At 31.5% G+C, this 72,089-nt stretch overlaps 1 protein-coding gene and 1 long non-coding RNA gene across 4 annotated transcripts; both read left to right on the forward strand.

The window, feature by feature from the left end:
- The first annotated feature begins 5,649 nt into the window (after positions 1-5,649).
- LOC143059887 (uncharacterized) lies at positions 5,650-26,301 on the forward strand. 3 transcript variants are annotated; one of them, XR_012973657.1, is made up of 4 exons: positions 5,650-5,752; positions 10,110-10,235; positions 11,252-11,329; positions 26,015-26,301. It is a non-coding gene; the product is annotated as an uncharacterized LOC143059887 (long non-coding RNA). The 3 variants fall into 3 exon arrangements; XR_012973655.1 differs by having other exon boundaries at positions 5,714-5,822; XR_012973656.1 differs by having other exon boundaries at positions 5,716-6,813.
- Positions 26,302-26,722: 421 nt separating this feature from the next.
- Positions 26,723-52,680, forward strand: LOC143059888 (fibroblast growth factor receptor 2-like). Its single transcript, XM_076233472.1, has 8 exons — positions 26,723-27,326; positions 29,779-29,872; positions 31,652-31,717; positions 41,485-41,620; positions 43,794-43,990; positions 44,462-44,625; positions 48,101-48,213; positions 52,538-52,680. Exons 3-8 carry the CDS (start codon positions 31,667-31,669, stop codon positions 52,663-52,665), a joined length of 789 nt encoding a protein of 262 aa, XP_076089587.1. The 5' UTR covers positions 26,723-27,326; positions 29,779-29,872; positions 31,652-31,666; the 3' UTR covers positions 52,666-52,680.
- Positions 52,681-72,089: the final 19,409 nt, after the last annotated feature.

Genomic DNA, 72,089 nt, shown 5'->3' on the forward strand with positions numbered 1-72,089 from the left:
GAGGGGGGTTCCGGGGGTTGGAACCCCCCTTTTTTTTGGACGATCAATGCATTTGAATGGGGACATTTAATTGGAACCCCCCCCCCTTTTGTCCTGGGTTAGGACCCCCCCCTTTGTCCTGGGTTAGGAACCCCCCTTTTTAAAATGGTTGGATCCGCCCCTGCTGGGCCATGTACTATGCGGCAAAGAAATGAGATGTTCTAATATTATTACACCTGCATACCAAATATTAAGACTGAGCAGCTTTATATGGGTCCATCTTTGATTGACAGACATTCCATCACAAACTTCAACATAGAAAGTATATATAATATATAAGCAAAAGTTTCAAAGTCGACCATGCATTCATATAATATTCATAATATAGCTCATGCCAGTGGAGTGCATGCATATAGTGTTTATGCCTGTTTTATTTTACTTTTATTTTTTGTGTGACTATATGATTTGTGCAATCTTATTATTAACTTGTGCTATGTTTTAAGTGTACTATATGCTTTTAACTTATATATGTCATTTATGGTATCTTACTATGCATTATATGTTTAAAATTGCGTTGTTTTTCATGACTTTTGTATGTGTGTATTGTATTGTGTATGTGTGTTGTATTTTGTTATTAAGTCGATTTGAAAAGCTCACTAGAGCTTGTGTTATGTAGTTTATTGGATATCGACTCTAAATAAAACTTTGAATCTTGAATCTTGAATCACGGATATGAGTTTTGCTAATGCTAATACAACTGAGTGTTTTTGTTAATTAGTATCGTCCTGAATATCATGAAATATTGTCCATTGGACGTGAAGCAAACAACTTATATCCATACATTGTTTTTGATGTTTGGTCTATTATATCATAACGCAGGAAAACGAAACCATCCAAATTCATGTTTTCGGTATAAATCTTAACGTCATTCTTGTGTTGGTTACAGTTTGACATTATTACATTGAAAAAAACAAAACAACAAAAATTAATTAAGTTAATTAATTAATTAAGTCTCATTGTAGGTTATTAGAAAAAAATGAGTATGGTTAGATTATTAAATGCATGTAAACCTAATATTATATGTAAAACTGAAGTTTCTTTTCAATTTCCTTCATTCTTTTTAATGCATTAAATGTATGTGTATAGATAATCTGTCAAAGTTGTCCCATTTCTAGAACATGTACTATATTTTTCTATCTTTGAGTGGTTATTAGAAAATCCCAAAACCTTAGAACAGGCCCGTAGCCAGGAATTTCAAAAGGGGGGTTCGTTTGACTCAAAAACTCGACTTTAACAGTCACAATTCGAACAGAACATTGACTTTAACAGTGCTTATTTGTTTTCAAGGGGGGGGGGTTCGTCCGAACCCCCCGAACCCCCCCTGGCTACGGGTATGGAACTTGTTGTTTTAGCATGTTATTATCTGCATGCCATAACAGATTAATAGCTTTATTTTGCCTTTTTATAACTGAGAAAAAAATCTCCACGGCTTAGATCATGCAGGACTGTATCCTACTGATGTAAAGTTTTAGAAAAATACAAATCATAATACTAAATTACATCTTTTCGCGCCTATTGATAAAACTGTTGCATATAAATGTTTCACTCAATTGATGTATTTACTTTGGCGTTGCTAATGATATAAGTGCGAGAACTATTAGACGGTGCATCATTGAACTGAATTGACCTGCGTAGGCGTAGGTGCAATAAAGTTGTCATTTCACTTATCAAGCTTTTAACCACATAACGGTAACCAACTCATCATGCATGCTGATTTTGAGCACGCGTCTAATCGTTTCAGTCCCTTTAACAAATACCGCTGTTATGAAAGACCTTTAATAGATACTTTCAGCTTCCTTTTTTTAATCATTAATTAAAATATTAATTCTTCCGACTTGGGTATCTTGTTATTTAAAAAGATGCCTTTGGTTTTTGTTTTAGATTGCATTTCTGTAATAAATAGGATTTTACCGAAAAGCACTAAACTTAAATATTTTGATATACGTAATTCCAGAAACATCTCTTATTATCATATATATGGGATGTGATATGACTGTTGTTTCTCTACTATCTGATACTATCTAATATTTGAGACCATTCAGGTAAATGGTATTTTTTTCAATCAGAATTTTAATCGGTTTTGTCTAAAACTACTACATATAAATTCAACATATAAAAATACAAATCATAATACTAAATTGCATCTTTTCGCACCGTTTGATAAAACTGTTGCATATAAATGTTTCACTCAATTGATGTATTTACTTTGGCGTTGCTAATGATATAAGTGCGAGAACTATTAGACGGTGCATCATTGAACTGAATTGACCTGCGTAGGCGTAGGTGCAATAAAGTTGTCATTTCACTTATCAAGCTTTTAACCACATAACGGTAACCAACTCATCATGCATGCTGATTTTGAGCACGCGTCTAATCGTTTCAGTCCCTTTAACAAATACCGCTGTTATGAAAGACCTTTAATAGATACTTTCAGCTTCCTTTTTTTAATCATTAATTAAAATATTAATTCTTCCGACTTGGGTATCTTGTTATTTAAAAAGATGCCTTTGGTTTTTGTTTTAGATTGCATTTCTGTAATAAATAGGATTTTACCGAAAAGCACTAAACTTAAATATTTTGATATACGTAATTCCAGAAACATCTCTTATTATCATATATATGGGATGTGATATGACTGTTGTTTCTCTACTATCTGATACTATCTAATATTTGAGACCATTCAGGTAAATGGTATTTTTTTCAATCAGAATTTTAATCGGTTTTGTCTAAAACTACTACATATAAATTCAACATATAAAAATACAAATCATAATACTAAATTGCATCTTTTCGCACCGTTTGATAAAACTGTTGCATATAAATGTTTCACTCAATTGATGTATTTACTTTGGCGTTGCTAATGATATAAGTGCGAGAACTATTAGACGGTGCATCATTGAACTGAATTGACCTGCGTAGGCGTAGGTGCAATAAAGTTGTCATTTCACTTATCAAGCTTTTAACCACGGTAACCAACTCATCATGCATGCTGATTTTGAGCACGCTTCTAATCGTTTCAGTCCCTTTAACAAATACCGCTGTTATGAAAGACCTTAAATAGATACTTTCAGCTTCCTTTTTTTAATCATTAATTAAAATATTAATTCTTCCGACTTGGGTATCTTGTTATTTAAAAAGATGCCTTTGGTTTTTGTTTTAGATTGCATTTCTGTAATAAATAGGATTTTACCGAAAAGCACTAAACTTAAATATTTTGATATACGTAATTCCAGAAACATCTCTTATTATCATATAAATGTATATGAGATGTGATATGACTGTTGTTTCTCTACTATCTGATACTATCTAATATTTGAGACCATTCAGGTAAATGATATCAATTTACACTAGTACAAAAACTGTCTTTAATAAAAAAAAAAAAAAAAAAAAAAAAAAAAAAAAAAAAAAAAAAAAAACAACCTCTATAAAATTATCTAAATAATCGAGGTCCCGAATATAAAGAAATTTAATTCCCGACATCCCGAAATTAGAAAAAATAAATCTTGGATCCCGAAAGGGTCAATCCCGAAATCAGGCCCGAGCTTAAAAACACCCGATCCCGACGTCCCGAAAAAGTCCTGCCCCTCCCTCTGCCATGTAGTTATCAAAATTTTCGTGTTTATGCTGCATACATCAGATTTTTTTTTCTTTCTCGATACTCAATCAAACAACTCAGACTAAATGATCTTATTAAACATATTGCGGATAGCCATTTAATAAAAAAGTATAGAAACTAACTAACTAATTTTATTCAGTATAAAACCCAGCACAAAAGGATCATCGCTGAAAAACATGATCACATATCATACAAAAAATTATCAGTTTCCCTTTATGAGGGGGGATAGGAGGGGTCTTGATCCCGAAATCCCGGACTTGAAAAAAATCCCGAGGTCCCGAATTTAAATAAAGCAAATCCCGACATCCCGAAATCCGAAAAAAAGGATTCCCGGATCCCGAAAGGGTCAATCCCGAAATCCCGAGTTTAAAAACACCCGATCCCGGAGTCCCGATAAAGGTCCTATTCCCCCTCCGTTATGATCCTGTATGTATCCATACCAAAATTGTAAAAAAACAAAACACAGTTCTTTGATTTGCAAAGAACGACAATAAATTCTAGGTTATCATTATTTGAACTGAAGAAGGTTATAAAAAAAAACAAAAAAAAAAACAACACTGTAAGTCAGAAAAATAGTCGTGAAACATTTTCTGATTAGCTGAAGGGTGGTTTGCATTCGACAATCCTCGGTAGAATCCGATACTCTAGCTCCTTCCTAGATGAGGGTACGGAATCGGCCGAGTTGAGACGAAGACAAGTTTTTAAGTTTTAGATCTAAGTAAATAAAAACATGACAATTGGCTTTACATATACAGTGCGTGCCTAGATCGTAAACGTCACACAAAGTGCTAATATTTAGATACGATGAAATCTTAAAAACCTTTTTATTAGATGTTATGATGTAAAACGACAAATTCTATGCGTGGATTAAGTATGTAGACACTATGAACGTTTTATTCGATTTTAGTTAATGAAAACAGAGTCTCTGATGAAAAGAAGACAAAGTGTTTTAGCTTTTAGATCCTTAGTCTATATTGTGAAAAGCGAACTATTTTTAGATTCAAATGCTGCAAGCTTGTTATTCTTTTTACCCGTGTGAATGTTAGTGAAGTAATTTATTTTACAACATTTATCTTTTACTATTTTACTACGTAAACATATATAACCCATAGGCGGATCCAGGGGGGCCTGGGGGCCCGCCCGCCTTTTGTGTGGGAAAAATTGGTTGCTTATATAAGGAATCACTGACGCATGACTGGAGCCCCCCTTAGGTCAGTCAACGGGCCCCCTTATGAAAAGTTCTGGATCCGCCACTGTAATCCCCCCTGTATATATGTCCGGTAACTAGCCTAACAATTTTTAACGCAACTAAGAATGCATGCTACAAGCTATGTGACCTACAGAATTAGACTATTTACTGGATTTGTTATCTCATACGCAACACGACGGGTGCCAAATGTGGAGCAGGATCTGCTTACCCTTCCGGAGCACCTGAGATCACCCCTAGTTTTTGGTGGGGTTCGTGTTGTTTTTTCTTTAGTTTTCTATGTTGTGTCATGTATACTCTTGTTTGTCTGTTAGTATTTTTCATTTTTAGCCATGGCGTTGTCAGTTTGTTTTAGATTTATGAGTTTGACTGTCCCTTTGGTATCTTTCGTCCCTCTTCTATACGTCCTCAATCCTCAATCTTATGGCCTGTTGGCACGAATTGTCCCAATGTGCAGTTTTCCTCTCTGGTGCGTTTTCCTCGACGTATTTTCTCAAGTTCTCTGTGCTTTAAATTTGGTATGCGCTGGTTAAGATTGGGATTGAGGAACAGCAGTATTAAATCTGCCCGTTCTGTGCAACTAGAAAGTGATCCTGTATATATTAGTGGAGGATATCATTATTCAATATATAGTGTACATATTATATTCCTACATTCATGGTGGTGGGTTTTGTTCTACACGCCGTAACGGTGTGGTTGTCCTACAAAGGATGTGAAAATTTGGAAGAAGAAGAAGTTTACCTTATCTCCCTTTAGAACTATTTATAGATGGCGCTGTATACAACATGGATGCTGTAACATTGAATTTATGTCTTATGTTTACATCTTCATGGCACACATTTAGTAAAGTTGTTTGATTGCCAGGGGGGTGTTACATCACATTTCAAAAGGTTAGGACTGAAATGTGGACAGAGACGAGATTTTACAGCCGAAATTCTGTCGGAAGGCAATTTATAATGGGTACAACTTCAAGTCAAATCGGCACCTGGTCAAATCGGCACCTTGTCAAATCGGAACTAGTCAAATCAGCACCTATTTAAAGTCAATTCGGCATCCTATAATATTTGATAAAATAAATATAAATAATTCTAAAAATGTATAAATTCATGATCTATTATGGGGGTTGGATTTTAGCTAGTCCAAATAATTATGACGTCTGGCAAGGCTATTTTAATTTTTTTCTGGGACGCCTTCCTACGACGTCATAACGCCGAAGCCATTTTTTACATCTGGAGTTTGAGAGCAAATTTTGGGGGGAACTTTGACACCTAATTTTAGGAAGTCGTCCCAGAAAAAAAATAAAATAGCCTTGCCAGACGTCATAATTATTTGGACTAGATTTTAGCATGCATTAAAACGCATCAAGCAGCTAGAATGCAAAAGTTTATTATCTAAAGTTTTCCCAACATTCTATGACTGACGTTTTGATAATTTTTCTTTTCAGGTAATTAATAACATAGTTACTTCAAAAACTTCATAAGAAACAACGAAGCCCTGCAATAATTAATGAAAAAATATTAACTACTTCCTGTAGGTCGTGACGTTTTCGCCTGGTTTTTGCATGCTGGGATTTAAAATACAATCATTAAAAGTCTTGGCTTTTAATCATATTTTAACGTAATTGTAAGCTCACCAATGACTTATGCTTTATCTAATAACCATCTGATAATAAGAAGATAAAACACACAGACGTGCAATTGTACACATTCATGAGATAAATTTTCTATGTAAAACGTATATATTTGAATTATTTTTGTAGACAACACAAAAAGTTATAAATTTATTTTTAATTAATGCATTTTCGGACTAATTAAGTGAATAAATTAACGTACAATAATCTGTTAAGACAATATGTTGGTGTACTCTTATTGATTGACCTTTTACTACCTCTGCTATGACTGTGTGTGTATTCACGGTTCTGTGGCAATACTCGTAGATGGCTTGTTGAAAGGTAAATTGTTATTTGCACTTCAGTATTTAACCACGCCTCTAGGGCACACCTTGCCAGGTGTGACTGTCTTTTCGGATCAGTGGATTATAAAACAAGGGAGCATTTAATACACACATTTAAAGTACATACTCAAGTTGGTGACGAATAAAAATAGATCGCCGTGGAAACCTAATTCATGTGTCAGAATGAAATGATATACACCGCTTGTCCTTGATTTATGTCTCATAAAAAAGGGGAACTTAGAAATTAGAAATAGCTTAACCAAAGCATTTTGATTGTCTTAATTAGGCAAAAAAATGTACGAGTTAGACTTTTGAAAGCCATGTATTAATTAATATCTGAAACTATCTGAAGATAACTCTACCGAAGCGGAATATAATATGTACGAATACTTTTGTTTTCACATCTTTTCACATTTATGATTAATTATTGTTATCTATTGTTCATTTAATTACTTAATTAGTACCTATATGTCTACTGCTTGGCATTAAATCTCTGTGTGGAAGGAAGGGATTATTACATATAGATTATATTATTTGGATGAGGATTTGAGCTAGCCTATAAAAACACATTAATTAGTTAACATACATTCAAGACCAAAGGATATTAACTTTGATGATTCAATTAACTTTTACTTAAAAACAACAGACAACGAATTTAATGTCATCTTTCCCTATTTTTGAATGTAATTATAAGTCTGTTCAACTGGCAAGAATACCCCTAAAGCGGACAAGCAGTTTATTCTTTAAGTTGCTGTCATTGAATATCAAGAAAGAAAATAAATCCCGAAATTGATTTGAAACTGTACGTAATACTTAATAGTTTTCCTAGAAAATATTCACATCCCTTGGGGATTATCAGTGTACCTCCAGTTGCATATATATATTACATGAATGTCGGAACAATTGTGATGATGACGAATTTCTTCCTTTATTCGAGAACAATCTATTTGATATATAAATCTGTGATTTTACTATGTTCATAACTTTGATGAACCAAAGCAAGTTATATATCGACCTGTATTTAAATCAAATTGGTTCTCTTCTTCTTCTTCTTCTTTTGGTATACAAAAGTCTATGGAATTCGTTGATTACATACCGTTGGCATACGTTGACTAGTCTATTTACAAAACTTTTACCCAAATTTACACAAAATGTATGTTCCTTTCTTATGTTCAATGTATACATGTATATATTTTAAATTACGCTATAGTTCCGTAACTTTCTATCCAGGCGTATAAACGAATCGACAACAAGTGCGTACATTTTTTAAATCAATATCTGGTATGTTCCAATCTGTCCTTTACTATTGACAACGAGTATATATTACATTTTTCCAAATAAACCCTTGGAAAAAATATGTAAATAGATTTCTACTTTCTTCAAATCTTTGTGGTTTATAGACATATCATGATTTTTTTATCGGAGAAGTTGACAAAATAGCGAAATGCAGACAATTGATACTCAAAATTTAAAATCAATGGTGATCTCTTATCTAGCGGAATAAAACTTTAATATCTATAAATTTGAGCATTTTTATACAGAATGGACATAATATCAATTTTTGATTTTTTTGCGAAGTTTCCCTTTAAACCAACAATCCTGCAAAATGTTCAACTGGTTAAAAAATGTATAAAAAATATCCATTACCTCTTATACATAATTAAAAATACACATTTAGTTTATATGAGAGAAAAAAATATTTACATCAACCCCCAAAAAATGTGAATAAAATTAAGTGAATATCTCTAGACAACCTCTTCCTTAATTAACTCTTCTTGCGTAAATACTGAAAAATTTCTGGACAACCCATTCCTTATTATACCCCCGCTTTAAAAAAGGGGGGGTATACTGTTTTACCTCTGTCTGTCCTTCCGTCAGTCCCATGAATATTTTCGTCGCATTTATTGAAATCTACGTTTTGTATTACGAAAATCTTAGATTGAAACCATTTTTCTCTTAAAAAAAGGTTTGTTGGTTTATTTTTACAACTTTCCAAAATATACTTTCTGTCTCTTCCGGTACTACTTTTCTATTGAGAGCGAACAATTTGATTTTGAGCTTAATACATTTTATGCTTCTTCATAAAGTGATCATAATTGGCTTTAGTTTACGTTTAATCCATTTAATCCATTAAAAGCGTCATTCATTCCCAATCTCTTGTTTATTGTTGGACTCATTTTTGTTAAAAAAAAATTTGGCTGCCATTGCACACTACGGTTCGGAACCGGACCAGATATGACAAAAATCCGCATTTTCACGATAGAGAACTACGCATAAAAAGACTATTTTTCTGAAAACTTTGTCAAAAATATATATATCATTTTGATGTAAAGATTAGAAACAACTGGAACTAAATCATTGGCCCAATTGGGTACCTTGAAACAATGAATTTCATAGACATGATGAAGAAAAAAGTTTTTAAATTGAGATTTTTTTGCTATTTATAACACTTTCTTTACTCTTTTGATATAAAAAAAAAAATGTTTCTTTTTTGTACTAGATATTTATATGTTTATCATTGTATATATATACAAGTTGCACTATGATAAATCATTCATTCATTTTACTTTCATCATGTTCATGACTTATAGTAACTGAAACCACATATATATATTTTTATTTGGCACAAGAGGCAAAAAATAATTCTGTAACTATAAATGAATAAATAAAACAAACTGAAACAACTGTATTCATGGTATTAGTGATTAGTCTAATTGTATTCTCAGTAATGAATTGAACAATATAAACATATACATGTATAACATAAAGGAAATCAATGGAAATAGAGCATCGCTGAGACGCGACAAATGACACAGTTAATTTTTTTTTACGCCAAATGGGATGCTATCTTCTGGGGATAACACTGCACTTGTAAGAAAGGGACTTCAGGATCAGCCTTTCTGAGATCCATAAATAATTGTACTACAAATGTAGCTATTTCTTCATAATATAATAGTGAAAAAAAAACTATTATTAATGTTGTTTTAATCATAAATATGAATCCAGCTGTTCACAATCTTTTTACCGATTTACTCCTATCACAATTTTATAGTATTGAACACAATCATGACAATATACATGTATACACATAGACATACATGTTCATGTATGTAGTATATATGCACATGGGTAAAACATTTTTTGATGAACTGAACATGATAGATATATTTTTTTTTAATTTCTACTTCAGGTGGAAAATATTAGCTGCAGTTTATCATTGTTTATTATGATTTTTAAATGTTTACATAACATGGACAGCTTATGACATATGATTTTTTTCTTCAATTTGCACAGGATTATGTATAGTCTGCTACAACATATACAAGAGATGCAGTCAAAAGAATGCTACATGTATGACTGAGGAAGAGAATTTACCAGCTCAGCTACATTGTACAAGTACCACCGGAGCCATTAATTGATGTATGTACATGTACAAACAAAACTTTTAAAAAAAATGTTCTTAGTTCATGTAGCTATAAACATGTACATGTAATGTATACTTTATACATGTACTTGTAGTTCATTATGATTGTCTAGTCCAGTACATGTAAGTCATGAAAAAAATCTAATATATCAAAAATGTAAAGTTCTTACATTTTTATGGTCTACTACCTACGATAGTAGAGGGGCATAATGTTTTCTGGTCTGTGCGTCTGTCCTTCCGACCGTCCGTCCTTCCGTCTGTCTGTCTGTTCGTTCAGGTTAAAGTTTTTGGTCAAGGTAGTTTTTGATGAAGTTGAAGTCCAATCAACTTCAAACTTAGTACACATGTTCCCTATGATATGATCTTTCTAATTTAATTGCCAAATTAGAGTTTTGACCCCAATTTCATGGTATACTGAACATAGAAAATGATAATGCGAGTGGGGCATCCGTGTACTATGGACACATTCTTGTTAATACTTTGCATGCTTTGATTAAATATTCATGTTTTAATTTGTCAATGATCTGGAAATGATCAAAAATTAAAAAAAAAAGTAACCTTGATTGGCATAAATGAAAACTTGGCCGAAAAGGACTTAAAATGAAATTGAAAAAAAAATAATATGTAATGATCTGCCCGAAAAGCATGAAAAGGACTTCAAATGATTTTTAAATTTTTTTTTTATGTAATGATCTGTAAATAGAACTGTGTTAACTCTAAAAGTAGGAGCTATATTGTGTCACTCCATTTGTCCTTGGCCAGTTGGTCCTAAAAAATTCAGTGACTCAATTTCAGTCACATGTTTCTCTGAAACTACTTCTTATACTGACTATTTTATGTATGAGCTTCACAGTGATAACTTGTAATATTTGAGCACTTTTCAGATCTATCAAACACCTACACAATGTACATGTACTGCCTGTAAGCAGAAAATTGGAACTACAAGGGGGATAATTGGTATTTGTAATATGACATTGCATGCCTTCTTGTTAAAATTTCATAATTTTTGCAGGAAAATCAATTTGATCCAGAGAGTCATTACAATACTAGGAAAAGAAAATATGTTTATGCATCTCAAACCAGTGATAAGGTAATTAAGGACAATGATGGATAATAACTTTAACTGCTTTGTGAGCTCTTGTTGGATGAGTAGCAGCTGGCATTTTTACATCTGCTGTTCTTCAAATTACATCTTTCAATCTTCTCCTCTCAAACTGAATAGCCAATAAGAAGTACATATATATTGAAGTACAAGTAATTCATGATAAAAAAAATCTTTAAAACTTTATCCTCTGAATTTCTGAGCCAATCAGGACAACACTTGTGAAATGGTCCATAGATGATCCTCTTTGAAAACTAATGTACATGAGGTGACCATTTGGATTCCTGTCATGTATTTGAATTTTGAAAATTTGGCCTTACTTTTAAATTGGTCCACATTGAGCATGTTGAGGTCCAAAGGATCCCAAATTAATCTGTGTGATTACACCACAAACTAATTATTCTGGTACTACGATATGCTTATACTAACTGCATTAAGATTTTTTATTTTTGAACCAATTTAAATTAATCCATATTAAAGTCCAAAAAGTCCAATATTATAAAAAAAAAGAAGATGTGGTATGATTGCCAATGAGACAACTCTCCACAAGCAATGACGACAAAGAAATTAATAATAATTGCCTTTAGATTAGTTCACATTTAGATCCAAAGGGTCCAAAATTAAACTTTGTTTGATTTTAATAAGAAGAAAAAATGAAATTTGTATCCATATTTTAGTGTTTGTGTCCAGTTTTCAAATTTTCTTAAATTTCAGAGACCAATTAAATTTCGTTCGATTTCAATAAAAATTAATCATATTGGCTATATTTAGATTTTGATTTTGAGCCTTTGTATCAAATTGGTCCAAATTTATGTTCAAATTAAGCTTTGTTTGATTTTATCAAAAATTTAATTCTTGGGGTTTCTGATATGCTGAATCTAACCATGTGTATTTAGATTTAGAATATTGGGTAATACAGAAGGTAATGTAATGTCATACATGTCATATATTAAGTTCTTTGATCAAATTCTTTAAGTCAGGAACTTTTGATGTGTCAAATATTTAATCACAATCCAATTTTAATATAATTTTATATAATTTAAATTTTTATAAAATTATTGTTGATTAGAAATTTAGGATAGATACAGTAAGTCTCACAGCCATCCAATATCATGAATATGATGACAATTAGCATGTTCATGTAGCCTAAGATAATACCTTAATATTGGTTTATTTGAGAAATTTAAAACATAGAGTTTTATATACCTTCAATACTTGCAAACATCATGAACATTATAGGATTAAACACATTTTTCTAGAGGTTATTGCTGTAATGGCTGTGTAAACCGGGGCGATCAACTCACAAACTAAATATTCAGATTAATTTGTATATATATGTCAAGTTTGTGAGCAGGGTTTCCCCTGGGTCAATCATTAATTTTGCCACCTCTTTCGCCAGAACAATATATTTTTCGCCACTTTATTATTTTATTCGCCAAGTATCATAAATATACTGTTTGTTTGAAATTTCCCTTCTTTCTATCTTCCCCCCCTCCCCCAACCAAAATGAGTTTGCCCTATTGTTGTCTATGATTATTCTCAAACTCATCTTTTAGTTAACATTGTAAATTGTAATGAAGAAACACTAAACACTACTTTTTATACGATGGCAAAAATTGAAAATTTTTTGGTCGTTTATTGGTATCACGTTGGGGTCAGCGTCGTTGTCGTCGTCCGAATACTTTTGGTTTTCGCACTAAAACTTTAGTTTAAGTAAATAGAAATCTTTGAAATTCAAACACAAGGTTTATGACCATAAAAGGAAGGTGGGATTGATTTTGAAAGTTTTGGTCCCATCAGTTTAGGAATTAGGGGCCAAAAAGGGCCCAAATAAGCATTTTCTAGGTTTTCGCACTATAACTTTAGTTTAAGTGAATAGAAATCAATGATATTTTGACACAAAGTTTATGACCACAAAAGGAAGGTTGGAATTGATTTTGGGTGTTTTGGTTCCAACTGTAAGGAATTAGGGTAAAAAAAAGGGGCCCAAATAAGCATTATTCTTGGTTTTTGCACAATAACTTTAGTATAAGTAAATAGAAATCATTGAAACTTAAACACACGGTTTATCAACACAAAAGGAAGGTTGGGATTGATTTTGGGAGTTGTGATCCCAACAGTTTAGGAATTAGGGGCCAAAAAGGGGCCCAAATAAGCATTTTCTTGGTTTTCGTACCATAACTTTAGTATAAGTTAATAGAAATTTATGAAATTTAAACACAAGGTTTATGACCATGAAAGGAAGGTTGGGATTGAGTTTTGGTCCCAACAGTTCAGGAATAAGGGGTCCAAAGGGTCCAAAATTAAACTTTGTTTGATTTCATCAAAAATTGAATAATTGGGGTTCTTTGATATGCCGAATCTACAAAAAATGTTACTGTGTATGTAGATTCTTAATTTTTGGTCCCGTGTTCAAATTGGTCTACATTAAGGTCCAAAGGGTCAAAAATTAAACTTAGTTTGATTTTAACAAAAATTGAATCCTTGGGGTTCTACAGGGTTGTCTCTAAGATTTGAAGTAGCAGGTTAATTATAAAAAGTAGGAGGGGATGTAATGCGGACGGCGAAGCCGTTCGCGGCGACGAGCTTGCTTGTCGTGCTACGGCCGGGGGTATGGGGCCCGCTTAAGGGCCCCAGAAAATTTTGAAAAAATGGTGCAAAATCCTGCACTTTGGGGGTCTCCTGGACCCCCATTCACTCCTCGCAAAACATCATTTTTTACTGATGATTATGTAAATTGTTTATTAAAATTTGTAACATGGGTCAACTTTTCTGTAAATTTGATCACATTTATTTGATTATCCAGACTTTCAACTTACAGCTATATATTTGAAGATGTTTGAGAATAGCAATATCATGGTTAAATTTTATTTACTTTAGTAATACATCGACCCAAGTGTGACATGATTAAACTATCCCCTTTTTGTGTGAAAATGAATGTCCAACTTTTTCTAATTTCAACAAGGTTTGGCAGAAATTAAAATCCCTTTATTCTGTAACCTTGATTTACTTGCATATATATTGTGTAAATTTTCATACCTCTGGATATAAAGTTGCAGGACAAACTGATCAGACAGGGTCAATTAACTGGGGGCACAAAACTATGGGGTGATTGATCCCCTTTAGCGTTTATCTATAGTCCTATTTATTGAGTCTTCATTTCAAGGCAGGCTTTGGACTTGTTGAGAGAGAGAAAGATAGGATACTTGGGCAAACAACATTTACAGAAAATGTTGTCATTTATCCTATCTTAAAAGATGTTGGCCTTCAGCTATATTTAGTATTTGTTTTGAATACCAATGTTCTGATTGAAGCACTGAAACACCCGACAGGTGACACTGTCACTGGTTGTAGACATCGATCTTCTTTTTGTGTGATACATTTGGTTGAAAACTTATGTAGCTTGTCCAACGTATGTTAAAATAATCGTTGACCATCCTCATTTCTGAATTTAAATACTTAAAACACCTGATAAACAAATAAATTACTTATTAAATCCAAAGAAAATCCGTCGCTGCATAGTGAAAAGATCGGTCAAATTTTGGAACGGAAGTGACAAAATCATCCGAGCGCTTTAAAAACTCGCAGCGTCGTAGGAAAGCTTTAACCTGTAAAAATGGCCTAAACACTCGGATTTACTTGGATTACTCGATGTATCTCTTGTTCACAATTAAAATCACGGAACAAAAACTTGTAACGGAGAAATATTGATCTCTGTATGTTTTTTTTCAAACAGTCAGGTCATACTTGCCGCTAGAGTAGCCGGGTCCACAAGGGGAAGTTGCCGGGGGAAATCCCCGGCCCCCGGGCCTTGAAGACAACCCTGGTTCTAGGTGTAATACCACCAAATCATGGTACGTCACATCCGGTTGTATACGAAAGTAGGTCTAAAAAAATATTCCCTTGAATTTGACAGTTGTAGGTAATTAATCCTACATTTTATTACAGTAAAAACATTTCTGTGTCATAAACATATGTCTTGGGTATTTCAAAACACCATTATTTTTTATTTTGGATTTCTATAGAAAATTTTGTAAACTTGAGGTTACATGGTGACTAAACCTTGTACACAGATAAAATAAGGGGAGGCATTTGATTGATTAACTTCCAATGATGGTTATTTTCTTATATGTAATTAAATGTTATGTGAATTTTTTTCTATAGTACTGGACAGGATAAAACTTTACTCATGCCAAGTATTTCTTTATTTGAAACAAAGATAAATTCTGCACATTTTTTTGAAAAGTGCAAATTTAACAAAGACTAATAGGGGAAAATCAATGGTGGTATTACACCTTGATATGCTGAATCTAAAAATGTACTTAGATTTTTGATTATTGGCCCTGTTTTCAAGTTGGTCCAAATCAGGGTCCAAAATTAAACTTTGTTTGATTTTAACAAAAATTGAATTCTTGGGCTTCTTTGATATGCTGAATCTAAACATGTACTTAGATTTTTAAGCAGTTAAGCTGCTTTATGCGAGCACCCTAGATTTATGTTCTACCCAATAAATGATGAAATATGTGCCACTTTTATTATCTGGCTGGCTATCATGTTATTTATAACTAATTGGACACTTTTGTCATACTTTTTATTCTGGAATATAAAAAATATTATCATAAAAACGTTAAATGGTCGTCGATTTTCCCAAAAGTTTTGAAGATGCACATAGGAAGTAGTGCTCGATAGAAATCCTTCTATAGTTTATTATCCCCTGTGCTGTTGGCTAAGATGCCAAAGAACAATTGTATGAAATATTTGGTCGCCGAAAATCTATAAAGATGAGTCGTTTACATTTCCCAAATGGCAAAAGTCGTAGGAATATTGTTTGTCATCGATACGTATTACATACGTCAGTACTGTAGTCTAGTAATAAGTTGGCGGCAATTTCAAATTACATAGAAGACGAAATTTACGTACCTTTTAAATTGAGAGGATTCTGATGATTAGGGCTTTCGGTGGCTTCAAGTGCCGGCTACTTCACTGACAAAAATATAATTCAAAAAGATAAAAAATATTTTTTTTCAAATGTTTACAGGCAGCCGAGAGACGTATTGTCGCAAAGTCGCGGTCACGATAAACAAGGGTGAAAAGTCAGTGTTTTCCGTGGGCTAAATATAGTTCACATGAATTCAGGTCACTGATTGGTTGTCTATTTAAAGTCAGAATGCATCGTTTCTTTTCAAAGATAACAAGAGAGACGTTCCGGTAGTCATTAAACGATAACAATAGAGACGTTCCGATGGCCATTAACTCGTTGGCTTTTTTTTTGGCTTTTAAAACGTGAAGACAATCAGATAGGATGACAATCTTATGTTATGGAATAATATCAGTCAAATTAAAGAAAGTGTAGTAGATTGTTCAGAATCGGGAAAACAGTATCTTTTGAAGTTCATTTTTCAAAGTCCACGTGGTGTTCAGAGAATCAAGGTCAAAAACGAAAGTAGAATATTGTCGACTCGACCTCAAATAAATAACATTTCCAAATGATTTATGTATCAGACTTATTGAACAGTTTACAAAAAAAAATAAAAAATCAGAGGATATATCAATTTTCTGTCAATGCTTGAGAAATAATTGTATGATTTAAATACGCGTAACAGTCTCTAGAGAGAAGAGGGGGGTCATTTGTTTACAAATTCACGTAGTTATGCAAAATAAATCGATCAAGATTTATAACAAACCGGATTATTATATAAATAAAACTCCTTTAAAAGTAAATGAATTTTAAGCATAAGGTAATAAAAATAAAAAACTATAACATAAAAAAAATGAAATTTCTTTGAGATTTTTATTTCTTTCTTAAATTTCATACATAAAAAATGGTCAGTTGAAAGATGAAATTAGGTGCCAGGAGATTGCGAGAATGCAGGATTTCATGCTCTATTTATGCCAGAGCTTCTGGTGGCCTTGAGGGGCCCCAGACCCCCTGCCGTAAGGCACCAAGCTTATAGCTTGGTGGGCCGCGTCTGGCTTCGCTGAACGCATGTTACAGCCGCCTATAATTTTAATTGAGCCTTAAGTTCTACTTCAATTTCATGGGAAAGCCCTGCATTAGTGGGTCCTCACTATGGACAGGTGCATACAGAATGTGGTGGCTTAAACATCTTAACTGGCACAAAACTCTCCCCTAACATAGGACAGCTGTATGTGTATAATCTCAAACATTGAATCTTTATAAATATAAATTGGAAATAACTTTTGAAAGTAGTACGATTGCATAACATAAACATTACTGTACAAGCATTATTTGATACTTTAGAAATAGCTGAGAACAATGCCTGAGATAAATAATTGACACTATTCATCTGACCTTTACCAAGTTTGCCTTTGGGTTTTTTTATTAACTGCCTATAGCACCCTTTGGTGCTTTGATTTATTATGGGCCCAGTTTTCTAGTTGGTCCAAATCAGGATCCAAAATTATTATATTAAGTATTGTGCAATAGCAAGAAATTTTCAATTGCACGTACAGTATTCAGCAATAGCAAGAAATCTTCAATTGCACAGTATTGTGCAATAGCAAGTATTTTCAATTGCACAGTATTGCGCAATAGCAAGAAATATCTAATTGCACAATATTGCGCAATAGCAAGAAATTTTCAATTGGAGTTATCTTTCTTTGTCCAGAATAGTAGTTGAATCAACTTAAATCATTGTTTTATACAATATACAATGTATATTCACTTTTACTACCAACTGATAAATTAAAACAATCTTTACCATTCAGTGATAACAAGCACTTTTTTTACATTTTAATATTTTATGATGTATTTAAATGAGTAGTTATTGTTGCAAACTCCATTAGAAATTTGGATTGAGATCAGTTTTGGAATAAGGGAAAGGGAGATGTGAAAAAAAAATTGGGGGGGAAGGGGGGGGGGGGGTAAATTTTTCTCATTTCAGATTTCATGAATAAAAAGAAAATTTCTTCAAACATATTTTTGAGAGGATTTATATTCAACAGCATAGTGAATTGCTCAAAGGCAAAAAACAAATTTTAAGTTTATTAGACCACATTCATTCTGTGTCAGAAACCTATGCTGTGTCAACTATTTAATCACAATCCAAATTTAGAGCTGAATCCAGCTTGAATGTTGTGTCCATACTTGCCCCAACCGTTCAGGGTTCAACCTCTGCGGTCATATAAAGCTGCGCCATGCAGAGCATCTGGTTTAAAATAAGCTCTTTGCTTTTTTAGCTTATAGGGAAGGGGGGATCCATTATATTTGGAACAACTTACCTTAAAGAGGGGTCCACTTACTTTCACTTTTAAAGAAGAGATACAAGTTCAGGAAGAAAATAAATTCCTGGACATGTCTGACCTTATAATTGCAGATAGATGTAAAGCTCTTTAGGAAAGGTTTCTTATTTTTTTTAAAACAAAACAAATTTTGTATCACTTTAAATGGATCCCTCATTACATTTGTAGTAAAAAAAAAATACATTGAAGGTCTAACATGCATTTGAGTTGTTGATCTCAACCTGTTGAATATATTCCTTCATCCGGACAGTTTTCTATTCCAAACCAATGATATGAAAAAGTTGACGTAAAAATATGAAAAAGTTGAGACGTAAAAACTATCCTTGAAACACATGCATCGCCAAAACGACTTTAATGAAAAAAGACCATTTCAAATCAATTATCTATATCAGAGCCAAAAGTTGGCTTTAAACACGTGCGACGCAAAGTGGTAAAATCCTTTATGTGACATGTGACATATATGTCATTTAATCATATCATTTTGTCAAACAATACAATTAACACCTTCATCGATTAGTTCTTTGTTGCTTATAGCTATTTTAAAAGGTGGTACCCAACACTTTCACTAAAATTAATTTGGCTCGTTTAATTTTCATAAAATTTTGTCAAGTATGTACTTTGACCCTTTAACAAAAATATAAAAATTTCAAAAATTTTGAACCAACTGTTTTGTCAGAAGAATTACACTGGTTATATAGCAGTTTGACAAACACCAATTTTGATCATTGAGAAGCTAAATATTCCTTTTACAACACAACGTAATTAAAACATTTAGATGACTTTACAGAGTTATCTCCCTGTTGTGTTAGGTACCATCTTAAATGCAATCACCTGATTATTGATTTTTTGTCAAAATTTTAACAAGCTTAAGGTCAATTCAGAGTATTGTCTGATCAGGTAAAGTCTGAGAAACTCAAAACAAACCAAATAAACAAGATTAAATTCTTTTGCAAATGATGGAATTTATTCACCACAATTATTATTTTTTCAAAATACGAAAATGGCAACTGCCAGCGTAAACCCTGTTTGTGAGTAAGAGACCCAGTTTACACATCAATAACCTCTAGAAAAAATGTGTTTAATCCTTATAATTCTTCAGGCAATCATAAGCGATTATTAATTAACATCATTTAATTGATGACTACTATATTTACCACCAAAAGCACAATGGAATATTGTAACTAAGGAGTATGCCACCATCTTTACTTTCTAAAAACCATAAATGTCCGATAAATGCAACAGGATTTAAAAAGAAATAGCACTTACCTCAAAAACTTCATTTTAACTAGATATAAACTGAATTTGAAGTGTACAAGTAACGAAATAATCTTCCCTTTGAAAGTTTTCTATCGTATGACATTGTGTTTTGCCTAAATTGCCATGACGTAAATTCACCAAATCATTCATGAAATTTCCCGGAATTGTGTATGAATCTTAATTTTATACAGTTATACATTTTTAAATAAAATTGAGAATGGAAATGGGATATGTGTCAAAGAGACCACAACAAGTAAAAACAACAGCAGAAGGTCACCAACAGGTCTTCAATGTAGCGAGAAATTCCCGCACCCGGAGGCGTCGTTCAGAGTGCCCCTAAACAAATATATACTAGTGCAGTGATAATGAACGCCATACTAATTTCCAAATTGTACACAAGAAACTAAAATTAAAATAATACAAGACTAACAAAGGCCAGAGGCTCCTGACTTGGGACAGGTGCAAAAATGCAGGCGTTTTTGCGCCTGTCCCAAGTCAGGAGCCTCTGGCTTTTGTTAGTCTTGTATTATTTTAATTTTCTCAACCCACCCCCTATACCTCTAGCCAATATAGAAAAGTAAACGCATAACAATACACACATTAAAATTCAGTTCAAGAGAAGTCTGAGTCTGATGTCAGAAGAAAAACCAAAGAAAATTAAAACAATTGAAAGTCTTTCCACAACAAAGAAATTTTGATAAGAAGATAGTTTCTTCATACTGATGCAATTAATAATGGTTTAATTATATTTTTGAGAGATATAAGGGAGATAATATGCTACTTCCGGTGAAATGAATGTCACTTCCGGTCTCATATGAGAGCTTTTTTCACACTGATTCCAAAAATATATAGTTTCTATATACATTTGTACTATTGTATGTAGAATGGGAGATAATTAGCCACTCCGGTTTGTTGGAAGTCATTTTTAGTCGTCAGTAATCAGTTTATGTATCTATATGACGAAATATATGGATTCTGAGTACTTTTATATGTAAAAATTGCAAAAAAACCTACTTCCGGTTTTCCCAAGGTCACTTCCGGTAGTCATTTTTCAAGGTCTTTTGTCATTTAACCTTTTGTACAAGGTCAAATGCCTTTATAATGAACTTAGTTGAAGTTATAATGAAATAACGTCATATCAAGACATTTCAGGGGCACCAACTCCTATAAGATGCCATTCAATTGTATAAGTCTAAATGTAGCATATCTTCATTACAATAAAGCAGACATTTTGCACTTGTTCTTTTATATGTATCTTTCAAAGTGACAGAGAAAATGCAAAAACAAGCAAAAGTCACAAATGAGAACTTGACCTTGACCTTTGACCTTGACCTCAATTTCTAAGTTAGTACCTAGGGGACTCATATATATAAAAACATTCCGTACGGTTACCGGGTAATGGTTTATAAGTTAAAAATACATTCCGACAAATTTATTTTGTAAAGGTAGATAACTCCTATAAAATTTCATCAAATTGCTTTGATCCAAATTAGCCAAATATTCCTAAGGATGTAACGAACAATTAAGAAAAAGAATTTTGTAGATATCTTTTTTTGTTACGAAGGAGATGCACACAAATGATAAACAGTGAATAGGGAGATAACTCTTACAAAGAAAATTGTTCGTCTTAGCAGGGTGAGATTTAAAGCCGTATAAACTATACGATACAATATACAAAATATCTAAGCGACATATTGTGAAACAAAAATTTTAGAATGTGGCGGAAAAAAAAAAAATAATAATAATCAGAACAAATACAATTAAAAACCCATTGTTCAGAGAACAATTGAAAGTCTTTCCACACCAAAGAAATTTTGATAAGAAGATAGTTTCTTCATACTGATGAGATAAATAATGGTTTAATTATGTTTTTGAGTGATAAAAGGGAGATAATATGCTACTTCCGGTGAAATAAATGTCACTTCCGGTCTCATATGATAGCTTATTTCACACTGATTCCAAAAATATATAGTTTCTATATACTATTGTATGTAGAAGGGGAAATAATTGGCCACTTCCGGTTTGTTGGAAGTCATGTTTAGTCTCCAGTAATCAGTTTATGTATCTATATGACAAAATATATTGATTCTGGGTACTTTGAGATGAAAAAATTTCAAAAAAGGCTACTTCCGGTTTTCTCAAGGTCACTTCCGGTAGTCATTTTTCAAGGTCATTTGTCACCTAATCTTTTGTACAAGGTCAAATGCCTTTATAATGAACTTAGTTGAAGTCATAATCAAATAACCTCATATCAAGACATTTGAGGGGCAACAACTTCTATAAGATGCCATTAAATTGTATAAGACTAAATGTAGCATATCTTCATTACAATAAAGCTTACATTTTGCACTTGTTCTTTAGTATGTATCTTTCAAAGTGTCGGAGAAAATGCAAAAAAGTATGTATCTTTCAAAGTGTCGGAGAAAATGCAAAAACAAGCAAAAGTCACAATTGAGAACTTGACCTTGACCTTTGACCTTGACCTCATTTTCTAAGTTAGGACCTAGGGGACTCAAATAAAAACATTCCAGGGTTATACGGTTAACTGTTTATGAGTTAAATGAACATACCGACAAATTTATTTTGTTAAGGGAGATAACTCCATAAAAATTTCATCGAATCGCTTCGATCCAAATAAGCCAAAAATTACTGAGGATGTAACGAACTATTTGTAAAAAGAATTTTGTCGATATCTTTTTTTGTTACGAAGGATGAAAAACAGTGAATAGGGAGATAACTTTTACAAAGAAAATGGTTCGGCTTAGCAGGGTGACAGTGTTCTCCCCAGGCCGTTTTAGCGTCGCGGTACCACGACGCTATATTTTTTCACCGTGATGCTATAATAATTCCCGCGACGCTATAATTATTTTGAAGATGCTATTTTACTTGTCCTCAATTTTGAACTTTCATCTATTATCGATTATAATCATAAAAATTAAATCACCTTTAATTGTAATCCCTTTAAGTCGGACACTAAAGGCAATTAAGAGATTGAATAGCCAGGTGTTAATTGCCCTCAGGGTGATAACTGTTTGGATGCGAATATCCCAAGCTGACACTTGCCACGTGTCTGCATTCACCAATTTCGACATGGAAAAATTCAATTACAAAAACAATTCGAAATCTATGTTTTGTATTACGAAATTTCAAAGATTAAAACGATTTTTTTATTTTTTAAAAGGTCGTTTATTTGTGCAACTCGAGTCTCCAAAAAATACTTTCTTTCTCTTCCGGTAATACGAGAGCGAGAATTTTGGTTTTGAGCTAAAATAAGTTTGATACTTCTTTAAAAAGTGATCCTAATTGGCTTAAGTTTATGTTTAATTCATTTAATGCATTAAAAGCGTCTTATTCATTCACAATCTCTTGTCAAACAATGTTTATTCTCGGACTCATTTTAGTAAATTTTTCTACGGCCGCCATTGCACATTTTTGTGTAAACTACGGATCGGAACCGGACCAGATATGACAAAAATCCGCATTTTCACGATAATGACAACAGACGGACAGTAGACAGAAAAAATATACCTAGAGAAAACTACGCATTAATAGACTATTTGTTAGATAACTTTGTTAAAAATACGTATCATTTTGATGTAAAGATAAGAAATAACAGGGACTAATTCATTCAGTGCCATGAAACAAGTTTTTAAATTGATATTTTTTTTGCTACTTTTACTACTAGTACTTTATCTTTACTTAATATAATATAAAAAAATAGTTAATTTTTGTACTAGATATTTAGTTTTGTATATATACAGGTTGCACTTTAATGAACCATTCATTCATTTGACTTATTGTTGGGTAACTGAAAGCACATATCTATTTTTATTTGGCACACTAGGAAAAAAATTAATTCTGTAACTATAAATGAATAAAGAAAAGTTTTTGGTCAAGGTAGTTTTTGATGAAGTTGAAGTCCAATCAACTTGAAACTTAGTACACATATTAACTATGATATGATCTTTCCAATTTTAATGCCAAATTAAAGTATTGACCCCAATTTCACTGTCCAGTGAACATGTAAAATGATAGTGCGAGTGGGGCATCCGTGTACTATATATGGACACATTCTTGTTTTTTTCTGTTATATGTGCATTAAATAGAAAAAAGTCTACTGTTATGTTTATTTGTTTTTCAATCTCAATTTGATGAAAATCCTGGGATCCTTTTATGCATGTGTATTGTGCATGAATAGATCACTGAAGTTTATGAAAGTCGTTTCAGAAACATGAAATCAGGAGCCTGTAATTCAGTGGTTTTACGTTTGTTTATGTGTTACATATTTGTTGTTCGTTCATTTTTAACCGGATTTTTGTGACAAAAATGTCGGTTATTGATTTGGGGATGTACAGCGGGCAACTGGTCGGGCGGGCGGCCGGGCAGCAACTAAATATTGTCCGTGCATTTACTCATGAACCGTTCAACCAAAGCTTTTCAAATTTTAATATGTTGTTACAGACAACAAAATGAAGGTCAAGTCCAATAATGATGATTTTGACTTTAACGTTCAGGAGTTATGGTTCTTGAAAGATTGAAAAATGGCTTTTCCAGTCGTGTCTGTGCATTTACGCATGAACTTATCAACCAAAGCTTCCCAAATTTTAATATGTTGTTACTGATGACAAAATGGAGGTCAAGTTTAATTATGACGATTTTGACTTTTACCATTCAGGAGTTATGGTTCTTGAAAGATTGAAAAATGGCTTTTCCAGTCGTGTCCGTGCATTTACCCATGAACTGTTCAACCAAAGCTTTTCAAATTTTAATATGTTGTTACTAATGACAAAATGGAGGTCAAGTTCAATAATGACGATTTTGACTTTTGCCGTTCAGGAGTTATGGTTCTTGAAAGACTGAAAAATGGCATTTCCAGTTGTGTCCGTGCATTTACACATGAACTGTTCAACCAAAGCTTCTCAAATTTTAATATGTTGTTACTGATGACAAAATGGAGGTCAAGTTCAATAATGACGATTTTGAATTTTACCGTTCAGGAGTTATGGTTCTTGAAAGATTGAAAAATGGCTTTTCCAGTTGTGTCCGTGCATTTACTCATGAACCATTCAACCTAACTTTTCAAATTTTAATATGTTGATACTGATGAAAAAATGGAGGTCAAATTTGATATTGACGATTTTCATTTTCACCGTTCATCAGTTATGGTCCTTGTGATATTGGCAGGATACAAATAAATGTTAATAAATTTGGTTTGCTGTTGTTGTGACAGCCTCTTGTTTTACATAAATAGACCGTTAGTTTTCTCGTTTGAATTGTTTTACATTGTCTTATCAGGGCCTATTATAGCTGACTATGGGGTATGGGCTTTGATCATTGTTGAAGGCCGTACAGTGACCTATAGTTGTTAATGTCTGTGTCATTTTGGTCTTTTGTGGATAGTTGTCTCATTGGCAATCATACCACATCTTCTTTTTTATATTTATTGGAGTGTAAACCAAGGGGGAATAATGAAATTGACCAATCCTGTTCAAGTATTTATTGATATATGCAAATCATATTATTATAAGAATTATTAATGTATCATTTTCTCGTTTGAATTGTTTTACATTGTCTTATCAGGGCCTATTATAGCTGACTATGGGGTATGGGCTTTGATCATTGTTGAAGGCCGTACAGTGACCTATAGTTGTTAATGTCTGTGTCATTTTGGTCTTTTGTGGATAGTTGTCTCATTGGCAATCATACCACATCTTCTTTTTTATATTTATTGGAGTGTAAACCAAGGGGGAATAATGAAATTGACCAATCCTGTTCAAGTATTTATTGATATATGCAAATCATATTATTATAAGAATTATTAATGTATCATTTTCTCGTTTGAATTGTTTTACATTGTCTTATCGGGGCCTATTATAGCTGACTATGCAGTATAGGCTTTGATCATTGTTGAAGGCCGTACAGTGACCTATAGTTGTTAATGTCTGTATCATTTTGGTCTTTTGTGGATAGTTGTCTCATTGGCATTCATACCACATCTTCTTTTTTATATTTATTGAAGTGTAAACCAAGGGGGAATAATGAAATTGACCAATCCCGTTCAAGTATTTATTGATATATGCAAATCATATTATTATAAGAATTATTAATGTATCATGTTCATAGATATCTGTTAATTGTATTCTTTTATTTCAGGGATCTATTACAGATTCACAGATATCAAATTGGAGTCAGACGTCAGAATTTTTGTGGCACAGGGAAGTACATGTACTGATCATCAACTTGGTAATGTTAATAACTGTTTGACACTGATCTCAAATAATACTGTGAGTTCCTTAAAATTGCAACTAAAACAACTTGGAATAGTACATCAGACTGCACCAAAAGATACTATACACGAAAAAAACTGAGGAAGTTGTATCACACATATTTGAATTGCACCTGGCCAGTCTGATGAATTTAAAAGAAAGCAAAACTATCTTCTGGAAGTACAACTTCATTACCTGAAGGATTTATATTAACATTATTTAAGATGAACATACAGACTGAAAACAATGTATTAAAGTAGCAACTGCTGGCTGTTCTGTCCAAAAAATACACAAAGTCAGATATAAACAGATACATACCTAACATTTCAAGCTACATGTATTATCAGTCTAAATATTAGATATTGAAACCACAGGATTAGTTGACATGGTCAAAGAAAAATACCCCAGAAAAAGGATGAACACTGTCAAATTAAAACATTCTATGGCATTCTTAACTGACTCCTGTTTTGTTCAATCAGTTAGTTAAATGTATGAAACACCAGATATGAAATTGGACTCTGTGGCAAAAGTCTAAGTATTCCAGATGTAGTCAGAACAGTATGTCTTTCACAGATGGTTAATATGTATATGATATATATCTTTCTTATTGTGAAAATACTGACTTTACTCCATTAAGAAAATCATCCTTGTATAGAATCTTACAAACATATGCAGCTTCAAAAAGAACAAGTTTACAAGGTCTAGACAATATTGCAACAGATGAAAATGACACATTTACACGACTTGAAGAGATGATTGAAGAGCTTCATAATAAGGGATCCACATGTATGTCAAATGAACAGCCCAAGTTTTGTAAGAATAAGCTTTCTGCAGCAAAGCAGTGCCTTAAAATTGATTTTAAACTACGTCATGTACATTGTGCATCTCAGAGTAGACGTGCAGACCATTGCATTACTTGACTTCTCAGTTACCCAAAAAGGCTAGAATTATACTCAGCATGTGATCATGAGCAGTGTCAGCTGATTCGAGATGTTGAAAATGTTACAGTGTGCTCAGTTCTGTGAAGATTCAGGAGAGAAAATTAACTGTATCAAACCATGGATCAGATTCATGTCTGGAAGAGACATATAGTCTGAACAATCAACTAAGACCAATCACAACTGGATATCCTAAAGGACCTCAAGCCTCAGCAGATTTTAATAATCATGGAGTTTGCAATGAAATTCCTGCCATAAAAGGTATATAACTATTCAAATGCATAAAATTTAGATTTTTATACGACCGCAAAATTTGAAAAATTTTTCGTCATATATTGCTATCACGTTGGCGTCGTCGTCGTCGTCGTCCGAATACTTTTAGTTTTCGCACTCTAACTTTAGTAAAAGTAAATGGAAATCTATGAAATTTTAACACAAGGTTTATGACCACAAAAGGAAGGTTGGTATTGATTTTAGGAGTTTTGGTCCAACATTTTAGGAATTAGGGGCCAAAAAGGGCCCAAATAAGCATTTTCTTGGTTTTCGCACTATAACTTTAGTTTAAGTTAATAGAAATCTATGAAATTTTGACACAAGATTTATGACCACAAAAAAACGGTTGGGATTGATTTTGGGAGTTTTGGTTTCAACAGTTTAGGAATTAGGGGCCAAAAAAGGGCCCAAATAAGCATTATTCTTGGTTTTCGCACAATAACTTTAGTTTAAGTAAATAGAAATCAATGAAATTTAAACACAATGTTAATGACTACAAAAGGAAGGTTGGTATTGATTTTGGGAGTTTAGGTCCCAACAGTTTAGGAATTAGGGGCCAAAAAGGGACCCAAATAAGCATTTTTCTTGGTTTTCGCACCATAACGTTAGTATAAGTAAATAGAAATCTATGAAATTTAAACACAAGGTTTATGACCATAAAAGGAAGTTGGTATTGATTTTGGGAGTTTTGGTCCCAACAGAATAAGGGGCCCAAAGGGTCCAAAATTAAACTTTGTTTGATTTCATCAAAATTGAATAATTGGGGTTCTTTGATATGCCGAATCTAACTGTCATGACTGTGTATGTAGATTCTTAACTTTTGGTCCCGTTTTCAAATTGGTCTACATTAAGGTCCAAAGGGTCCAAAATTAAGATTTTGACAAAAAATGAATCAGTTAGGTTCTTTGATATGCTGAATCTAAAAATGTACTTAGATTCTTGATTATTGGCCCAGTTTTCAAGTTGGTCCAAATCGGGGTCCAAAATTAAACTTTGTTTGATTTCATCAAAAATTGAATAAATGGGGTTCTTTGATATACCAAATCTAACTGTGTATGTAGATTCTTCATTTTTGGTCCTGTTTTCAAATTGGTCTGCACTAAAGTCCAAAGGGTCCAAAATTAAACTTAGTCTGATTTTAACAAAAATTGAAATCTTGGGGTTCTTTGATATGCTGAATCCAAAAATGTACTTAGATTTTTTATTATGGGCCCAGTTTTCAAGTTGGTCCAAATCAGGATCTAAAATTATTATATTAAGTATTGTGCAATAGCAAGTCTTTTCAATTGCACAGTATTGCGCAATGGCAAGAAATATCTAATTGCACAATATTGTGAAATAGCAAATTTTTTTTTGATTAGAGTTATCTTTCTTTGTCCAGAATAGTAAGCAAGAAATATCTAATTGCAAAATATTGTGCAATAGCAAGATTTTTTTTTAATTGGAGTTATCTTTCTTTGTCCAGAATCAACTTAAATCTTTGTTATATACAATATACAATGTATATTCACTTTTTACTACCAACTGATAAATTAAAATAATCTTTACCATTCAGTGATAATAAGCAGTTTTTTTACATCTTAATATTTTATGATGTATTTAAATGAGTAGTTATTGTTGCAAACTCCATTAGAAATTTTAATTGAGATTAGTTTTGGAATAAGGGAAAGGGGGATGTGATTAAAAAAATTGGGTTCAATTTTTTTCATTTGAAATTTCATAAATAAAAAAGAAAATTTCTTCAAACATTTTTTTGAGAGCTTTAATATTCAACAGCATAGTGAATTGCTCTAAGAGAAAACAAAAATTTTAAGTTCATTAGAACACATTCATTCTGTGTCAGAAACCTATGATGTGTCAACTATTTAATCACAATCCAAATTTAGAGCTGAATCCAGCTTGAATGTTGTGTCCATACTTGCCCCAACCGTTCAGGGTTCAACCTCTGCGGTCGTATAAAGAAGGAGCTCACTTCTTTCAATGCATACATACACATTCTCAGTCAAATTCAGTGTTTACAGTCAAATATGCCAGATTACATGTACATGTATATAATTTATTTGTTAAGCATGAAGGATTATGATACAAAATGTGAATTGTATGCAATTATTCATATTTGCTAGACAAATAAATAGCTTATACTGCAAAAGTATCTGTTTTCACCACATAAATGTCATTATGGTGTCATTTGTTTACATCACAACACCATTTGTATTTATATACTATACATGTAGATAGTGTAAAAAAAATAAAACTCTGGAACGATGAACAGAAAATGGAACATTAACAATGATTAAAAAAAAAAATGGTATTTTTACCTAATAGTGATATGATAGTGGGATTTTGTATTGACAGTTTTTATGGACATTTACTTTTAGATATACCTTGGAGTATGGAACATATACCTTTGTTATACATGTATCTTTCTTTTTTGTTACAGTATCGAGAAAAACAAGAGTGATTGGTTTGGTCAGCATGGTAAGAACTGACATGTGACAGTTTGCATCATGGGGGATCCTAATGGAAAATTGTGTGTAAGTAAAATAAAATCTCTTATGTCTGAGATTTTTATTTCATGTACATTAATTATAACCCATGGATCAAAGTTCTGTAGGGTATAATGTTTTTGACTTTGTCCATCAGTCCTGTTCTAGTCATCCCAACTCCTCTGAAACCACTCAACAGAATTTTATAAAACTCTGTAGATAACAAGAACAAAATATGTAGATGTGTTTATCGACAGAAAATTGCGATACACTGTTTTTTCTTTCATTACAATACATTGCAACATTAAAAAAAAAAATGTCAGATTTTTATAAATAAGCAAGTTATAATATAACTTCTGAATGAATTAAAATAAATCTTACACAATCGTCTTTGGATGCGTTATATGTGGGCACACTGTGACCATGTGATTGTTTCAAATCATCAATCATTTGATTCAAATGTCATGAATGTGGGAGATTAATAAGTGATGTAAAAAAATCTGTAAACACATAAACATGATAAAGACAAGAAGAAGAATTTAAAATTTGCAAATCCAAAAACAAACAAAATTTGCAGAGTTTTCTCCAGCTGGGATGCGTTGGTATTTATTGAGTCCTAAGTTAAATTATGACCATATTTGTTGACCATTGTAACAACTAGATATGGCTTTTTATTCCCTCTATGTCATGTGTGCGTTTTTGAAATTTGCATGTGAATATTAACAGAACTTCTCATTATTACCATGTAAATATTTTTTGTAAAAAATGCAAAATAACTTCAAAATGTATGTACACATTATACTTATGATACTTTTTTTTCTTGTAGCACAGAACCTTTACTCATTTGTTTAAATCCGAGAAATAAGATTGGTTTACTGTGGCATCAATTCTAGAAAACACCTTTTCCACTGTTAAGCTACAAGTTCCAAATATGAGAGATACTTTTGTCATCCTACTTACACCTGAAATATACTTTTATTAATTGTTGCAATGCCAATGGCGTCTTTGCAGGGTTACTCACACTAACAAAGAAATTCACTTATGTTAAATCAGGGTACTCACCATTTGACCATGACCTTAGGATGAAAGACAACAGCCAAAGCACCCTTCCTTTGCTTTTCATTTTTTTCCCCAATAATACATGTACATGTATGATTTTGTATACATTATTGTTCTTCTAAAACTTCATGCAATGATAATAGCATGAAATATATGCTTTCAAAATGTTGCTAAACATTTCTTTGTTCATATCTCGCAAAAGTGTAATTATCTTTTTTTCATACTGGAACCATTCACATGTGCTTCGATACAATGACCATATTTCTGGCGACTACATGATGTTTGGCTAATTAAAATGATTAAAATCTTTTTGTAAGTGCTGTTATACATAACAAAAAAAGTAGAATAACAGAAATACTGAAATCCAAGAAAAATCCTACAACAACCATGACAACTGACAAAATCTGATCACCAAATTCATCAAGCAACATAATCCAACGTTAACAGTTCTGAATATAAGTTACACAATACTTTACAATTGTTAAGCACTGGTTATGTTTCATGCTATTTAAAATCCTAATAATTATAAACAACCTTGGCTTATGTAGTTAGGATTAATTTCTGCAAGCACTTAGTATAATAAACATACTGCCCTCAATTGATGCAATTCTGGGCTGGCAAACAACTGCATTTAGAAATATTAATTCAACACTTGCAACTTCGTCTTAATGTTAGATTTATTTTTCTTTATTGGATATTGTACCTCAACACTTAAGACAGTATATATATTTACTACATATTTATTTTTGTATTTTTTTTCTTTTCTAGATCAGATAACACAGGATGTTACCACTGTGGTATGGCTATCAATTCATGGCATTAGTGAGCCGAAAGGTTTGTAAATATTGTAGCTTTGCCTTTTATTTTTCAACCTTTTATTTTTAATTTTGTGTTAAATGAGGTCTTAATTTCCATTTAAGTTAAATATTTCTTTACAATTATGGAAACAATGCTGAATTTTCTGTTTCCATTCTCTAACTGAAGTTTGCATCAACCAAATAATATAAAAAATGTATACACAATGCTTATTCACACAAATTTTTAATGAAGCATGAATTTGGGTACATTCACTTTTAACGTTATGGGTTTATATGTCCGTTGAATACAACCGCAAAAATAATTAAAAAAAATTTAGTTGATATTTGTTATACGTTGTTGTCATCTGCCTTGTTGAGCGTCATCCAAGACCAATGATTTCAGGATAATAACTTTAGTATGTATAAGTAAATAGAAATCTATGACCACAAAAGGAAGATTGGGATTGGTTTTTAGAGTTTTGGTTCCAACAGTGTAGGAATGAGGGGCCAAAAGGGTCCAAAATGAAACTTTGTTTGATTTCATCAAAAATTGAATTATTGGGGTTCTTTGATATGCCGATTCTAATCGTTTATTTAGATTTGTGATGTCTGGGCCCCTTTATCAAATTGGTCCACATTGAGTTCTAGAGGTTCCAAAATTGAACTTTCTTTGATTTCATCAAAAATTGAATTGTTGGGGTTCTTTTTAAAATATGCTGAATCAAATCATGTATTTAGATTTTGTATATTGGACCATAGCAGGTAAATGTCCAATTTAATTTTTTTAAGTTCTAACACAACATTCATTGTGTGTCAACTAGCTATGTAGGCCAAAAATTAATTATTATTTGTTTCCCTTTCCACGACTAACCCTGTAAAATCACTGCAACACGAAAAATTTTATTGGCCATTCTTGTCCAAATTTTTTTTCTATGTTGGTTTTTAGTGATATCTTTCCGATGCGTTGGTTTTTTTTTTTATACCTTTCTGATGCTGCAGTCATCAAACGTTTTAAATCAAAGCTTTTTTGGTTTGAAGCTTCTATATGATTTGGAATCAAGAAAAACAAACATAATGCCTTGCCACATGATTTGTGTTGTGTGCAAGGGTGATCTTAAATCTGAAGCATCTTTCAACCCACTGAGTGCACCTTGATTGGATTTGTCTTTAACCTCTGTTCCTGTTTAAAGGATAAAATCTTTTGAGTAAAAATAGTCTGAGACGTCTGAACAGGTTGAGCACAAGTCAGGAAATATATTTCCTGCTTTCAGAGAACGTCCCTGATTTCTGGTGTAAAAAAAAAGTTTAAATGTGATTTCATTTTTATGCCCCACCTACGATTGCCCCACCTACGATAGTAGAGAGGCATTATGTTTTCTGGTCTGTGCCTCCGTTCGTTCGTTCGTTAGTTCGTCCATCTGTGTGTCCGTTCGCTTCAGGTTTAAGTTTTTGGTCAAGGTAGTTTTTGAAGAATTTGAAGTCCATTCAGCTTAGTACACATGTTCCCCATGATATGATCTTTATAATTTTAATGCCAAATTATAGTTTTGACCCAAGTTTCATGGTCCACTGAACATAGAAAATGATAGAGCAAAGTTCAGGTTAAAGTTTTTGATCAAGGTAGTTTTTTAACTTTAACTTTCTTAAACTATCCTGGGTTTGTACCAAACTTGGACAGAAGCTTGTTTATGATCATAAGATAGTATCCAGAACTTAATTTTGTAAAAAATTAAATTCATTTTTTCGGTATTTTTCGGGCGTCAATCAAATATTGTCCGTGCATTAACTCATGAACCGTTCAACCAAAGCTTTTAAAATTTTAATATGTTGTTACTGACAACTAAATGAAGGTCAAGTTCAATAATGGCGATTTTGACTTTTACCGTTCAGGAGTTATGGTTATTGAAAGATTGAAAAATGGTTTTTCCAGTCGTGTCCGTGCATTTACGCATGAACTGTTCTACCAAAGCTTCCCAAATTTTAATATGTTGTTACTGATGACAAAATGGAGGTCAAGTTCAATAATGACGATTTTGACTTTTACCGTTCAAGTTATGGTTCTTGAAAGACTGAAAAATGGAGTTTCCAGTCGTGTCCGTGTATTAACACATGAACTGTTCTACCAAAGCTTCCAAATTTTAATATGTTGTTACTGATGACAAAATGGAGGTCAAGTTCAATAATGACGATTTTGACTTTTACTGTTCAGGAGTTATGGTTCTTGAAAGACTGAAAAATGGAGTTTCCAGTCGTGTCTGTGTATTTACACATGAACTGTTCTACCAAAGCTTCCCAAATTTTAATATGTTGTTACTGATGACAAAATAAAGGTCTAGTTCAAAATGACGATTTTGACTTTTACCGTTCAGGAGTTATGGTTCTTGAAAGATTGAAAAATGGTGTTTCCAGTCATGTCCGTGCATTTTCTCATGAACCATTCAACCAAAGCTTTTGAAATTTTTATATGTTGTTACTGATGACAAAATAGAGGTCAAGTTCAACATGTTCAATAATGACGATTTTGACTTTTACCGTTCAGGAGTTATGGTTCTTGAAAGATCGTAAAATGGCGTTTCCATTCACTTTATTGCATTTACTCATGAACCATTCAATCTAAGCTTTTCTAATTTTAATATGTTGTTACCGACAACTAAATGGAGGTCAAGTTCAATAATGGCGATTTTGACTTTTACCGTTCAGGAGTTATGGTTCTTGAAAGATTGAAAAATGGTTTTTCCAGTCGTGTCCGTGCATTTACGCATGAACTGTTCTACCAAAGCTTTCCAAATTTTGATATGTTGTTACTGATGACAAAATGGAGGTCAAGTTCAATAATGACGATTTTGACTTTTACTGTTCAGGAGTTATGGTTCTTGAAAGACTGAAAAATGGAGTTTCCAGTCGTGTCTGTGTATTTACACATGAACTGTTCTACGAAAGCTTCCCAAATTTTAATATGTTGTTACTGATGACAAAATAAAGGTCAAGTTCAAAATGACGATTTTGACTTTTACCGTTCAGGAGTTATGGTTCTTGAAAGATTGAAAAATGGTGTTTCCAGTCATGTCCGTGCATTTTCTCATGAACCATTCAACCAAAGCTTTTGAAATTTTTATATGTTGTTACTGATGACAAAATAGAGGTCAAGTTCAACATGTTCAATAATGACGATTTTGACTTTTACCGTTCAGGAGTTATGGTTCTTGAAAGATCGTAAAATGGCGTTTCCATTCACTTTATTGCATTAACTCATGAACCATTCATTCTAAGCTTTTCTAATTTTAATATGTTGATACTGATGACAAAATGGAGGTCAAATTTGATATTGACGATTTTCCCTTTCACCATTCATCAGTAATGGTTCTTGTGATATTGCTAGGACACAAATAAATGTTAATAAATCCGGTTTGCTGTCGTTGTGACAGCCTCTTGTTTTCCTTTTTTTTGTTCAGCCTGCGATTTACAGCAAAAGTAGGTGAGACACTGGGTTCCGCGGAACCCTTTCGAATTTTTTCATTACAAATTTTATTCATCACACTATTAGTTATTGCTTTATGATATGGTACAAAAATCAACTAAAAAAATCAATTTTGTTTGCCCCCAGGTGACTTTTAATATGTTTATAGCATTGAAAAAGCTCCAAATTATCTCCCTTTGATGCAAAAATACAGTTTTTTGGCATTAAAGTTGAAATATCTTTTTTAAATCATCGATGACCTATATTTTTAGCTCACCTGGCCTAAAAGGCCATGTGAGCTTTTCTCATCACTTGGCGTCCGTCGTCGTCGTCGTCGTCTGTCGTCGTTAACAATTTTTCAATCATCTTCTCCTCTGAAACTACTGAATGGATTTGAATGAAACTTAACATGATTGTTCCTTAGTATATCCTGCACAAAATGTGCGCTTCGATTTTTGATCCGTCAAAAAACATGGCCGCCGTTACTTAAAATAGAACATAGGGGTCAAATGCAGTTTTTGGCTTATATCTCAAAAACGAAAGCATTAAGAGCAAATCTGACATGGAGTAAAAATGTTCATTAGGTCAATATCTATCAGCCCTGAAATTTTCAGATGAATCAAACATCCAATTGTTGGGTTGCTGCCACTTAATTGGTAATTTTAAGGAAATTTTGCAGTTTTTGGTCATTATCTTGAATATTATTATAGATAAAGATAAACTGTAAACAGCAAAAAAGATCAGCAAAGTAAGATCTACAAATAAGTTAATATGACCAAAATTGTCAATTGACCCCTTAAGGGGTTATTGTCCTTTAATGACAATTTTTCACAATTTGTTCATCATATTTGCTAACTTTAAAAAATCTTCTCCTCTGAAACTACTGAATGGATTTGGTTAAAACTTAGCATGGTTGTTCCTTAGATTATCCTGCACAAAGTGTGTGCTTTGATTTTTGATCCGTCAAAAAACATGGCCGCCGTTACTTAAAATAGAACATAGGGGTCAAATGCAGTTTTTGGCTTATATCTCAAAAACGAAAGCATTAAGAGCAAATCTGACATGGAGTAAAAATGTTCATTAGGTCAATATCTATCAGCCCTGAAATTTTCAGATGAATCAAACATCCAATTGTTGGGTTGCTGCCACTTAATTGGTAATTTTAAGGAAATTTTGCAGTTTTTGGTCATTATCTTGAATATTATTATAGATAAAGATAAACTGTAAACAGCAAAAAAGATCAGCAAAGTAAGATCTACAAATAAGTTAATATGACCAAAATTGTCAATTGACCCCTTAAGGGGTTATTGTCCTTTAATGACAATTTTTCACAATTTGTTCATCATATTTGCTAGCTTTAAAAAATCTTCTCCTCTGAAACTACTGAATGGATTTGGTTAAAACTTAGCATGGTTGTTCCTTAGATTATCCTGCACAAAGTGTGTGCTTTGATTTTTGATCCGTCAAAAAACATGGCCGCCGTTACTTAAAATAGAACATAGGGGTCAAATGCAGTTTTTGGCTTATATCTCAAAAACGAAAGCATTAAGAGCAAATCTGACATGGAGTAAAAATGTTCATTAGGTCAATATCTATCAGCCCTGAAATTTTCAGATGAATCAAACATCCAATTGTTGGGTTGCTGCCACTTAATTGGTAATTTTAAGGAAATTTTGCAGTTTTTGGTCATTATCTTGAATATTATTATAGATAAAGATAAACTGTAAACAGCAAATATGATCAGCAAAGTAAGATCTACAAATAAGTCAATTTGACCAAAATTGTCAATTGACCTCTTTAGGAGTTATTGCCCTTTAAAGACTTTTTTCACAATTTGTTCATCATGTTGACTTACTTTAAAAAATCTTCTCTTATGAAACTGCTGTATCAATTTCAGCCAAACTTAGGCTAAATGAGTTTCAGAGTTTCAGAGTATCTAGTATAAATTTTATATTTCATTTCCTTGTATGTCAAGAAACATAGCTCCTATGGCTAAAATAGAACATAGGAGAAAATGATTTTTTTTTGCTTTTGAAGAAAATAGGACGATTCAAAGAACATTTAAATAAATTGAAAAGCCAAAATAATCATTGATGAGAGATTAAACCAAAAAAATTCAGGTGAGCGATTCAGGCTCTTGAGAGCCTCTTGTTTATTATTGTTTTCAAAAAGCTGTACATGAACTAAATACTTGTAAAATTTAAGTGATTTCTGTAATTTAGTTCTTTTTTTATTTCGATATTACTTCTTTTTCTCCTATTAGTTCAACAGTAAATAAGGACATTAACAAAAAATTATGCTTCTTTCAGAGGCAGATTGTTAGCGTAAATGAACGGTGACCCAATTTTTTTATTTCATTTTTAGCTCACCTGGCCTAAAAGGCCATGTGAGCTTTTCTCATCACTTGGCGTCCGTCGTCGTCGTCTGTCGTCGTTAACAATTTTTCAAACATCTTCTCCTCTGAAACTACTGAATGGATTTGGATGAAACTTAGCATGATAGTTCCTTAGATTATCCTGCACAAAATGTGTGCCTCGATTTTTGATCCGTCAAAAAACATGGCCGCCCTTACTTTAAATAGAACATAGGGGTCAAATGCAGTTTTTGGCTTATATCTCAAAAACGAAAGCATTTAGAGCAAATCTGACATGGGGTAAAAATGTTCATTAGGTCAAGATCTATCAGCCCTGAAATTTTCAGACGAATCAAACTAACCATTGTTGGGTTGCTGCCACTTAATTGGTAATTTTAAGGAAATTTTGCAGTTTTTGGTCATTATCTTGAATACCATTATAGATAAAGATAAACTGTAAACAGCAAAAATGATCAGCAAAGTAAGATCTACAAATAAGTTAAATATGACCAAAATTGTCAATTGACCCCTTAAGGGGTTATTGTCCTTTAATGACAATTTTTTCACAATTTGTTCATCATATTTGCTAACTTTAAAAAATCTTCTCCTCTAAAACTACTCAACCAAATTCAACCAAACTTCAACTGAATGATCAATAGGGTGTATAAAATAAAGTTTGTGTTTTATTTTCTATTTTGTCTAAAAACATGGCCGTCATGGCTAAAAATAGAACACAGGGTAAAATGCAGTTTTTGGCTTATATCTAAAAAACTCCAGCATTTAGAGCAAATAAGACTAGAAGTTAAAATATTTATTAGGTCAAGGTCTACCTGTCCTGAAATTTTCAATTTGCAATTTGCAAAAAAAATAATTTGTTGTGCTACTTCCAAAAAATAGAAAATATTCTGACCAGAAAAAAACCCATGTCCCCCTACAAGTTAAATGGTCCATGCCTAACTGTTATTAATGAAATCATTTAACTGTTTTGCTGTTATTGGAGCCCCTTGCCCCTTCTCAGCAGTGGAATAAATTCAAATCATGAATGAAGAAATTCGAAAGAATAACAATTTAATAATGTAACAATAACAATTTTATTGTTAAAATTCTTTTATTGTAACTATAATGTAATAAAAATAACGTCCTGCCGCTCTTCTTGTATGCATATTTTATTAGAAGGAAACGTGTAAACATGGTAGAACTTGTATTTCTAATATTGAAGAATTGTTAGCTGTACATGTTTGCCTGGCATGGTTCAATATGTTCAATAAGGCATTATTTACCAGGTGAGCGATTCAGGCTCTTGAGAGCCTCTTGTTCTATTAAGTATATAATAAAGTTCATTTATCATGTTTATAGAAAAATATAAAGAAATCATATATTAGAAAGAAAAAAAAGATTTATACTGGAGAGCCCCCTTAATATAAACATATTTTATTTGTAATCATCAAAGGGAATGAGACACAAGCTAAGACTTATGATGTCTTCTTTGGTATCTTTTCTTGTCTACATGAAATTTTATTTTGCTGTTATCACAGTCCATGCAATTACTGAAAACTGTAATATTACTTTTTTATATAATATTACAAGTAAAAGTAATATTACAAAAAATAGTAATATAATTCTTATATTACTAAAACCTGTAATATTGTTATGTTACTGAAATGTGTAATATAGTCTCCATATTACATAAAACAGTAATATTACTAGAAAATGCCTATATTACATAGAACTGTAACATAAGGCTAAAAATCACTAGGTTTTCATACTTTAATTACTATAATAATTTAGACGTATGATGATAATAAATTAATTATTAAACAATTCCAAATAATAATAATAATCCAATTAAAGTACATAGTATCAATTCAAAATAAAAAATCCAAAGTAAAACTATTTTCTCCTTACAATGTAAAATATAAAATAAATGCCAAATTTACTAAATCATAAAATGAACTTAATCTCAAAATCAAAATATAAAAGTCTTAAAAGTATTTTCTAAAATTAAATTATGATTCAGAGATAAATTTTGTCTCAACACTGCACAGTCAACTAGTAGACTGGTAAAACAATCTTTTAGGTCTAGTATAATGACATGAGCATGACGAGTAGTGTGAGGTTACGCTTCCAGAACACTGACTGCTATCTTAAAATATTCTCAAAAATAAAAGGGGACTCAAAAAATACATTTTTGTCCAAACACTACAAAGTCAACTGGAAGACTGATCGTCAGTCCTACAGGTCCAGTATAATAGACTTTATCAGTGCAAGTTTGGGTTTCCGAAGGGTGACTGCTCTTCCAAAATTTTGCAACGATATTTATACTAAAACACAAAATAACTCAATTTATCCCGACATGTTAATATTACTCTCATTAGCAAAAATAGACTTTAATTAACAACGCCTAATCATATAATGTTTTGATAAAATCTGTGGATGCTAATTGTCGAGCCTGCAACTTTTGTTGCAGAAAGCTCGACATAGGGATAGTGATCCGGCGGCGGCGGCGGTGTTAGCTAACTTCTTAAAAGCTTTATATTTTAGAAGGTGGAAGACCTGGATGCTTCATACTTTGTATATAGATGCCTCATGTTACGAAGTTTCTGTCAGTCACATGTCCAATGTCCTTGACCTCATTTTCATGGTTCAGTGACCACTTGAAAAAAAAGTTCAGATTTTTTGTAATGTTGAATTCTCTCTTATTATAAGTAATAGGATAACTATATTTGATATGTGCGTACCTTGAAAGGTCCTCATGTCTGTCAGACATTTTTCACTTGACCTCGACCTCATTTCATGGATCAGTGAACAAGGTTAAGTTTTGGTGGTCAAGTCCATATCTCAGATACTACAAGCAATATGGCTAGTATATTCGGTGTATGGAAGGACTGTAAGGTGTACATGTCCAACTGGCAGGTGTCATCTGAACTTGACCTCATTTTCATGGTTCAGTGGTAAGTTATATTAATCTGAAGATCTGTTTACTTTTTTGTGATGATTCTTTATCTTATTTTAGAGTGATCATGTTTATTAAAAATACATGTTGTGCCGTATCTCAGAAACTATTTATGATTATTCCATAAATCTTCACACACTTTTTAGTTATATTAAAACCACAAAAGGAAGATTCAGATTTTTTTTTGGTGGTGATGGTCCAAACTGTTTAGGAATTACGGGCCAAGACCAGTATTTTTCTATCTTATCTATATAGTCAATCTAGACTTCAAAAAAAGAGTGACGAAAGATACCAGAGGAACAGTCAAACTTATAAATCAACTAAAATAAATTGACAACATGCACCTGGCTAAAAATAAAAAAGACAAACAATAGAACACATGACACAACATAGGAAAATAAAGAATAAGCAACACGAATCCCATCAAAAATTTGGGGTCATCTCAGGTGCTCCGGAATGGTAAGCAGATTCTGCTCCACATGTGGCACCCGTCATGTTGCTTATGTAATAACAAGTCCGGTAAATAGTCTAATTTGGTAGGTCACATTCATGAAAGGGAAGGGGATTGTAGTAACAACATAAGGAACATATCCGATATCATTTGTGAAACAGTTATTTCATAACTTCAACTTATTAATACCTCAAGTAGAAGGTTGCATTGGGATTTTCACACCAAAATGTATGTCGCTTGAAAAATGTCTCACTGAGTCATGAAATGTTTACAGATATGGTGTGTCTGAATGATCTTGATGTGAATGTTTCTTTAAATTTAATTTCTTATTGTCTGTTGATAAGTTTATCTTGCTGTTAAAAAGTGTTATACAATAGTATATATACATGTGTATATTTAAAAAACTGACTGCATGACAAATCTCAAGTGACTTAAGAAAATAATGTGATTCTAATTGTCTAGTTTATTGAAATATTTTCTTCTTTTTTCACTTTTTTTATAATTTATTGTCTTAGTTCACTTTTTTGAAAATTTTGCTTTTCAATGTTTTATATACTCATCCTCTAATGCTGTTTTATTTGATATTTTAGCAATCCATGGTGAATTTAAGTCACCCAGAAATACTGACAATAAAGAATGTAACAAAAGATAATGCTGGATGGTATGGTTGCTTGATTTCTATTCCACTTGGTAGATATTACCAGACTGCCTGGCTAACAGTTTTAGGTAAAGGCTTAGATAAGAATGAGAAATGTTTGTTTTTCACCAAGAAATAATACGTCTTAGAGCAAAATATTCACATAAAAATGATTTAATCGTTTGGAGAATTTAATTATCAATTTTCGATTACATCATTATCAATAAATTTTTTATAGACTGTCATAAAAATAGGAGGTTTGGCATCATGAAAATTGGAAATGTACAGTTTTTTCTTAAAAAATTAATTCTTTTAATGCCGCCACAACTGAAACGTCATATTATTTTACCCCTGTCAGTGTCTCTCTGTATGTCATTCCCATTATGGGTTTACAGTTATTCCACTTAACTCCTCCTACAGTTTGAATTCTAGGAAGTTTTCACTCTGATGTCTGTTTGTAGTCTTTGTACATGTATTGAAGGTGTGCATGTGGTCAGGGTTTTGATTTTGTTTAATATTTGCTCTTAATCATTTTTTGTAGTAGTTACTTGCATAAGGGGAGCTCGCATACAGATAATTGTCCTACAGTTTTATGCTAGGAAGTGTTCACTTAGTTGGTGGTTTTTCCATTTTTTGTGCATGGGGTCAGGATTTTGATTCTTATTTATATTTGCTCTTTTGGGTGATAATATAATTTACCTTTGTCATATTTAAGGTAAAGTGTTAGACAGTTATTTTTAAATAAGACTTTGCATCTGCAGGGGCATCATTTGTGTCTGTCAAAGAAATCCAACATTGACTTTGCTATAAAACAGTTTCAGAGTGAAGTGTGGCCAGGGATTTCACTTAGTCTAGTTTGTATTGTGTAATAATTAAATTTTGTATGTCATACATGTGATTCTTCCGATGGGAGTCGAAATCTCTTGTTTTTCAGACCCTCTTCCATCCCTCCCATTAAAATTTGAAATCTACAACTTTTGAAAATGTCAACATCGAAAAAGTTTCAGTAAACATTTTTGTTTACAGAATTAAAACTGACAGGGTAAAACTCTTGAGAAACTCGAAATTGATATCGGAAAAGTCTGTAAAAACAGAAGGTCACCATTTCTTTTTCTTGTTTTTGTGTCGTAAGGTAAATAGCTTCGAGTAATCAATGAAGGTGTTTATTATTAGACTATATATACAGCAATAACAAATTATTGGCAATTACCTGGTCATCAACTAGCTAGTTTAAGACACACGTCTGGATGATTAAAAGTGAAATACTGACAATGGATTAAGATGTAAAAAAAAAGACTTTAATTTGATGCTGTTGAAAACATTGAACAGTTATAGTACTGAACCTCAAAGACAAATGTCTTAATGAAATCAAATACGATATTTATGGCTTGTTTTCTATCTAAACCAATGGAATACCTAAGTATAAGTATGTTTGTCTTTGAAAATTCTAAATTTTTATAATTTGATGAAATGCAAACTATGTTATCCCATAGACATATAATGTATTATACATGTATGTCTCTGTTATTACCAAATACCCTAGCAGCAAATTAAAAACAACCAATTATCTAGCCATATTTTCTCTGTCTGGAGATCTGATTTTAAATTGTACAAGTCCAGTGCCATTGGGTCAAGATCATGCTTACTACACTTCTTGCCAAGCTGACTATGGTGACCCTAATGACTTTATTAAACATATTGAGACAGCTACCTACCAGAAAGCCACTGCTCAATAGTGTTACCAAAGTTGACATTATGTAGCTTAAGCAGAGATACTTTTTACCAACTATATATGATGGCTGATCACTTTATCTTAACTTTATATATGTAATAAATAAATATTTGAAACTCCCTTATCTTATATTTCTATCAAGTAAAAATGGCTATGCAGGTGCTTAAAGTATAGAACACTTACAAAAAAGGAGAATAAGCAGCTTTAACACCAAAAATAATCATGGCGTTCATCGTTAAAAATGTTGAATTTGATACACACTTTAGAGTAACTTATGTAGTGGGTTATTCAGTGTGCACCACATTTTTTTTAATGATATTATTCCTTCATAGACAGAAAAAAATATTACAATCATTCCTAAAATAAAGACTTTTAACAATTAAAAGTTTGATGAGGAGGAAAAAAGGATTGAATTGGATATAAATATTGTAGATAAGCCAGCTATTGAGCTGACACATATTTACCATTTCCTTTCAAACATATTATTTCATCTTTTGAAAACTTTTTAATTACAAATACTTTAATTGCAGATGAACAAGCAGAAGCAGTAGACATTTGGTCAGGAGGAACAAACGATAAAGAGCAAATAGTAATCTACATTATCGGTGGTGTCGCATCAGTAGTTGTTCTCTTCCTGTTACTCCTGATATTTATATGTTATAGACGTTACAAGAGGGTTCAGTCCAGCAAATATAGAAATGTCAAGAGAGTAATTGTCATGACACAGGCTAGTTTCAATATTCAAACATATTTTATTACTGATAAGTTCAAATACAAGTGCACAAAAAACAATATGTTTGACTTATTCGGTTATAATTAGGAAATGAAGTTTTATGAGGAAGTTGTCTTTATATGGTGTAAAAGTTACAAAGTAAGTCTTAAGAAAGGAAGATTATTGAGATTCATTAAATGTTCATCAGTAATGTTTAGATTATGAAAATAGAGATATTCAATCTAGACAGAATCTAATTTAGTTTTAAGGAAGTTTTTGTCAATTTTAGATTTGAATATTTATAACAGCTTTGCATCTGGACTTGCTTCATTTATTATTAGCGATAGTCTGTGTGCTCTTCAAACTTTTATGATGTTTATTTCTATTACAAAATCATGATAATTAAAAAAATGACATGGATTTGCACACAAATTTGAAACAGGTATACATTTCATTTCATATCAGAATGTTTTGCATCAATTCCAGAATGAGAATTACCATCCATACAAATCTTATGATGGTACACAACCATTTGTTTTACCCTCAATCAGAATTGAACCTGGTCCAAGAAGACGCTTGTCATCTGATTTGACCATGATGTCAGAGTATGATCTCCCTCTGGACAAACACTGGGAATTTAGACGGCAACAGTAAGTTAAAGCATGACATTGACCATTCCATGAAAGTTATCATACTGTAAAGACATATATATTGACTCATGACAACATTTTAACTTATATCTGTCGACCCACAAATAGCATTGCTCACTGTTTCTGACATCCAGATTGTTTCTTTGGTTAAAAGCTGTATAATGACCTGATATTTGATTGGTTGTATCAATTTTCAGATGAATTCAATAGATATTGTAACCACTGTAGTATGAAATATAACAAGAAGTTTTTCCAAAAACTCTTTTTTTCCAAGGTTTAACATTTTCTCATATATATACTGGAATCATTAGGGCTCAACAATAACACTTGTCTGATTGTCTTGTACTGGAGGATAAAAAGGTCAGACAAGTAAAAGCTATATCAATATTAATTTAATTTAACAGGTTTATATGCTCTTATAATATACTAGATTATGGAGTGTGTGTCCGAGCGAGAATATTTAGTCAGACGTCAGTCGCTACCCTGATATACCCTATCTTTTTTGGGTAATTAATACAGATAGCGTTTGACATCTTTAGCTGAACAGATTTATCATTTTTTCATAACTTAATTCATTGTATGCTGGTTCATATTCTGGACACCAGTCTTTGCTCCTTTCTAATATAATTCACAAACAAAAAACAAATAGGAAGCTTAGAAATGGAAAAATATTAAAAACTTAACTCGTTCAAAGGGTAATTACACGTCTCAATCTTCAAAATCGCCTATCTAAAAATACTACCATCGCTAACATTTTTAAAAATAAAAATCGTGGTTACCCTTCTATCGATAAGTGTCATGCCAAAAAATGAGTAACATGTCCCTGTCTTTCCACCAACAATACGGTAAGGTCCACACTTAATGGTCGCTCATTTTCTTTAAAATTTGAAACTGATATAACTTGAAAAACAAACAGTCTTATTTATTTACTCACATGAAACAAACCAGGATGCGGTATTTAGTACGTAGGTTAAACTGGTCGATATTTATCTAAACGCACTCAAGAAAATAACCCAATAAATTCAAAAGTATCATTTATCAACACCTTAAGAAGCACAGTCATCTTATCAAATATTTAGCAGTTCAACCTTTGGAAGAAGTAAATAAGCAGCCTGGTGAATCTCATTCAAAGTTTGTACAATCACGGAAAATAATTGAATTAAATTAGATTAGAAAATATCAAGAACCGATACTGTTAACATTTTGGATATTGTTTCTAAAACTGTTCGAAAAAAAAACATTCTCATGGTCATAGAAAAAATCACAATCAAAGAAAATTTCGGACCAATCACACCAATATTTCGGACCTAATTTCTATTTCAAAAAACAACAGCAGACATTATCTGTTAACAAAGCTCTGTTCTTTATCGATCAATAAGTTAAATAAAATTTTAGAGGATTGCAACACAATTTCATATAGCAGTCCTAAGTACGAAATTGTTCAAATTATAATGGCATATTGTTATTCTAAACTGTTTCCTAAAATTGATCGTCCTGAAGATCATAAAAAACATTTTATTAAAATAAAGTATGTCAATAAAGGTTTTGATTTTGTAAATATTGCTGGTATTTTTAACAACCATTCTGTTAAAGAACAAATTCCTGGATATTTTGATAATACTGAGCTCCCTCTTATTTGTTATATTTACAAGAAATCTACATGGAAATTTGTGTTAAATTATAGCCAATTGTGTAAAGATTTTAATATCAGTGAAAATACACCTACTTCATGTAATTGCAGTAATTCCAAATACATTTATGGACCAATTTCCCATGTTATAACAGGAGATCTTAACATATTTCAAGACGGAGAGTTAAAATAATTCCTCAGTAAAGGACCTAATTATCTTCCCCAGTCAATTATAAATTGGAATGAGTGTCGTAATATCATCCATGACTCACTCTGTACTTACTGTATGAAATGGATAAAACTGGAAAAAGCTGACAAAAAATTCGACTTTATAATAAAAACAAGATACAAATCCAATGAATTTACATTGACATGCCTATCAGACGGTGCCTCATATGCAAGTCTGATTTGACTTGGCATTGTTAAAAAGTAGATCCTAAGTTCTGTGACATGACTAGTTTCAGTTTTTCTTGACTAATAATTTTTGAAAAATATTTCAAAAGATATAAAACTAACTTCTGTTCTATTGTTTTAAATTTCTTTTGTTCCTTGAATCAACTTATAATGCAAAGTCCTCCTAAACAAGTTGAAAAAAATGTTATTGTAGAGGTCTGATCATGCAATACAATGTGAGAAACTTGATTTTCTGGTAATTTTTTAAAAGAGCAAATATAACATTCTCACATTACCTAGATAAAAAAAAACATGTGTCTCGGTACAAAATTGTTCAAAAACACTGAAAATTGTAAATCATTAGTAATAAATGGTTTAACCCATTAAAACATTTAATCCATCACTGCAAATGTTTGCACCTGTCCTAAGTCAGGAATCTGATGTACAGTAGTTGTAGTTTGTTTATATAATTTATATGTGTTTCTCGTTTCTTGTTTTTAGCTCACCTGGCCCGAAGGTCCAAGTGAGCTTTTCTCATCACTTGGCGTCCGTCATCCATCGTCGTTAACTTTTATAAAAATCTTCTCCTCTGAAACTACTGGGCCAAATTTAACCAAACATGGCCAAAACATTATTAGGGTATCTAGTTTAAAAATTGTGTCCAGTGACCCGGCCAACCAACCAAGATGGCCGCCAGGGCTAAATATAGAACATAGGGGTAAAATGCAGCTTTTGGCTTATAACTCAAAAACCAAAGCATTTAGAACAAATCTGACATAGAGTGAAATTGTTTATCAGGTCAAGATCTATCTGCCCTAAAAATTTTAGATGAATCGGACAACCTTTTGTTGGGTTGCTACCCCTGAATTTTGCTGTTTTTGGTTATTATCTTGAATATTATCATGATTATAATAGATAGAGATAAACTAAACAGCAATAATGTTCAGCAAAGTAAGTTTTACAAATAAGTCAACATAACCGAAATGGTCAGTTGACCCCTTTAGGAGTTATTGCCCTTTATAGTCAATATTTAACCATTTTTCATAAATCTTAGTTATCACCAAAACAAAATTTTGTCATGTCCTTGAATATTCACATAGACAAAAGTGAGCGACACAGGCTCTTTAGAGCCTCTGGTTTTATATAGATTAGAACGTTGGTTTTCCCGTTTGAATGGTTTTACTCTAGTAATTTTGGGGCCCTTTATAGCTTGTTGTTCAGTGTGAGCCAAGGCTCTGTGTTAAGGCCGTACATTGACATATAATGGTTTACTTTTATAAATTGTCATTTGGATGGAGAGTTGTCTCATTGGCACTCATACCATATCTTCTTATATCTAAGAAAATGTGTACAACTATTAGAATTCTATTTAGTTATATATATATGGTTACATCAATCAGTATCTCAATATCTAAATGAATATGAGATGAAATAATTTATTTATTGTTATAGGTTATCACTTGGTGAACCTCTTGGGGAAGGAGCATTTGGTAAAGTTTTTAAAGCAGAAACTGTTGGTTTAAATAAAGCTCCAACAACTGCCATAGCAGTCAAGATGTTGAAGGGTAAAATTTACTTATATAGTTTAGATCAAAAATCAAATAGTATTAATGAAAACTGGATTTATGCTTAGGTTTTCTTTTTTTATTAGACAAGCATAAAATTTTGGGAAATAAGAATTGAATTTTTTCCATCTTTTTTATCTTTATTGAAAAATTTGCATTGTTATGGCCCTGCAACGAATATGGCCCGCAACAAAGATGTCGGTGCCATATAGTTTTATCCATGTCCGTAATTCGGTCATTCCGTAATTCTGTCATTCCGTCATTCCATCATTCTGTCATTCCCTAATTCCACAACTAGGAATTGTTAAGTTTCAGTTTTGTTCCGCTTGGCTCATTTTTGCTATAATTATGGGCTTTGAACTTTGATAATTTTTTGAAAATCACAGTTAAAAGGATGAATTGTTTGAGTATAAAGGACAAGATTATAAATATCCAATTAATGTTCTGATTCAAACAATAAAATAATTACAAATCAATTAATGTCATTAGTGCTGTAATGAATTGTTAAAATCTCAATACTTTTATTTTTTGTTTGATGATTCTAGCTGTTAATCTGGATTATCCCACCTCAATCAACAGGCCTTGAAGTAATAAATATTTGAGTCAGTTTTTTGTACTTAAACAAATAAAAACCAATCAAAATGCTGGATTTTATGTTTTGAGCAAGATTTTTGTGCTCCGAGCACTGAGCAAAGTTTTATGACTTCAACCCCAGGTCTAATGAATGTCAAAACAAATCAGTGACAGGTTGACCTTGTTCTTAATTAAATTTGTTCAGGTTACAATTATGTGATAATCATGTTTTCAGTCATAATTTCTTGAAAGGTTTTAAACAGTTGTTTAAAAGTTGAAAAGTTACAAAGTAAAAACGTATTTATAAAAATAAACTTCTCATAGAATAAATCATCACTTTACAATATTATGTCACATGACTGACCAACATGACTTGTGATCACCTGATATATTATATGGTTTATCTTTTCAAAATGAGTGTTGTTTATTCAATTTTCATACACTTTTCTTCAACTCTTCACATACAAAACAATAAGTTATGACAACAAGGAACACAACTCTAGGCTGATTTAACCAATAACAAAAGCTTTATTGTGTCTTCAATATTAAGACAATTGGCAAATTTCCGGATTGCAAAACATATTGACAAATTTACACGAAAAACGTAACAACAAAGATATAAAATGTATTTTATTTGAATAAAACATGACAAATCAAGAATATTAATATTATAACACATAAAAAACAATCAAGGTTTGAGCAAAAAAAATCCTTACTTTTCACTTCAATTGGAAATTTCTTGGTCCAATTTTGGACCTGAAAAAAAACTAAGAAAATATTTGTAGTCATGTATAACACACAGGGTATAAATGTAAATGTGTTCGTTATACATACCAAAAGACAGTACTCCTTATTACATAAACATGGATAGTTTGTAGGATCGATTAAAACCCATTTTAATGTCCCATTTATTATGCCCCATTTTGGTGCATTATGTTTTCTGTTCTGTGCGTCCATTCATTCGTTCTTTTGTCTGTCCATTTGTTCATCTGTCCATCCATTGGTTCGTTCTTCCGTCCGTTTGTCCTTCCGTCTGTCTGTCCCGCTTCAGGTTAAAGGATTGGTTAAAGTTTTTGGTAGAGGTAGTTTTTGATGAAGTTGAAGTCATATCAACTTGAAACTTAGGGCTCATGTTTTCTATTTTATAATCTTTGTAATTTTTATGCAAACTAGAAATTTTCCCCCATTTTCAAGGTCCACTGAACATAGAAAATAATAGTGTGGATGGGCTATTCATGTACTGGGGACACATTCTTGTTAGCTATAACCATTTGAGCTTATGTTATCACTAATGACTTGGCGTCCATCATCATCTGTTGTTACTGTAAATTCAGAAATTATTGCGAGGTTTTTATTATTGCGAATAATACGACTGAGTTGTAAACGCAATAATTAAAACTCGCATTTTGTAATATTTTAACTGAATTAAGCATGACTTTTCTCAAAATCGTAAAAATTAGAATCGCATTCAAGTGTAAAATGAGAAAATCGCAATAATAAATGCACGCAATAATTTCTGAATTTACAGTAACTATTTCAAAAAACCTTCTCTGAAACTACTGGGCCAAAGATTTCAAACTTTAACAAAAAAAAAATTTCCTTAATTATCTGGTATCTTGCTTATAAATTGTATCCGAAGTTTTGATCCATCGACAAACATGGCTGCCATTGTTGGGTTCCTGCCACTAAATTGGTTATTTTAAGGATTTTTTTTAGTTTTTGTATGAAATTAATTAAAGATAAAGATAAACTGTAAACAGCAAAAAATGTTCAGCAAAGTAACATCTTCAAAAATGTTTTTTATGACAAAAATTGTCAATTGACCCGTTACGGAGTTATTGACCTTTAAGGAAAATTACACAAGTTGTTTTATTTTTTTTTTAACTATATAAATCTTTGCAAATGAATTTAGTATAAATTTGTATTTTATTTCCTTGTACTTCAAGAAACAAAGACACTATGGTTAAAATGGAACAAATGGGTAAAATGCATTTATTTGCTTTTAATGAAAATATGACAGATACAATGAACATTGTATTGGCATTTGTAAGCCTCTTATTATTAAATATAAATTGAAAAGCAAAAACAGTCATTGATGAAAGATTTAAGCAAAAAAACAAACTTGTGAGCAATGCAAGCTCTGCTTGTTCTATTGGGGATCCAAGGCAGTGGCGTAGCCAGGGTTGAAATGATGTGGATGTTTTGCCGAGTCGAGCGAGCCGAAAAATGTTTTGGACCTTTTTGTGCAGAAAATATTTTTTATTTAAGCACATGTACTCCCCCAGAATCCGACACTAGTTAGATTTTTGTTTAAATTCAAAATACCCACCAATTCATATATTTATATTTTTAACCAAATTTTATTGTTTTCTTGAAACTACCATCATTCAATTCATAAATATTTGATGTAAAGTTTCCCCCCCATCTTCTATTTGACATATCAAAAACCGTTTAAACGGACTCCATTACAGCGGCACTTCTGTATAATTTAGGAACTTCTGAGTATAGGAACTGAAGTGACTTCTCTTTCCAGGAATTTGAGTCTACAACCTTTGATTTTTTATTACTGAGCTAAACGCATGCAGGAGACATAAAAATACCGGGCGTCCGATCGTCCGGTATTGTTAGCACTCTCATGTGTACAATTCATGTCAGATTAAGTGAAACTCATATCATAAGCAATGTCTTTGACAATTTTGAAAATAATTCGTAATCAAATATTTTTAACTAGTAATGTCCCTTTGAAATATAAATTGTAATGGAAATCCCATTTCATTTGCTGTGAAGCTTTTATTTCTTTTTAGATATTAAAAATAAAAAAGAAAAAGAAATAAAAGTTTTTTTTAGTTATTCCCTTGTTCCTTGGCCTTTGATAGATAAAATATGACATGTAATGTGCATGGCAGGGAATATTGGATCTTTGTTCTTTACTGAATAAAAATAAAATTAGTATTTGAACCTAAATAGAAACGGGAATTCATAAGCCTAGGACTTATCACGATCTATTACAAATTGATTTGTTTTATCACGTCGTTTACAATGTCGCAAGAAACGATATCAGGATATGGTGTTTTAGTTGTTAGTTACTATAACTATAGTCAAATGAGAAGCCATCCCTCCACTAGGTTCAATTTCAGATGAAACATGTCCACGGGTCTGCGTATCAGTCCTCTCCGCTTGCCTTAGCTGATGACATAGACTATTTATACGAAGAAAAGTTAACTTGAAACACTATTCTGCGATTCATGTATCAAACTAAATTATCCTAAATGAAAGACCAGGCATACTGCTTCGAAAATGACTGGATGTTATCCTCATATCCTCAGCCTTGTTACATTTTGATACTTCCGAGTTAAACTGCTGTTTTTTTTATTTTTGTTTTGTCAAAATGATGTGGATGCTTGAGCATCTGAGCATACATGCAAGCTATGCCACTGCAAGGGGAGGGTTCCTGATCAATGTTTTTGAATGGGGACATATAGTCCTGGGTTGGGACAAATTACTTTTGATTCATTAACATTAGTTTGATACCAATTTTCGTGGGTACAGGTGAACATTGAATTCAAATGTTCATTGAATAACATATTTTGAATAGGCTTTGAATACAGAGATTGGAAAAATTACAAAATCAAATATCCACGATTATGCAAGTTTTAAGCAATCCATGAAAATGAATGAATCCACAGTATTCTTTGAATGTGACCAATGGTTTTATCCATTAATAATTGTCAATATTATTTAAATATTTTAGAGGATGCAACCGATAGAGAATTGACAGATTTAATGCAAGAAATGGAAGTGATGAAATTAATAGGATGCCATGAAAATATTATTAATTTCCTGGGATGTTGTACACAAAATGGTAAGTGGTGTACTTGAAGGGTTAAAAACGATCTTGGTCCAATGGGCAGCACTTGTTGTCTGTCGTCCATATCAAATGTCCGTTAACTTTTAAAAAATCTTCTCCTCGAAATTACACAGGACCCATGCTCTGAGAAAACCATCAACTGCCCCCTGTCTGATTTGCTCCAAATGGTTTAGTTTCAGAGATATATACAAAAATCTGCATTTTACCCCTATGTTCCATTTTTATTCATGTGGGCCATGAGGGTTGGAAGGTGGGGTCATCTGATACATTTTTAAAAGAAAAAACATATTAATTATTATGGTCAAGTATGGTTAAATGTGTCTCAGTAGTTTCATAGGAAGAAGATTACCCACACATGTCAGATTTGCTCTAGGTGTAATACCACCATTGATTTTTCCCTATTAAAATTGAAAAAGGAAATGGGGAATGTGTCAAAGCGACAACAACTCGCCCATAGTCTTTGTTAAATTTGCACTTTTAGAAAAAATGTGCAGAATTTATCTTTGTTACAAATAAAAATATACTTGGCATGAGTAAAGTTTTATCCTGTCCAGTACTATAGAAAAAATTTAACATAACATTTGATTGCATACAAGAAAATAACCATCATTGGAACTTAACCAATCAAAGGAGTAGGAGCAATAAGGCCCTTAATCGGCCCAAAAATTACTGTAAATTAAAAAGTTATCATACATATAGTAGATAAGATGCACACAGATATACAGATTATGTGACGTCATTTAAATATATTGATAAGGTGTACATCGTAGTTACAAAGCGAGTTAAAGTGGTTGTGAATCGAAATATATATATATATTATTGTGGAAATTCCAATACGTCACAAAGCAATATGGCAATTGTTTACATCAATGTTGTCAATGAGTTGACAATGAGATGATGTGTTGAAACACGAAAAGGAAAATATCTCTCGAATGTGAATAAAATGCATGCAAACGTAAGTGAATCTATATATCAGATATTTTATTTAGTATAAAAGAATGCAGTATTATTCGATTTTGTTTTATAAAGAATATCAATTGTGGTAAATATAAATAATGTGTGTTGCATGAATTTAATATTTGAAATTTCAATATTTTCACAACCATAAAAGAAATTGTGTTTATTTAAATATTATGGAATCTAACATCTGAACAAGAATTTGTGTATTAATATTCATGTCACGTGATAAGATAGGCACGATAGTAGATAAGGTGCACACAGATATACAGATTATGTGACGTCATTTAAATATATTGGCAGATAAGGTGTACATCCTAGTTACAAAGCGAGTTAAAGTGGCTATGAATCGAAATATATATATATATTATTGTGGAAATTCCAATACGTCACAAAGCAATATGGCGATTGTTTACATCAATGTTGACAATGAGTTGACAATGAGATGATGTGTTGAAACACGAAAAGGAAAATATCTCTCGAATGTGAATAAACTGCATGCAAACGTAAGTGAATCTATATATCAGATATTTTATTTAGTATAAAAGAATGCAGTATTATTTGATTTTGTTTTGTAAAGAATATCAATTGTGGTAAATATAAATAATGTGTGTTGCATGAGTTTAATATTTGAAACTTCAATATTTTCACAACCATAAAAGAAATTGTGTTTATTTAAATATTATGGAATTATACATTTGAACAAGAATTTGTGTATTAATATTCATGTCACATGATCAGATAGGTACATGGTAGATTAGGTCCACACAGATATACAGATTATGTGACGTTATTTATATATATTAGTAGATAAGGTGTACATCGTAGTTACAAAGCGAGTTAAAGTGGCTGTTATTCGAAAATATATATATTGTTGTGGAAATTCCAATACGTCACAAAGCAATATGGCGATTGTTTACATAGTAATAATAAAATTCTTTATTTAACGAAGGTAAAACATTTAACAATTACATGTTAATCTTCAAAAACTATCAATACAAATAAAAAACGTACAAAAATACATACAATATAAAATACATAATACAGTTAAATAAGCACATATGCATTCAGTAGAAGAAGAAAAAGAAATACATTAGTTTCATGCATCTTTATTCTGTTCAGTTAGAAAATAGTTTGAACAGTTGGTCATAAATGTATCTAAATTATCTATTTCTTTAATATTATTTGGTAAATTATTCCAGGTAATAAGACCAGAATATTTAAATGTTCTTTTCAAAAAATCAGAATTAGGTCTTGGTAAATGAAGAAGTGGCATGTTCACGTCCTTAATATATGCATATTTATTTGCCACTTGACTTTAAGAAGCCATCCTTTAACATATTTGGTCGGGTTCTTGTCTCTTTGACATATTCCCCATTTCCATTTTCAATTTTATCATCAACTAAAAAGTAAAACAAGACAAAGAAAATTTGCCTGTCTGTAATTGTAGGAACTTAATTTCACACAGTGGCAATTTTCACAAATAAATTTATATTCTCGCTCTATCATTTACCGAAATTGACGAAATACCTATTTGCTGTGACGATGTTTGATATTATACAAACTAAAGGCATGTAGAACAAAATCAGAAAACTTTTCCAAAGCCCGAAGTTTTTTTATTGTTTTTATTTTCTTCTTCAAAAGTTTGACAATGGAATTTGATACACAAATCCGAACATTTGAGTTTAATAAAGCATATTACACATAGAGTTTGTTCTAGAACGGGAGCCTGTCGTGAATTTAAAAGTGATGCAAAAGACGTCACACTTCTTCTGATGTCAATCGAAGTAAAACCGTTAAATATTTTAAACTAAACACTGGTGTTGTCACCATAACTAATTATGGTTTATTTCATACAACACAAACGATTTAAAATGGGCCGTGGCATTTTTGAGAAATAACTTTAAGGCCAAAATATTGGCCATGTGGCACAGATTTTCTGAATACCATTAAAGTCAATGAGGCTATCAGTTTTTACAAATACTAATAAATTGCAATTAACACCAATTAAAAGACTGATCAAATATAAAAAAAAACACAAATACAGTAAAAACATTCGACACTTGAGAGTGATAAATGAACGAAGCAGACATACTGTGGTGTCATCACACGAGCAATCATATACAGGTACCATGCAGAATAGCGTGACGTTATCAATTGTTGTCAGGGTTGCCATGGTGCTGTTTGATAAAGTTCGAAGCCAGGCCGATTCTTAGCAGTCAAAGGTAAAACGTTTTTCAATGCCATGGCAGTCAAAGGGTCAATACTCTATGATAAAACCACAAAAACGTAAAACGCTTCAAATTCTACAAACTGGCATGTAGACTCCTGCTGTCCTTTTGTAGCTAAGTACAAAAAATGTACAAGGAGAAGACATCATATCTAAGTTTTATTTATCCGGTTGGGAACAAACCCTCTATATGGTGTTTATACCTGTATAGAGGGATAAAATGATTGCTGGTGCTGGAAAAATATAAAATATGTTATTTTTGTGAAGTCATGAAAGGCTATTTTATTTCTTGCCTTGATCCCTTTCTGCGACAGGAAAGTGTCACAGCAAGAATAAGCTTTTGGGTCGATCTGGCCCCACGTAGATCCGGCCCAAGTCGATCCGGCCCAACGTCGATCCATCCCATATGTAAAATCGATCCGGCCCCAATAAAAAATATATTTATCATGTATATAAGAAATAAAAATAAAGATATATATTAATTGTAATTCATAAATTTTTATGATTTTTATTATAATGTCAATAAATGTAAAAGGTGTACGGTAAAAAAATAAAAAAGACCTTTGAAAAATATCTATTTTAGATGAGTATAAAACAACTAGGTTGATTATGTTTTTATTGCAAGTTTTCTAGATTATTGGGTATATTCATATTATAACGTATATAAAAGAACTCAAACATCAACATTAATCAGCAGTAAGGCCCTGGGTTCGTTCTCCTTACTTTTATCAAGGACGCATAATACTAAAATATTAATATTATGGGTATTTAAGTTAAATAAACCTTTTCAGATATTTAAATGGTATAAATTCTCGAAATTCACGAAAACACATGAAAATAATTAAAAGTTAATGGCTTGTTTTGGAGCATTAATAGGTCATAATAATAATTCTCACTGATTGTTGTTATAATTGCCTTTGATACATTAATAATTGGAATAATCCGAATGAAACAACTGGATTATTCGGGTTAATCTTAATCAAATTGGTTACGCTTCTGCACATGTGCACCATTAGGAAATTTAATTGTGCATCCGAAAGTTTCAAAATAATGATATCATTTATTCATACAATCCATCTCGTGTTAAATTCAAGTATGTACGAGGAGAGTATGACTTCAAATCAATTATGCTTGAACAAAATATATATGGATTTAGTCATGTTAGTGTTTCTGTCTGTGTTCAGATCTTTAACGCAATCAAATCATATTCCAGTTTTGGACATGTGTTTTTTAGAACGAAGGTTAAAATATTTTATGTCAAAGAGAAGATGTGGTATGATTGCCAATGAGACTACTCTCCACAAGAGATCAAATGACACAGAAGTTAACAACTATAGGGCACAGTATGGCCATCAACAATTAGCAAAGCCCATACCGTATAGTCAGCTATAAAAGGCCCCGAAATGACATTGTAAAACAATTCAAACGAGAGATCTAACAGTCCAATCTATCAAAAACAAATATGTAACACATAAACAAAGGACAACCACTGAATGACCGACTCCTGACTAGGGATAGAAACATACATACAGAATGTTGCGGGGTGAGACATAAGAGGTGTGTTCATATTTTTTTTTTATTTAAGCGTTCATCCTGAGATTGCGGTACCTTTTTGGTCACTATTTATGTGTTGCGTCTAAATATGAATTGTAACACTTTATAGTGACTGAACAGGTTGATTTAACTTCCTCAAGAAACAGAAAAAGAAGACGAATTCAATGGAACAGCTCTAGACTATTTAACATGCAAGCTGATTATAGATAGATTTATAAGGATAGTAACGTAAGTTATCAATAGATTGAATAATAATGGGGATAACCAACATTTTTATGCCGCAGCCTTAGCTATGGATGTTATAGTTTGACTCGACCAAATGTTTGAAACTTATACACAATGCTTATTACGCAAAACACGGATCAAGTTTGAATTTTAGTGGCATAACTTTAACCTTTCTAGAGAAAATGTATAGTACTATCAAACACTTATCAAAGCTGGTATATAGACCAGTTACATCCCTGAATAAGTAAACATTAAATAACTAAAGAGCATTACAAATAGTATCAACAGGTCAAATAAACAAGAAAGTACGATTTGAGAGTACTCTTAGTTACTGAAAAGCCAAAAACAATTAATTAAAAAAAAATCATGCATCAGAGACTAAAATCAACTAAAACAGATCCCAGAGATTTAGTATTTCAACGTCATGAACAGTCAAAGAAGACATGACTTGTGCAATGCCAAAAATAAATGTATGCTTGTTAACATATTGAAAAATTGCTGAATTTTTCGTCGTTTTCTTTCTCAAACTTAAGTTTCCCTCAACCTAACGTTATAAAACTTATACACAATTCTTATTGCAACAAAATACAGATGAAATTCAAATTTTGATGGTGTTACTATTACTTTTCTAGAGTTATGCCCCTTTACAAATGAAAAAATTACTGAATTTGTTAGTTGGTCTATCTTTTGAAACATGCTTGGTATAATTGGTTTTTATTGTGTAGAAAGATAGTACTATTATGTTAGATGGTCTATCTTTTGAAACATGCTTGGTATAATTGGTTTTAATTGTGTAAAAAGATAGTACTATGATGTTAGATGGTCTATCTAATGAAACATGCTTGGTATAATTGGTTTTTATTGTGTAGAAAGATAGTGCTATGATGTTAGATGGTCTATCTAATGAAACATGCTTGGTATAATTGGTTTTTATTGTGTAGAAAGATAGTACTATGATATTAGTTGGTCTATCTTTTGAAACATGCTTGGTATAATTGGTTTTTATTGTGTAGAAAGATAGTATTATTATGTTAGATGGTCTATCTAATGAAACATGCTTGGTATAATTTGTTTTTATTGTGTAGAAAGATAGTACTATGATATTAGTTGGTCTATCTTTTGAAACATGCTTGGTATAATTGGTTTTTATTGTGTAGAAAGATAGTACTATGATGTTAGATGGCCTATCTCATGTAACATGCTTGGTATAATTGGTTATTATTGTGTAGAAAGATAGTACTATGATGTTAGATGGTCTATCTAATGAAACATGCTTGGTATAATTGGTTTTTATTGTGTAGAAAGATAGTACTATTATGTTAGATGGTCTATCTAATTAAACATGCTTGGTATAATTGGTTTTTATTGTGTAGAAAGATAGTACTATGATGTTAGATGGTCTATTTAATGAAACATGCTTGGTATAATTGGTTTTTATTTTGTAGAAAGATATAGTACTATGATGTTAGATGGTGTATCTAATGAAACATGCTTGGTATAATTGGTTTTTATTGTGTAGAAAGATAGTACTATGATGTTAGATGGTCTATCTAATAAAACATGATTGGTATAATTGGTTTTCATTGTGTAGAAAGAACGTACTATGATGTTAGATGGTCTATCTAATGAAACATGCTTGGTATAATTGGTTTTTAGTTTGTAGAAAGATAGTACTATGATGTTAGATGGTCTATCTAATGAAACATGCTTGGTATAATTGGTTTTTATTGCGACATAAGATAGTACTATGATGTTAGATGGTCTATCTAATGAAACATGCTTGGTATAATTGGTTTTTATTGTGTAAAAAGATAGTACTATGATGTTAGATGGTTTATCTAATGAAACATGCTTGGTATAATTGGTTTTTATTGAGTAGAAAGATAGTACTATGATGTTAGATGGTCTATCTAATGAAACATGCTTGGTATAATTGTTTTTTTTTTGTGTAGAAAGATAGCACTATGATGTTAGATGGTCTATTTAATGAAACATGCTTGGTATAATTGGTTTTTATTGTGTAAAAAGATAGTACTATGATGTTAGATGGTCTATCTAATGAAACATGCTTGGTATAATTGGTTTTTATTGTGTAGAAAGATAGTACTATGATGTTAGATGGTCTATCTAATGAAACATGATTGGTATAATTGGTTTTTATTGTGTAGAAAGATAGTACTATGATGTTAGATGGCCTATCTCATGTAACAAGCTTGATATAATTGGTTATTATTGTGTAGAAAGATAGTACTATGATGTTAGATGGTCTATCTAATGAAACATGCTTGGTATAATTGGTTTTTATTGTGTAGAAAGATAGTACTATGATGTAAGATGGTCTATTTAATGAAACATGCTTGGTATAATTGGTTTTTATTTTGTAGAAAGATAGTACTATGATGTTAGATGGTGTATCTAATGAAACATGCTTGGTATGATTGGTTATTATTGTGTAGAAAGATAGTACTATGAAGTTAGATGGTCTATCTAATGAAACATGCTTGGTATAATTGGTTTTTATTGTGTAGAAAGATAGTACTATGATGTTAGATGGTCTCACTAATAAAACATGCTTGGTATAATTGTTTTTTATTGTGTAGAAAGATAGTAATATGATGTTAAATGGTCTATCTAATGAAACATGCTTGGTATAATTGGTTTTTATTTTGTAAAAAGATAGTACTATGAAGTTAGATGGTCTATCTAATGAAACATGCTTGGTATAATTGGTTTTTATTGCGACATAAGATACTACTATGATGTTAGATGGTCTATCTAATGAAACATGCTTGGTATAATTGGTTTTTATTGTGTAGAAAGATAGTACTATGATGTTAGATGGTCTATCTAATGAAATATGCTTGGTATAATTGGTTTTTATTGTGTAGAAAGATAGTACTATGATGTTAGATGGTCTATCTTATGAAACATGCTTGGTATAATTGGTTTTTATTGTGTAGAAAGATAGTACTATGATGTTAGATGGTCTATCTAATCAAACATGCTTGGTATAATTTGTTTTCATTGTGTAGAAAGATAGTACTATGATGTTAGATGGTCTATCGTTTGAAACATGCTTGGTATAATTGGTTTTTATTGTGTAGAAAGATAGTACTATGATGTTAGATGGTCTATCTAATTAAACATGCTTTGTATAATTTGTTTTTATTGTGTAAAAAGATAGTACTATGATGTTAGATGGTCTATCTAATGAAACATACTTGGTATAATTGGTTTTTATTGTGTAGAAAGATAATACTATGATGTTATATGGTCTATTTTTTTTAAAATGCTTGGTATAATTGTTTTTTATTGTGTAGAAAGATAGTACTATGATGTTAGATGGTCTATCTAATGAAACATGCTTGGTATAATTTGTTTTTATTGTGTAGAAAGATAGTACTATGATGTTATATGGTCTATCTAATCAAACATGCTTGGTATAATTTGTTTTCATTGTGTAGAAAGATAGTACTATGATGTTAGATGGTCTATCGTTTGAAACATGCTTGGTATAATTGTTTTTTATTGTGTAGAAAGATAGTACTATGATGTTAGATGGTCTATCTAATTAAACATGCTTTGTATAATTTGTTTTTATTGTGTAAAAAGATAGTACTATGATGTTAGATGGTCTATCTAATGAAACATACTTGGTATAATTGGTTTTTATTGTGTAGAAAGATAATACTATGATGTTATATGGTCTATTTTTTTTAAAATGCTTGGTATAATTGTTTTTTATTGTGTAGAAAGATAGTACTATGATGTTAGGGAACATATATTTATTCTAGTCAGCTTCCTCCAGGCATGCTTGGAGGATGCTCCGAGCATTTTAGAGAAGCTAATATCGTTAATAAACCATTACACTCCCATTAATGTCAATCAAATAGAAGAGTTTATAGTTAAGAGCTTGTATGAGCTTTTTGTGAGCCTTTTGTTCGCCTGTAATAATAAAGTTTTACTATGTTGCCCTAGAAAATTAGTTAATTGACACAAAAATAGATACATTAAAACTTGAGGTTAAACAGTTTAGGGACATTTCATCAACATGAGATGAAAAAGCTCTAATTTAACTAAAACATCTTCATATAAAGTCGATAAAAGTTACACAACGGTGGTTTCAAATAAATTTGATTACATCCAAACAGTAACAAGTCACCTTAACAGTTATAATTACATGAAAATAAATGTTAACGTTGTTGTCAAATCTATAAAAGATATTGTTGAAAACTATACAGGAAAAAAGAAGTAGATTCATAAACTTATACTTTTTTTAAGAATGATAACAAATCAAAACATGGACACATATTATACCTTCTTCTGAAAATTCATCAAATCAATCTAGAAATTATAAATGAGGCATTTCGAACTGGTCAAATAGGTAGCAACATAAACATTTCTTACTGACCAATCATCCATAAGTGTAACTCTACCACGAGATGTATTGAAAGATTGCTGGATCTAATTCTAAAACCATTATTGAAGAGTCATCACTTTTACAATCAAGATACGAAAGACTTCATTTATAAAATAGAGTCACACAAGGTCAAGAAAGAATGCATTTTTTGCCTATGATGTAACGTCAATGTACACAAATATGAAGATTGATAACTAAGAAGAAACAGTTATCAATGCATTTTCATTAGTTGACAAACAAGAATATGCTTTAAAAATTTCAAACAAACAGAATAAACGGCATTTGTAAAGTTAAGTAACAATGAACTCGAATTAAACTGACAGTTATACAAACAAATTATTGGAGCACCTTTTGGTGGTATATTTTCTCCGACATGCAGATTTACATCTGTCTGTCCTATTAAAAATATCTTAGATAAGTTCCAATGGATAGAAAACATCAAATTGTACTGTCAATACCAAGACGACAATTTTATGTTCTTCACAGGCACATTAAAACAGATTGAAGATTTCTTTTACACAGCGAACAACATTGACCCTCTGCTTAAAATCACATTTGAGGTGTCTAGATTTAGTATGACCTATTTAGAATTTACCGAAGTGTACAAAGGTGAAAGATTCCATAATAATTACTTACTTTTTGTTAAATAAAATATACAAAAACACGAAACGTATCAATATTTACCAATCACTAGTTCCCATCCTAAACGCACATTAAAAAGTATTACAGTGTGTTAATATATATGTCATATTAGAAATAATAGTCACATCGCTGAATTAGATAAACATTTAACATTCAAATATTGATACGTTTCGTGTTTTTTTTTTTATATTTGATTGAACATCAAGTATGTTATTATTATTGAATCTTTCACCTTTGTACACTTCGGTAAATAAATAGGTCATACTAAATCTAGACACCTCAAATGTGATTATAAGCAGAGGGTCAATGTTGTTCGCTGTGTTAAAATAATCTTCAGCCTGTTTTAATGTGCCTGTGAAGAACATAAAATTGTCGTCTTGGTATTGACAGTACAATTGGATGTTTTCTATCAATTGGAACTTAATATCTAAGATATTTTTAATAGACCAGACAGATGTAAAATCATATACCACCAATAGGCGCTCGTATTATTTGTTTGTATAAATAAAATTGAGAAAGGAAATGGGGAATGTGCCAAAGCGACAACAACCCGACCATAGAGCAGACAACAGCCATGTCCATTTAATTCAAGTTCAATGTTTCTTAACTTAACAAATGCCGTTTATTCTGTTTGTTTGAAATTTTTAAAATATATTCTTGTTTGTCAAATGATGAAAATGCATTGATAACTGTTGCATAAGAGACAATGAGAATGCATTCTTAATGTACCTTCTGCGACTCTATTTTATAAATGAAGTCTTTGGTATCTTGAATGGAAAAGTGATTACTCTTCAATAATGGTTGTAGAATTAGATCCAGTAATCTTTCAATGCGTCTCGTGGTAGAGTTACACTTATGGATGATTGGTCGGTAAGAAATGTTTATGTTGCTAACTATGTGACCAGGTCAAAATGCCTCATTAATTATTTCTAAATTGATTTTTATGAATTTTCGGAAGAAGGTACATGTGTCTATGTTTTGATTCGTTATCATTCTTCAAAAAATTATAAGTTTGTGAATCTATTTCTTTTTTCCTATATAGTTTTCAACAATATCTTTTATAGATTTGACAGCAACGTTAATATTTATTTTCAAGTAATGATAACTGTTAAGGTGACTTGTTTCTGGTTTGATTTAATCCTTTTTTTTCAACCACTGTTGTGTTATTTTGATCGGCTTTATATAAAGATGCTTTAGTCATATTAGAACTTTTCGTTCTCATGTTGATGAAATGTCCCTAAACTGTTTAACCTCAAGTTTTGATTTATCTATTTTTGTGTCAATTAACTAATTTTCGAGGGCAACATAGTAAAACTTTATTAATACAGGCGAACAAAAGGCTCACAAAAAGCTCATACAAGCTCTTAACTGTTACTTTTATATTTGATTGACATTAATGGGAATGTAATGGTGTATTAACGATATTAGCTTCTCTAAAATGCTCGGAGCATCCTCCAAGCATGCCTGGAGGAAGCTCACTAGAATAAATATATGTTCCCTTAGATGGTCTATCTAATGAAACATGCTTGGTATAATTTGTTTTTATTGTGTAGAAAGATAGTACTATGATGTTATATGGTCTATCTAATGAAACATGCTTGGTATAATTGGTTTTTATTGCGACATAAGATAGTTCTATGATGTACGATGGTCTATCTAATGAAACATGCTTGGTATAATTGGTTTTTATTGTGTAGCAAGATAGTACTATAATGTTAGATGGTCTATCTAATGAAACATGCTTGGTATAATTGGTTTTTATTGTGTAGAAAGATAGTACTAAGATGTTAGATGGTCTATCTAATGAAACATGCTTGGTATAATTGGTTTTTATTGTGTAGAAAGATAGTACTATGATGTTAGATGGTCTATCTTATGAAACATGCTTGGTATAATTGGTTTTTATTGTGTAGAAAGATAGTACTATGATGTTAGATGGTCTATCTAATCAAACATGCTTGGTATAATTTGTTTTCATTGTGTAGAAAGATAGTACTATGATGTTAGATGGTCTATCTAATGAAACATGCTTGGTATAATTTGTTTTTATTGTGTAGAAAGATAGTACTATGATGTTAGATGGTCTATCTAATTAAACATGCTTTGTATAATTTGTTTTTATTGTGTAAAAAGATAGTACTATGATGTTAGATGGTCTATCTAATGAAACATACTTGGTATAATTGGTTTTTATTGTGTAGAAAGATAATACTATGATGTTATATGGTCTATTTTTTTAAAAATGCTTGGTATAATTGTTTTTTATTGTGTAGAAAGATAGTACTATGATGTTAGATGGTCTATCTAATGAAACATGCTTGGTATAATTTGTTTTTATTGTGTAGAAAGATAGTACTATGATGTTATATGGTCTATCTAATCAAACATGCTTGGTATAATTTGTTTTCATTGTGTAGAAAGATAGTACTATGATGTTAGATGGTCTATCGTTTGAAACATGCTTGGTATAATTGGTTTTTATTGTGTAGAAAGATAGTACTATGATGTTAGATGGTCTATCTAATTAAACATGCTTTGTATAATTTGTTTTTATTGTGTAAAAAGATAGTACTATGATGTTAGATGGTCTATCTAATGAAACATACTTGGTATAATTGGTTTTTATTGTGTAGAAAGATAATACTATGATGTTATATGGTCTATTTTTTTTAAAATGCTTGGTATAATTGTTTTTTATTGTGTAGAAAGATAGTACTATGATGTTAGATGGTCTATCTAATGAAACATGCTTGGTATAATTTGTTTTTATTGTGTAGAAAGATAGTACTATGATGTTATATGGTCTATCTAATGAAACATGCTTGGTATAATTGGTTTTTATTGCGACATAAGATAGTACTATGATGTAAGATGGTCTATCTAATGAAACATGCTTGGTATAATTGGTTTTTATTGTGTAGCAAGATAGTACTATAATGTTAGATGGTCTATCTAATGAAACATGCTTGGTATAATTGGTTTTTATTGTGTAGAAAGATAGTACTAAGATGTTAGATGGTCTATCTAATGAAACATGCTTGGTATAATTGGTTTTTATTGTGTAGAAAGATAGTACTATGATGTTAGATGGTCTATCTAATGAAACATGCTTGGTATAATTGGTTTTTATTGTGTAGAAAGATAGTACTATGATGTTATATGGTCTATTTGTTTTAAAATGCTTGGTATAATTGTTTTTTATTGTGTAGAAAGATAGTACTATGATGTTAGATGGTCTATCTAATGAAACATGCTTGGTATAATTTGTTTTTATTGTGTAGAAAGATAGTACTATGATGTTAGATGGTCTATCTATTGAAACATCCTTTGCATAATTGGTTTTTATTGTGTAGAAAGATAGTACTATGATGTTAGATGGTCTATTTAACCCTTTAACGTTCCTACCGGTCAATTTGACCGATAAGCAAAATTTGTGGCGGAGTAGTTTGCATGAAGTTTTGTATCGTTGACAATTTTTAACGTACATATGTGGTTGTGGGCTCAAATTGAAGATCAGTATACCACCAACTTGATTTTTGGTGTCTGAAACCAACAAAATGCAATGCATCATGTCAATTTGCCCTATATTGACAAGATTTTTTTGGGGGAAAACTGTTTTATTTCTATTTTTAAATAGAATATTTTCACAAAATGTCACAAGACAAATTGTTGCTGTTTTTTGTTTTAAAATGACAATTTTGATAACTGTGCCGTGATCATTTACAAGAATACTATCAAAACTAAGTAAAACTCATACACATACAAAAAATCTGATTCATAGAGTATCAACACTGAAACAAACTCAAATTACAAGGAATTTTCATGTTTTGTTTTGTCAGTTTTTATAGCAAAAGAGATGAGAACATCCAAAATGTGTTAAAAATTGTTAGCCAAGTCGAAATAGCAATAACAAATCTTTGTTTCTTTAGTGTCTGGTTATGAGGGTGTTGGATATCGTATCGCTAAGGTATAGAAATAGTGACATATAGACGAAAAAACGAACATTTCTGAATAACTTTCTTACAAATTTGCTTCAAAAAATAATAATTTTCAAAAAATAGCTTCTTAAGAAAACGAAGTTTGATTATGTTCTCCCAACATTAATTTCTAGTCTTACACCCTGGGAAGGTGACTTATATGCTTAAATTTCATAAGTTTTCCAATGGTTTCTGTGGCTCAGTGGAAAGATGCACAGTCTAACACCCGGATGATCGCGGGTTCAAACCTCACTGCCGGAGGATGAAAAAATTAATTCCTATATTAAATGTAACTTAACTTAACATGCTAGGTATAATTTGTTTTTATTGCGTAGAAAGATAGTACTATGATGTTAGATGGTCTATTTAATGAAACATGCTTGGTATAATTGGTTTTTATTGTGTAAAAAGATAGTACTATGATGTTAGATGGTCTATCTAATGAAACATGCTTGGTATAATTGGTTTTTATTGTGTAGAAAGATATTACTATGATGTTAGATGGTCTATCTAATGAAATATGCTTGGTATAATTGGTTTTTATTGTGTAGAAAGATGGTACTATGATGTTAGATGGTCTATTTTATGAAACATGCTTGGTATAATTGGTTTTTATTGTGTAAAAAGATAGTACTATGATGTTAGATGGTCTATCTAATGAAACATGCTTGGTATAATTGGTTTTTATTGTGTAGAAAGATATTACTATGATGTTAGATGGTCTATCTAATGAAATATGCTTGGTATAATTGGTTTTTATTGTGTAGAAAGATAGTACTATGATGTTAGATGGTCTCACTAATGAAACATGCTTGGTATAATTGGTTTTTATTGTGTAGAAAGATAGTACTATGATGTTAGATGGTCTATCTAATGAAACATGCTTGGTATAATTGGTTTTTATTTTGTAGAAAGATAGTACTATGATGTTAGATGGTCTATCTAATGAAACATGCTTGGTATAATTGGTTTTTATTGCGACATAAGATACTACTATGATGTTAGATGGTCTATCTAATGAAACATGCTTGGTATAATTGGTTTTTATTTTGTAAAAAGATAGTACTATGATGTTAGATGGTCTATCTAATGAAACATGCTTGGTATAATTGGTTTTTATTGTGTAGAAAGATATTACTATGATGTTAGATGGTCTATCTAATGAAATATGCTTGGTATAATTGGTTTTTATTGTGTAGAAAGATAGTACTATGATGTTAGATGGTCTATTTTATGAAACATGCTTGGTATAATTGGTTTTTATTGTGTAGAAAGATAGTACTATGATGTTAGATGGTCTATCTAATCAAACATGCTTGGTATAATTTGTTTTTATTGTGTAGAAAGATAGTACTATGATGTTAGATGGTCTATCGTTTGAAACATGCTTGGTATAATTGGTTTTTATTGTGTAGAAAGATAGTACTATGATGTTAGATGGTCTATCTAATTATACCCCTGCTTTAAAAAAGGGGGGGTATAGTGTTTTACCTCTGTCTGTCAGTCCGTCCGTCCATCAGTCCGTCCGTCCCATGAAACTTTCGTCACATTTTTCTCAGGAACTACACATCCACCCTTTCTGTAATTTGGTATCAACATTTATATATGTCAGCCATACCGTGTGATGAGTTTTTCAGATTCATCTCTCAACAACTTCCTGTTTACCGAACACTTGTCTGATTTTACACATGATAGCCAAGTTGAAAATTTTCGTCACATTTTTCTCAGGAACTACAATACAAGGATTTCTGAAATTTGGTTTCAGGATTTATATAAGTCAGCTATACCGTGTGATGCGTTTTCAGATTCATCACTCGACAACTTCTTGTTTACCGAACACTTGCATATTTTTACACTATTAATATTATCCACTTGCGGCGGGGGTATCATCAGTGAGCAGTAGCTCGCAGTTTCACTTGTTAAACATGCTTTGTATAATTTGTTTTTATTGTGTAAAAAGATAGTACTATGATGTTAGATGGTCTATCTAATGAAACATACTTGGTATAATTGGTTTTTATTGTGTAGAAAGATAATACTATGATGTTAGATGGTCTATTTTTTTTAAAATGCTTGGTATAATTGTTTTTTATTGTGTAGAAAGATAGTACTATGATGTTAGATGGTCTATCTAATGAAACATGCTTGGTATAATTTGTTTTTATTGTGTAGAAAGATAGTACTATGATGTTATATGGTCTATCTAATGAAACATGCTTGGTATAATTGGTTTTTATTGCGACATAAGATAGTACTATGATGTAAGATGGTCTATGTAATGAAACATGCTTGGTATAATTGGTTTTTATTGTGTAGCAAGATAGTACTATAATGTTAGATGGTCTATCTAATGAAACATGCTTGGTATAATTGGTTTTTATTGTGTAGAAAGATAGTACTATGATGTTAGATGGTCTATCTAATGAAACATGCTTGGTATAATTGGTTTTTATTGTGTAGAAAGATAGTACTATGATATTAGATGGCCTATCTAATGAAACATGCTTGGTATAATTGGTTTTTATTGTGTAGAAAGATAGTACTATGATGTTATATGGTCTATTTTTTTTAAAATGCTTGGTATAATTGTTTTTTATTGTGTAGAAAGATAGTACTATGATGTTAGATGGTCTATCTAATGAAACATGCTTGGTATAATTTGTTTTTATTGTGTAGAAAGATAGTACTATGATGTTAGATGGTCTATCTATTGAAACATCCTTTGTATAATTGGTTTTTATTGTGTAGAAAGATAGTACTATGATGTTAGATGGTCTATTTAATGAAACATGCTTGGTATAATTGGTTTTTATTGTGTAAAAAGATAGTACTATGATGTTAGATGGTCTATCTAATGAAACATGCTTGGTATAGTTGGTTTTTATTGTGTAGAAAGATAGTACTATGATGTTAGATGGTCTATCTAATGAAATATGATTGGTATAATTGGTTTTTATTGTGTAGAAAGATAGTACTATGATGTTAGATGGCCTATCTCATGTAACATGCTTGATATAATTGGTTATTATTGTGTAGAAAGATAGTACTATGATGTTAGATGGTCTATCTAATGAAACATGCTTGGTATAATTGGTTTTTATTGTGTAGAAAGATAGTACTATTATGTTAGATGGTCTATCTAATTAAACATGCTTGGTATAATCGGTTTTTATTGTGTAGAAAGATAGTACTATGATCATGATGATGTTAGATGGTGTAACTTATGAAACATGCTTGGTATAATTGGTTATTATTGTGTAGAAAGATAGTACTATGATGTTAGATGGTCTATCTAATGAAACATGCTTGGTATAATTGGTTTTTATTGTGTAGAAAGATAGTACTATGATGTTAGATGGTCTCACTAATGAAACATGCTTGGTATAATTGGTTTTTATTGTGTAGAAAGATAGTAATATGATGTTAAATGGTCTATCTAATGAAACATGCTTGGTATAATTGGTTTTTATTTTGTAGAAAGATAGTTCTATGATGTTAGATGGTCTATCTAATGAAACATGCTTGGTATAATTGGTTTTTATTGCGACATAAGATACTACTATGATGTTAGATGGTCTATCTAATGAAACATGCTTGGTATAATTGGTTTTTATTTTGTAAAAAGATAGTACTATGATGTTAGATGGTCTATCTAATGAAACATGCTTGGTATAATTGGTTTTTATTGTGTAGAAAGATAGTACTATGATGTTAGATGGTCTATCTTATGAAATTTGCTTGGTATAATTGGTTTTTATTGTGTAGAAAGATAGTACTATGATGTTAGATGGTCTATCTTATGAAACATGCTTGGTATAATTGGTTTTTATTGTGTAGAAAGATAGTACTATGATGTTAGATGGTCTATCTAATCAAACATGCTTGGTATAATTTGTTTTTATTGTGTAGAAAGATAGTACTATGATGTTAGATGGTCTATCGTTTGAAACATGCTTGGTATAATTTGTTTTTATTGTGTAGAAAGATAGTACTATGATGTTAGATGGTCTATCTAATTAAACATGCTTGGTATAATTTGTTTTTATTGTGTAAAAAGATAGTACTATGATGTTAGATGGTCTATCTAATGAAACATACTTGGTATAATTGGTTTTTATTGTGTAGAAAGATAATACTATGATGTTAGATGGTCTATTTTTTTTAAAATGCTTGGTATAATTGTTTTTTATTGTGTAGAAAGATAGTACTATGATGTTAGATGGTCTATCTAATGAAACATGCTTGGTATAATTTGTTTTTATTGTGTAGAAAGATAGTACTATGATGTTATATGGTCTATCTAATGAAACATGCTTGGTATAATTGGTTTTTATTGCGACATAAGATAGTACTATGATGTAAGATGGTCTATCTAATGAAACATGCTTGGTATAATTGGTTTTTATTGTGTAGCAAGATAGTACTATAATGTTAGATGGTCTATCTAATGAAACATGCTTGGTATAATTGGTTTTTATTGTGTAGAAAGATAGTACTATGATGTTAGATGGTCTATCTAATGAAACATGCTTGGTATAATTGGTTTTTATTGTGTAGAAAGATAGTACTATGATGTTAGATGGTATATCTAATGAAACATGCTTGGTATAATTGGTTTTTATTGTGTAGAAAGATAGTACTATGATGTTATATGGTCTATTTTTTTTAAAATGCTTGGTATAATTGTTTTTTATTGTGTAGAAAGATAGTACTATGATGTTAGATGGTCTATCTAATGAAACATGCTTGGTATAATTTGTTTTTATTGTGTAGAAAGATAGTACTATGATGTTAGATGGTCTATCTATTGAAACATCCTTTGTATAATTGGTTTTTATTGTTTAGAAAGATAGTACTATGATGTTAGATGGTCTATCTAATGAAACTTGATTGGTATAATTGGTTTTTATTGTGTAGAAAGATAGTACTATGATGTTAGATGGTCTATCTAATGAAACATGCTTGGTATAATTGGTTTTTATTGAGTAAAAAGATAGTACTATGATGTTATATGGTCTATCTAATGAAACATGCTTGGTATAATTGGTTTTTATTGCGACATAAGATAGTACTATGATGTAAGATGGTCTATCTAATGAAACATGCTTGGTATAATTGGTTTTTATTGTGTAGCAAGAAAGTACTATAATGTTAGATGGTCTATCTAATAAAACATGCTTGGTATAATTGGTTATTATTGTGTAGAAAGATAGTACTATGATGTAGATGGTCTATCTAATGAAACATGCTTGGTATAATTGGTTTTTGTTGTGTAGAAAGATAGTACTATGATGTTAGATGGTCTCACTAATGAAACATGCTTGGTATAATTGGTTTTTATTGTGTAGAAAGATAGTAATATGATGTTAAATGGTCTATCTAATGAAACATGCTTGGTATAATTGGTTTTTATTGTGTAGAAAGATAGTA

This window comes from Mytilus galloprovincialis, unplaced genomic scaffold (assembly GCF_965363235.1).
Source record: "Mytilus galloprovincialis unplaced genomic scaffold, xbMytGall1.hap1.1 HAP1_SCAFFOLD_38, whole genome shotgun sequence".
Lineage (NCBI taxonomy): Eukaryota > Metazoa > Mollusca > Bivalvia > Mytilida > Mytilidae > Mytilus > Mytilus galloprovincialis.

Excerpts from the sequence above, each read along its gene's own strand:
- LOC143059888 (XM_076233472.1), top strand. The coding sequence starts at position 31,667 with ATGTTACCACTGTGGTATGGCTATCAATTCATGGCATTAGTGAGCCGA. Across the intron at positions 41,621-43,793 it reads TGCCTGGCTAACAGTTTTAG|ATGAACAAGCAGAAGCAGTA; the intron begins GTAAAGGCTTAG and ends CTTTAATTGCAG. Across the intron at positions 44,626-48,100 it reads TGGGAATTTAGACGGCAACA|GTTATCACTTGGTGAACCTC; the intron begins GTAAGTTAAAGC and ends TTATTGTTATAG.